At 45.2% G+C, this 69660-nt stretch overlaps 7 protein-coding genes across 10 annotated transcripts; 1 reads left to right on the forward strand and 6 right to left on the reverse strand.

Moving 5' to 3' along the window:
- Nucleotides 1-12267: 12267 nt before the first annotated feature.
- On the reverse strand, nt 12268-12922 carry LOC123124893 (putative ripening-related protein 2). Its single transcript, XM_044545439.1, has one exon. It carries the CDS (start codon nt 12871-12873, stop codon nt 12334-12336), a length of 540 nt encoding a protein of 179 aa, XP_044401374.1. The 5' UTR covers nt 12874-12922; the 3' UTR covers nt 12268-12333.
- Nucleotides 12923-17619: 4697 nt separating this feature from the next.
- LOC123121709 (beta-1,3-galactosyltransferase 7) lies at nt 17620-21237 on the reverse strand. The gene is made up of 11 exons (XM_044541726.1): nt 20917-21237; nt 20673-20772; nt 20254-20312; nt 19969-20156; nt 19511-19574; nt 19102-19174; nt 18799-18919; nt 18628-18715; nt 18408-18533; nt 18206-18315; nt 17620-18113 (listed from the first exon to the last, which is right to left on the reverse strand). Exons 1-11 carry the CDS (start codon nt 21024-21026, stop codon nt 17965-17967), a joined length of 1188 nt encoding a protein of 395 aa, XP_044397661.1. The 5' UTR covers nt 21027-21237; the 3' UTR covers nt 17620-17964.
- A 3355-nt stretch (nt 21238-24592) lies between these two features.
- Nucleotides 24593-27784, reverse strand: LOC123121712 (transmembrane protein 50 homolog). The gene is made up of 4 exons (XM_044541731.1): nt 27498-27784; nt 27300-27399; nt 25020-25172; nt 24593-24925 (listed from the first exon to the last, which is right to left on the reverse strand). Exons 1-4 carry the CDS (start codon nt 27631-27633, stop codon nt 24889-24891), a joined length of 426 nt encoding a protein of 141 aa, XP_044397666.1. The 5' UTR covers nt 27634-27784; the 3' UTR covers nt 24593-24888.
- A 102-nt stretch (nt 27785-27886) lies between these two features.
- Nucleotides 27887-30327, forward strand: LOC123121711 (transmembrane emp24 domain-containing protein p24delta3-like). The gene is made up of 4 exons (XM_044541730.1): nt 27887-28140; nt 29655-29864; nt 29953-30029; nt 30123-30327. Exons 1-4 carry the CDS (start codon nt 27940-27942, stop codon nt 30265-30267), a joined length of 633 nt encoding a protein of 210 aa, XP_044397665.1. The 5' UTR covers nt 27887-27939; the 3' UTR covers nt 30268-30327.
- Nucleotides 30328-30345: 18 nt separating this feature from the next.
- LOC123121710 (annexin A13) lies at nt 30346-32027 on the reverse strand. Of its 3 annotated transcripts, none has more exons than XM_044541729.1 (5): nt 31634-32027; nt 31317-31568; nt 30978-31199; nt 30792-30876; nt 30346-30695 (listed from the first exon to the last, which is right to left on the reverse strand). In XM_044541729.1, exons 1-5 carry the CDS (start codon nt 31841-31843, stop codon nt 30661-30663), a joined length of 804 nt encoding a protein of 267 aa, XP_044397664.1. In that variant the 5' UTR covers nt 31844-32027; the 3' UTR covers nt 30346-30660. The 3 variants fall into 3 exon arrangements, with proteins under 3 accessions (XP_044397664.1, XP_044397662.1, XP_044397663.1); XM_044541727.1 differs by having other exon boundaries at nt 30787-30876; nt 31634-32019; XM_044541728.1 differs by having other exon boundaries at nt 30787-30876; nt 31317-31544; nt 31634-32015.
- A 4159-nt stretch (nt 32028-36186) lies between these two features.
- On the reverse strand, nt 36187-39048 carry LOC123121713 (thylakoidal processing peptidase 1, chloroplastic). Of its 2 annotated transcripts, none has more exons than XR_006459825.1 (6): nt 37921-39048; nt 37757-37825; nt 37578-37665; nt 37378-37464; nt 36779-36846; nt 36187-36686 (listed from the first exon to the last, which is right to left on the reverse strand). XR_006459825.1 is itself a non-coding variant. In XM_044541732.1 (6 exons), exons 1-6 carry the CDS (start codon nt 38749-38751, stop codon nt 36563-36565), a joined length of 1248 nt encoding a protein of 415 aa, XP_044397667.1. In that variant the 5' UTR covers nt 38752-39042; the 3' UTR covers nt 36187-36562. The 2 variants fall into 2 exon arrangements, 1 of the variants encoding a protein (XP_044397667.1); XM_044541732.1 differs by having other exon boundaries at nt 37597-37665; nt 37921-39042.
- Nucleotides 39049-41864: 2816 nt separating this feature from the next.
- Nucleotides 41865-46734, reverse strand: LOC123121714 (nuclear pore complex protein NUP58). Its single transcript, XM_044541733.1, has 6 exons — nt 46271-46734; nt 45534-45648; nt 43924-44343; nt 43148-43652; nt 42382-42422; nt 41865-42213 (listed from the first exon to the last, which is right to left on the reverse strand). The coding sequence occupies exons 1-6, from the start codon at nt 46591-46593 to the stop codon at nt 42181-42183; spliced, it is 1437 nt and encodes a 478-aa protein (XP_044397668.1). The 5' UTR covers nt 46594-46734; the 3' UTR covers nt 41865-42180.
- Nucleotides 46735-69660: the final 22926 nt, after the last annotated feature.

Below are 69660 nucleotides of genomic sequence, written 5' to 3' on the forward strand. Positions count from 1 at the left end.
AGATGATCTCTCACTAAATTTCAAGATAAAAGTGTTCTCCCTGAGTACGCACCGTTGCCAAAGTTCGTCGTGCCGAGACACCACGTGATGATCGGGTGTGATAAGCTCTACGTTCATCTACAACGGGTGCAAGCCAGTTTTGCACACGCAGAATACTCGGGTTAAACTTGACGATCCTAGCATATGCAGATATGGCCTCGGAACACTGAGACCGAAAGGTCGAGCGTGAATCATATAGTAGATATGATCAACATAGTGATGTTCACCATTGAAAACTACTCCATCTCACGTGATGATCGGACATGGTTTAGTTGATTTGGATCACGTGATCACTTAGATGATTAGAGGGATGTCTATCTAAGTAGGAGTTCTTAAGTAATATGATTAACTGAACTTAAATTTATCATGAACTTAGTACCTGATAGTATTTTGCTTGTCTATGTTGATTGTAGATAGATGGCCCGTGTTGTTGTTCCGTTGAATTTTAATGCGTTCCTTGAGAAAGCAAAGTTGAAAGATGATGGTAGCAATTACACGGACTGGGTCCGTAACTTGAGGATTATCCTCATTGCTGCACAGAAGAATTACGTCCTGGAAGCACCGCTGGGTGCCAGGCCTGCTGCAGATGCAACTGACGACGTTAAGAACGTCTGGCAGAGCAAAGTTGATGACTACTCGATAGTTCAGTGTGCCATGCTTTACGGCTTAGAACCGGGACTTCAACGACGTTTTGAACGTCATGGAGCATATGAGATGTTCCAGGAGTTGAAGTTAATATTTCAAGCAAATGCCCGGATTGAGAGATATGAAGTCTCCAATAAGTTCTAAAGCTGCAAGATGGAGGAGAATAGTTCTATCAGTGAACATATACTCAAAATGTCTGGGTATAACAATCACTTGATTCAACTGGGAGTTAATCTTTCGGATGATAGTGTCATTGACAGAATTCTTCAATCACTACCACCAAGCTACAAGAGCTTCGTGATGAACTACAATATGCAAGGGATGGATAAGACAATTCCCGAGCTCTTCGCAATGCTAAAGGCTGCGGAGGTAGAAATCAAGAAGGAGCATCAAGTGTTGATGGTCAACAAGACCACCAGTTTCAAGAAAAAGGGCAAAGGGAAAAGGAAGGGGAACTTCAAGAAGAACAGCAAACAAGTTGCTGCTCAAGAGAAGGAACCCAAGTCTGGACCTAAGCCTGAGACTGAGTGCTTCTACTGCAAGCAGACTGGTCACTGGAAGCGGAACTGCCCCAAGTATTTGGCGGATAAGAAGAATGACAAGGTGAACAAAGGTATATGTGATATACATGTTATTGATGTGTACCTTACTAGAGCTCGCAGTAGCACCTGGGTATTTGATACTGGTTCTGTTGCTAATATTTGCAACTCGAAACAGGGACTATGGATTAAGCGAAGACTGGCTAAGGACGAGGTGACGATGCGCGTGGGAAATGGTTCCAAAGTCGATGTGATCGCCGTCGGCACGCTACGTCTACATCTACCTTCGGGATTAGTTTTAGACCTAAATAATTGTTATTTGGTACCAGCGTTAAGCATGAACATTATATCTGGATCTTGTTTGATGCGAGACGTTATTCATTTAAATCTGAGAATAATGGTTGTTATGTTTATATGAGTAATATCTTTTATGGTCATGCACCCTTGAAGAGTGGTCTATTTTTGTTGAATCTCGATAGTAGTGATACACATATTCATAATGTTGAAGCCAAAAGATGCAGAGTTGACAATGGTAGTGCAACTTATTTGTGGCACTGCCATTTGGGTCATATTGGTGTAAAGCGCATGAAGAAACTCCATACTGATGGATTTTTGGAATCACTTGATTATGAATCACTTGGTACTTGCGAACCATGCCTTATGGGCAAGATGACAAAGATGCCGTTCTCCGGAACAATGGAGCGAGCAACAGATTTGTTGGAGAACATACATACTGATGTATGTGGTCCGATGAATGTTGAGGCTCACGGCGGGTATCGTTATTTTCTCACCTTCAAAGATGATTTCAGCAGATATGGGTACATCTACTTAATGAAACATAAGTCTGAAACATTTGAAAAGTTCAAAGAATTTCAGAGTGAACTGGAAAATCATCGTAACAAGAAAATAAAGTTTTTACGATCTCATCGTGAAGGAGAATATTTGTGTTACGAGTTTGGTCTACATTTGAAACAATGCGGAATAGTTTCACAACTCACGCCACCCGAAACACCACATCGTAATGGTGTGTCCGAACGTCGTAATCGTACTTTACTAGATATGGTGCGATCTATGATGTCTCTTACTAATTTACCGCTATCGTTTTGGGGTTTTACTTTAGAGACGACTGCATTCACGTTAAATAGGGCACCATCGAAATCCATTGAGACGACGCCTTATGAACTGTCGTTTGGCAAGAAACCAAAGTTGTCGTTTCTTAAAGTTTGGGGCTACGATGCTTATGTGAAAAAGCTTCAACCTGATAAGCTCGAACCCAAATCGGAGAAATGTGTCTTCATAGGATACCCAAAGGAAACTGTTGGGTACACCTTCTATCACAGATCCGAAGGCAAGACATTCGTTGCTAAGAATGGATCCTTTCTAGAGAAGGGGTTTCTCTCAAAAGAAGTGAGTGGGAGGAAAGTAGAACTTGATGAGGTAACTGTACATGCTCCCTTATTGGAAAATAGTTCATCACAGAAACCGGTTCCTGTGACACCTACACCAATTAGTGAGGAAGCTAATGATATTGATCATGAAACTTCAGAGCAAGTTACTACTGAACCTCGTAGGTCAACCAGAGTAAGATCCACACCAGAGTGGTACGGTAATTCTATTCTGGAGGTCATGTTACTTGACCAAGGCGAACCTACGAACTATGAAGAAGCGATGGTGAGCCCAGATTCCGCAAAATGGCTTGAGGCCATGAAATCTGAGATGGGATCCATGTATTAGAACAAAGTGTGGACTTTGGTTGACTTGCCCGATGATCGGCAAGCCATTGAGAATAAATGGATCTTCAAGAAGAAGACTGACGCTGACGGTAATGTTACTGTCTATAAAGCTCGACTTGTTGCGGAAGGTTTTCGACAAGTTCAAGGGATTGACTACGATGAGACTTTCTCACCCGTAGCGATGCTTAAGTCTGTCCGAATCATGTTAGCAATTGCCGCATTTTATGATTATGAAATTTGGCAAATGGATGTCAAAACTGCATTCCTGAATGGATTTCTGGAAGAAGAGTTGTATATGATGCAACCAGAAGGTTTTGTCGATCCAAAGGGAGCTAACAAAGTGTGCAAGCTCCAGCGATCCATTTATGGACTGGTGCAAGCCTCTCGGAGTTGGAATAAACGTTTTGATAGTGTGATCAAAGCATATGGTTTTATACAGACTTTTGGAGAAGCCTGTATTTACAAGAAAGTGAGTGGGAGCTCTGTAGCATTTCTGATATTATATGTGGATGACATATTGCTGATTGGAAATGATATAGAATTTCTGGATAGCATAAAAGGATACTTGAATAAGAGTTTTTCAATGAAAGACCTCGGTGAAGCTGCTTACATATTAGGCATCAAGATCTATAGAGATAGATCAAGACGCTTGATAGGACTTTCACAAAGCACATACCTTGACAAAGTTTTGAAGAAGTTCAAAATGGATCAAGCAAAGAAAGGGTTCTTGCCTGTGTTACAAGGTGTGAAGTTGAGTCAGACTCAATGCCCGACCACTGCAGAAGATAGAGAGAAAATGAAAGATGTTCCCTATGCTTCAGCCATAGGCTCTATCATGTATGCAATGCTGTGTACCAGACCTGATGTGTGTCTTGCTATTAGCCTAGCAGGGAGGTACCAAAGTAATCCAGGAGTGGATCACTGGACAGCGGTCAAGAACATCCTGAAATACCTGAAAAGGACTAAGGATATGTTTCTCGTTTATGGAGGTGACAAAGAGCTAGTCGTAAATGGTTACGTCGATGCAAGCTTTGACACTGATCCGGACGATTCTAAATCGCAAACCGGATACGTGTTTACATTGAACGGTGGAGCTGTCAGTTGGTGCAGTTCTAAACAAAGCGTCGTGGCGGGATCTACGTGTGAAGCGGAGTACATAGCTGCTTCGGAAGCAGCAAATGAAGGAGTCTGGATGAAGGAGTTCATATCCGATCTAGGTGTCATACCTAGTGCATCGGGTCCAATGAAAATCTTTTGTGACAATACTGGTGCAATTGCCTTGGCAAAGGAATCCAGATTTCACAAGAGGACCAAGCACATCAAGAGACGCTTCAATTCCATCCGGGACCAAGTCCAGGTGGGAGACATAGAGATTTGCAAGATACATACGGATCTGAATGTTGCAGACCCGTTGACTAAGCCTCTTCCACGAGCAAAACATGATCAGCACCAAACTCCATGGGTGTTAGAATCATTACTGTGTAATCTAGATTATTGACTCTAGTGCAAGTGGGAGACTGAAGGAAATATGCCCTAGAGGCAATAATAAAGTTATTATTTATTTCCTCATATCATGATAAATGTTTATTATTCATGCTAGAATTGTATTAACCGGAAACATAATACATGTGTGAATACATAGACAAACATAGTGTCACTAGTATGCCTCTACTTGACTAGCTCGTTAATCGAAGATGGTTGAGTTTCCTAGCCATGGACATGAGTTGTCATTTGATTAACGGGATCACATCATTAGGAGAATGATGTGATTGACTTGACCCATTCCGTTAGCTTAGCACTTGATCGTTTAGTATGTTGCTATTGCTTTCTTCATGACTTATACATGTTCCTATGACTATGAGATTATGCAACTCCCGTTTACCGGAGGAACACTTTGTGTGCTACCAAACGTCACAACGTAACTGGGTGATTATAAAGGTGCTCTACAGGTGTCTCCGAAGGTACTTGTTGAGTTGGCGTATTTCGAGATTAGGATTTGTCACTCCGATTGTCGGAGAGGTATCTCTGGGCCCTCTCGGTAATGCACATCACTATAAGCCTTGCAAGCAATGTGACTAATGAGTTAGTTGCGAGATGATGCATTACAGAACGAGCAAAGAGACTTGCCGGTAACGAGATTGAACTAGGTATTGAGATGTCGACGATCGAATCTCGGGCAAGTAACATACCGATGACAAAGGGAACAACGTATGTTGTTATGCGGTTTGACCGATAAAGATCTTCGTAGAATATGTAGGAGCCAATATGAGCATCCAGGTTCCGCTATTGGTTATTGACCGAAGACGTGTCTCGGTCATGTCTACATAGTTCTCAAACCCGTAGGGTCCGCACGCTTAAAGTTTGGTGACGATCGGTATTATGAGTTTTTTGTGTTTTGATGTACCGAAGGTAGTTCGGAGTCCCGGATATGATCACGGACATGACGAGGAGTTTCAAAATGGTCGAGACATAAAGATCGATATATTGGACAACTATGTTTGGACACCGGAAAGGTTCCGGGAAGTTTCAGACATTTACCAGAGTACCGGGGGGTTACCGGAACCCCCCGGGGAGTTAATTGGGCCTCATGGGCCTTAGTGGGAGAAGAGGAGGGCGGCCAGGGCAGCTGCGCGCCCCCTCCCCCTCTAGTCCGAATTGGACAAGGAGGGGGGCGGCGCCCCCCTTTTTCCTTCTCCTCCTCTCTCCCTTCCTTCCCTCTCCTACTCCAACAAGGAAAAGGAGGAGTCTTACTCCCGGTGGGAGTAGGACTTCCCCCTTGGCGCGCCCTCCTCCTGGCCGGCCGCCTCCCCCCCCTTGCTCCTTTATATACGGGGGAAGGGGGGCACCTCTTGACACACAAGTTGATCTGTTGATCTATTCCAGCCGTGTGCGGTGCCCCCCTCCACCATATTCCACCTCGGTCATATCGTAGCGGTGCTTAGGCGAAGCCCTGCGTCGGTAGCAACAGCATCACTGTCATCACGCCGTCGTGCTGACGGAACTCTCCCGTGAAGCTCTGCTGGATCGGAGTTCGCGGGACGTCATCGAGTTGAACGTGTGCTGAACTCGGAGGTGCCGTACGTTCGGTACTTGGATCGGTCGGATCGTGAAGACGTACGACTACATCAACCACGTTGTGCTAACGCTTCCGCTTTCGGTCTACGAGGGTACGTGGAAAACACTCTCCCCTCTCGTTGCTATGCATCACCATGATCCTGCGTGTGCGTAGGAAATTTTTTGAATTTACTACGTTCCCCAACAATTTCTCCGTGCCTCGTCCAAACATTATAGTGTGGCATGAAACCCTTATAAAGCAGGTGGGTGTGAAGGATTTTCCGGTCAGAGCAAGACTTCATATTCCCACAACTAGGGCATGGACAACACATAAAACCATTCTGCTTGTTTGCCTCAGCCACTTCGAGAAAATTATGCACGCCCTTAACGTACTCGGAGGTGTGTCTGTCACCATACATCCATTGCTGGTTCATCTGCGTGCATTATATATAATTAGACAAGTATCTATCTAAAGTAAGAATTATTTTCTTTCAGAAAGAAGATAAGAACAAGAGGCTCACCACGGTGGTGCCGGCGACGAGATCGGCGCGGGCGATCAACGGCGGTGAAGACGGGGACAGGACGTGACGAACCGCTAACCCTATGCAAATCTCGAGGAAAATGGAGCTTGGAGGTCGAGCTTCGAGAGGAGAAAGCTTAACTAGTGTGGCTCGGGCATTTCATCGAACACCTCATGTGCATAGGAGGTGAGCTAGAGCACCCAAATGCCTTCCCCTCGCCGGCCAGAAAAGCAGAGCACTGTGGAGTGCTCTGCCGCGGCGATGGGGTATATATAGGCAACTCATTTGTCTCGGTTCGTTGCTGGAGCCAGGACTAAAGCCCCACCTTTTGTCCCGGTTCAAGCCACGAGCCTATTGGTTCTGGTTCGTGCCAGGAACCGGGACAAATGGGTCCATACGAACCGGGACCAATGCCCACGAGGCCCCGGCCGGCCCCTTGGGCTCACGAACCGGGACGTATGCCCCCATGGGTCCCGGTTCGTGACTGAACCGGGACTAATGGGCTTGCCAGGACCCAACCAAAGCCCTGTTTTCTACTAGTGTCTCTCCTCAATTAATTAAGGAACCCACATAGAAAGAAGTTGGCGAAGTGTTTTTCTCTACGACAGGCGATCACCCAGGCGACTAGGGTTTTGCCGGGCCGCCGTCGGCCGCCTTCCGGGCGGCGGCGCGGAAGCCGGCGCTACTTGTCCCAGACGGCGCCCTTGTGGTGTCGTGGCTTGTTTTCTCTCTCTGTTGTTTGTTCTGGCCTTGTTCTTGAACAACAGTAGATTAGTTCTTCTCTGTTCCACCGGCTAGCTCGGAGGAACATGTCAAGTAAGATCAGACACTAAGTTTGGCAATATCTATCCAATCTATCACGGAGTTATCTGCTGTTGGTGGATTGTCCTAGATTCTGGATGTTTTGTTAGTTTGAGGTAAGAAGCAATGAAGCTACTGGCCTGGAACTGTCGGGGCCTTGCAAACGCCCCAGCAGTGCGTGCTTTGTTGGATGTTCAGCGTAATTGGGCTCCTGATTTGATGTTCTTGTCAGAGACTCATTTAGACAGCTATCCAGCAGAGTGTTTAAGGAAGATATTGAAGATGGATCAAAAGCTTGTGTGCCCTAGTGATGGAAGAAAAGGAGGACTGTTGATGTTATGGAAAAGGGAGATCGATATTCAGAGGCTAGACCTTGATCCTATGTACATAGATGTGGAAGTTAATGATGGGACTAATCAAACTTGGAGACTAACAGGGATCTATGGTGAATCCCGGTGGGAACATAAATATAAAACGTGGGATCGCATGCGCCAGCTTCACGGGGCGTATGATCTTCCTTGGTTATTGATCGGTGACCTCAATGAAATCCAATCGCTTGAAGAAAAGGATGGCGGTAACCCTCGGCCTCAACAATATATGATGGCATTCCAATCAGCAATTGAAACCTGCGAGTTACGTGACCTCGGTTTTGTTGGGGATTGGTTCACATGGCACAGGGGAAGAATTAGGGAAAGGTTGGACAGGGGTCTGATTAATGAGGCGTGGTCAGTGCTATTCCCTGAAGCAGCTTTGGAGAATCTGTAGTATAATCACAGCGATCACCGACCTTTGCTAGTGAATACGGAGTATTACTCGTTACCGAGACAAGCTGGTCTAGGCCTGCCAAGGAGGTTCGAGGCAAGATGGCTTCATGACGAACAATTTAATGAAACTGTGCTTGATGCATGGAATAAAGTTGGGACTGACCCGACAGCAAATAACATTTATACAGAGCTGAATCGTATGCATGCCCAATTCCATGACTGGGATCAGCGGGTCCTCAAGAAACCGAAGAAGAGACTAAAGAAGGCGCAAAAGGAACTGGAGAGAGTTATGGCGGGCCCAATAGATGATTCGTATGAGGAAAGAAAGAAAGAATTATCAGAACTTATTGAATACCTCCTAGAATTGGAGGAGATCCACATGATGCAGAATTCAAGAGTGGCATGGCTGAAGTATGGTGATCGCAATACAGGTTTTTTCCAGGCATACACGTCGGCTAGAAGGAAAAGGAACTATATTAAGAAGTTAAAAGATAATGATGGTATTTGGATGGAAGGTACGGATTCTCTCCATCCACATATTCAGAGTTATTTTGCTAACTTATTCACGTATGAGGTGCAGCAAACCGATCCCTCTCTCCTGCAAAAAGTAGAATCAAAAGTCACCATGCAAATGAATGATATGTTACTGGCCCCTTTTACACCTGATGATGTTTGCAAAGCTGTGTTCAGCATTGGAGATTTAGAAGCACCTGGCCCAGATGGTCTTCATGCTATATTTTTCAAGAAGTATTGGCATATCTTAGGTGATGATATTACCCATGAGGTACTGATTGCCATTAACTCCAGAAAAAATCCGGCTGAATGGAATGATACCACAATTGTGATGATCCCTAAGATTGATACCCCAGAGCTGGTAACTCAATTTAGACCTATCAGTTTGTGTAATGTTTTGTATAAAACTATCTCCAAAATGTTGGCTGCACGTTTGAAGAATATTCTCCCTGGGGTAGTCTCCCCCCACTCAGAGTGCTTTTGTTCCTGGGAGACTAATAACTGATAACATACTCATTGCTTATGAGTGCGTGCATAAGATCAAGAATAAGCGAGCAGGAAGGACTGGGTCGTGTGCAACTAAATTTGATATGCATAAGGCCTATGATCGAGTTGAATGGGTGTTTTTAAGGAATATGATGCTTATGTTGGGATTCCATGAGCACTTTCTTGATATGCTGATGGCTTGTGTGAGTTCAGTGAGATACAAAGTCAGATATAATTCTCAGGAGACAGATTTTTTCACCCCCACTAGAGGTATTAGGCAAGGAGACCCCCTCTCTCCTTACCTGTTCCTACTTTGTGCAGAAGGGCTATCTAGTTTATTGCAGTTTGAAGAAGAAGCTGGTGGCATTGAGGGAATTAAAGTGTGCAGGAATGCACCATCAGTATCACACCTTTTATTTGCTGATGACTCTTTGATTCTCATGAACGCAGATGTGTTAAATGCAGCTTCCTTACAACAAGTTCTAGACACCTACTGTCAAAATTCAGGACAACTGGTGAGTTTGGCAAAATCAAGTATTTTCTTTAGTCCCAATACTAATGTTGTATCCAGATCTGAGATTTGCCAGCAGTTGCACATTGATACTGAAGCACTTTCTGATAAGTACCTTGGGCTACCTGCAATGGTGGGTGCTGATCGGAGTGATTGCTTTAGGCATTTTATTGAAAGAATCAAGCAGAGAATTCATGGCTGGATGGAAAAACAGTTATCTACTGGAGGTAAAGAAATCCTATTAAAAGTTGTTGCTCAAGCGATCCCTGTGTTTGCCATGTCAGTATTTTGCTTGCCAAAAGGAACTTGCAAAGAAATCACGGATGTCATTGCACAATTTTGGTGGAGTGACGATGAAGAGCATAAAAAGATGCATTGGTATTCTTGGTGGAAACTCTGTTACCCAAAGAGTGAAGGACGGGGTTCAGAGATCTTTACTCGTTTAATCTTGCTATGCTGGCCAAACAATGTTGGAGGCTTATCACAAAACCTGACTCCCTGTGTGCAAAGGTATTGAAAGCAAAATATTATCCAAATGGTAGTTTGCTCCAGGCAAGCTTAAAAAATGGAGCTTCCTTCACGTGGCAGAGTATCATGAAAGGGCTGGAGATGTTCAAAAAGGGATACATTTGGAGGATTGGAACGGGAGAGGATGTTAACATATGGAATGACCCAGGGATTCCATCAAGTCTGGTCCATCAAGTCCGGACCGGAAAATAATTACATCCAGAGGGCATACGGTGTTAACCAGTGTAAATGATCTTATTGACCCACATACTGGTTCTTGGGATGAAGAGCTCATAAGGACTATTTTTAATCCAGTTGATGTCCGCAGGATTCTACAAATCCCGTTGGGCAACCAAGGATTCGATGATTTTATAGCCTGGCATGTAGATAGAAGAGGTATTTTTACCGTTTGCTCGGCATATCATTTACAGTGGTTGTATACTTATCGAGCCCATGCAAATACCTTAGCTCGTCCGAGCGGCTCTAACATACCGGCGGTGTGGAGTACATTGTGGAAGATTAAGGTCCCACGTAAAGTATCAATTTTTGGATGGCGTATGCTTCACGGGATTATTCCCCTAAAAGTTATATTGGTGAATCGGCACATAGGTACAATTGGGTCCTGTCCTATATACCATCAACATGCAGAAGATCAACCATCTCTTTTTTCAATGTATGCATGCGAAGGGTTTGTGGCAAAGTTTAGGCCTAAGTGATATGATTGCCACATCAATTATTGTGGATCGTTCAGGGTCAGATGTCCTGGAACATATTCTATTACTGCCTAATACACCACTACAGATCATGCCTTCTTTGGACATTAAGCAGGTGATTCTGGTTGGCTGTTGGTACCTTTGGTGGACTCGTCGACGGATCACTCACAATGAAGCGTACCCGCCACCAGAAAGATGGCATCTATCTGTACTAGCTATTGCATCTAATTTTCAGAGATCCAATACGAAGAATATGTCTACACTGGAGCATAAGTGGACTCGGCCAGAACCAAAATTTGTCAAAGTAAATGTTGATGCTGCTTTCTTTGCAGATGATGGAGCTCGTGCAACCGCGGCAATAATACGAGATGAGAGGGGAACTTTTCTAGCAGGTTACTGCCGATATATCCCCTTTAATTTGCAGCGGATGCGGTTACCACTGAAATGACGATGAGAGATGGTCTAGGGTTTGCCAACTCCTTGGGATTCCACCGTGTCGAGGCTAAATCAGACTCACAGGAGGTTATTAATTTCTGTACGGGACATAATACATGGTGGGATCCCGCGGCTGCAATTTTTACGGAATGTGTTGACATTGGAGTATCAATTGGGAAGGTCAATTATATGCATTGTTTTCGATCTGCTAATCAAGTGACGCATGTGCTAGCTAATTTTAGTTTTTGTAATAAGACTTCTACAAGTTGGTTGGACGAGCCACCAGTTTGTGTGGTGAATTCGCTCGTAGATGATGTTTTCGTTTTTTTGTCTTAATAAAGCCAGCCATGATGGCCTTTCTTTAAAAAAACTGCACTCTCTCCTCCGTAAGAGCGACTACTAGTATGAGAAATGCGGCTAATATTGTTTTCGGTTACTTCACTCTCCTCGGTATGATCCTGATCCAACGGCTCTGTAGATTTCTTTCCCCGCTACCACTTCTCCAAACCCTGCCTCTCATCAAGAGATCTCACTGGCGGTCAAAAATGAAACGCCCCACCTCCACCCTTTAACATTTTGCCACGCCTAGGCCGCAACTAGCCACATCTGCCCACCCGCCAAAAAGAAGAAGAGAAAACTAGCCACATCTCCGAAAATGTTGCAGCCACTACGGAAAAACACAGTCACCTAGTATCATACGGTAAACCGAGTGCTGAAACACGGGTTAATTTACGACTTATCTGCACCTAACCCGAGTATGCCCATGATGGCACACCACAAACAGGTGGTACTCGGCTTACCTACGTGTACGCCGTGAACACCGCGTTCAGGCATTTTCAGCTTAAACAGCGCACACGGCGTACACTCCGATAAGCCGAAGTTGGCTCGGCAAAGCACTCCAGGGCAAAGCGTACCTGCCACGTAGCCCGCTAACGGCTCGTTGGATGGCTGGGAAAATCGACTTAAGCCAAAAGAAAATTCAGATGCCCTGTTAAATAGGCGGCCCTTATAAATTCCGTTTATTCATTTTGGGTCCGCGTGTACACTCTATTCGTCCATGCACATATATAGGTCATGCATCTGACCAAGTGACGTTGTACTCGCCGACCTCCTCCCCGGTGATGCCCAGCGCGTCCCAGACCGCCTGGGAGGCGTCGACGACGTTGTTGCGGCACGGCGGCTGGAAGGCGTGCTCGCGGTCGCACCCGTTCACGGTGTCGCACTCGTCGACGACCTTGGCGAGCACGGACCTGCCGTTGGCCCGGATCCGTATGCTCTTGCCGCAGCGGGAGCCCCCGCTGTACCACCCCGTGGACAGCGCCGCCACGCGCTCCGAGCTGCGGTGGAACGCGCCGTCGCACTCGGACGGGTCCCCGCCGTCGCCGCCCGCGTCGAAGTCGTTCAGAGTCATGACCGCCCGGGTGGACGAGGAGACCGGCGGCGAGCACCTGTACGTCGGGTACGCCTGCCCGGCCTTGCAGCAGTCCTGGCACGCGTGGCTCTGGGTCGGCCGGAGCGTGCCGCTCGGCTCGCAGCCAGCGCCGGCGGCGGTGAGCAGCAGGTGGCTCGCCGCTAGCGCGAGCAGCAGAAGGCGGCCGGTGGACCTCAGCATCTTTGTGAAGTTACGGCTGAGCGGCGGGTGTGAGACTGTGAGAGTGTGCAGTGGCCAGCTCTCTATATATAGGCAGGCGGCGTGTTCGTCCAGTGCGCGTGCTCCGGTGTTTGTTTGCGACTCGTATTTCGTCCCGTGTGATCCTGCATTGCATGTGCTGCGGTTGAGGGTGAGGATTCGTGGACGAACCTCAGGCTTTTGTCCTTGCGATCGCAAAGAAAATGCCTCAAAAGTCAAACTGAGGCGGCGAAGGAGTGAGGGGAGGACAGTACGTAGATGGCGACGCGACATGGAAATGTCAAGAAGATGCGTAGCAATAGTAGCCGAAATAGGGAAGCCTGTCGTAAATGCTAGACGTGCCGTCCTGCTACGGGCACCTCGTGGCATGACATCCATACCGTGTCGCCTCTCTCTAACACCGTTGCGGACGGCACCATCATCTTCATCGAACACCGTCCAAACATCTTTTCAACAATTATTAGGCCTTAAGATTCGAATATCCAATTCTGAGCCCGGGATCATCTACACCCGGTCAAGAAAATTGGGTCAAAACAGAGCATGATAGATAATTTGGTGTGTGAGGTGCGCTCCAAATTTCAGAGCATTTGGACATTTGAGTAGCTCTCAGCAAATGATTAAATTTGGACCGAACATCACGCACCAAATTATCTACCATGCCCAAAAAATTAGATTTTTTTTGAATTTTTCTAGTATTTGTTTTAATTTTTTTATTCAACGCAGCTGCAGATGCTCCTGGGAGCCAGAACGCCTCACTCCTCAAGATTAACTTTCATAGAGGTAAATGCAGCATTGGCGCTTGAACTTTTCATGGAGGATCACTATGGTGCTTGTAGTTTTACACTACAGAAAAGTGGTTCAAAATCTTGGCACGCGGGTCTAATACAGACGTTAAATGTGATGGTGTGGCATCATATTTATGTTGCCATGCCCACATGGTGAGGGGCCCGCTTGCATCGATGGAATAGACTAGTTGGTCGTTGGGTCCCACCTGTCAGTGAACAACACCAAGAAATAATTCATATGAAAAATGAAACCGAAGACCACGCGCCATCCCTCCCGTGGAGCTCGACACTCAACCTAATGCGCCCATGATTATAACTAGATTTTATGTCTTGTAACCCAATGCAAGCGATGTTTTTTTTTTGGACAAAAATGCAAGCGATGCTATTACAACACATGGACTGAGCACAGGCTCATGGGGCTAAATGGGCTGCAATCAGGGTGGCCCATTTTACATATTAGTGTTTTCATTTTATAGAAATGTATTTGGACATTTATCAATAAAGCAAGTGTGTTTAGCACAAAAAATTTATTTCATTTTTTAGAAATCTGTAAAAACAACATGTAAATTAAAACCAGAGCAGTGAATTTGTATTTATGAAATAATGTTCATACAAATAAAATAACTTATTTTTTAAAATGTTTGTGTAATTATAAAAAATATATAATTTCAAAAGGTGTTCATGTATTTAATAACATATATTGGTGTAAGTATGAAAATCTCTTATGTATTTAAATAATTCTGTATATAATTTTAAAAATTCATGCGTTTAATAAAATATAAATGTGGTATGTAAAAGTGACATGCTCTAAGAAAATGTTTGTTTCGTTTTTAAAATCACATTTTTTAATAAAGTTTGTATGTTTGCAAAAATTATTTTTAAATAAAATGAACAAGAAATTATGTACGGAAAGATAGATACGGTTCTAGTGTGATGCAGATCATCAAAAGAATATTATTTAAATTATAAAAATATTTTGGTAATTCATAAATATGATTTTTAATTATATGAATATTTCAAAATTATACATTAATACTTTTAAACTACATAAACATTTTTTAAAGAACATTATTTTATTTGTATGTATATCATTTATTTTTATTTTTATTAATGTGGTTATGATTTACATAATTTTTTAAAAAGGAAAAAGAAACTAACCTGTGGAAAATAGGCCATATTGATTGCAACCCATCTAAGCCCCACGAGTGTGTTTGGTTACAAGACATAAAGCCTAGTTATCATATCTATACATTAAAGACATTGGGTGGAGTGGCTAGCACGGGTGACGGGATAACGACGATGTCATCGGTTTGTCCCCCGGAGGCTACCATTTTTCATATCAATTATTCCTTTGTAGTGTTCACTGATAGGTGGGATCCAATGGTCATAGAGACGGATACTATGCGAGCCAGCCTGTCCGCCGCTGCAAGAGGGCCCGCGCCACACTGACACGCCAACGGAAAACCCGGTGCCATGTTAACGCAGCTAACATCTACGGATGACGAGTGCACTGTATTGCATATGAAAGCAAAGATTTTACACCACTTTTCGGTATTCTACAACTGTAAGCACCAAAGTGATCACTCGTGGCATGTTCAACGTCAATGGTGTATTAAAGGTTTCATGAAAGTATGTTATTTTGTTTTGGAATGCCAAAGAAGTTGAACACTAGTACAAGGAACTTTTCAGTTGTGAGTCGTGCTCACCTCCATTTTGATGCCTTGGTATCCCAGTTTTCTATCGTAGGCTCTTGAATAAAGAGTGGAAGTGTATTGATAATCGATTATAAAAAGAAACTCGATAGGTGGAAGAGCAAGCTCTCCTATGGGGGTGTTGTCCTTATCAATCTTGTTCATACCAGTTTTATTGATGTCTATGTTTTCCTTCTTTAAACTACCCAAGAGGGTATGGATTATTCACTTGGTGTGTGAGCTTCTAGCACTGGATATGTCCTTTACATATTCATTCTTTTGGCAATGTGATGAGTATAAATGAAAGAGAAAAGTATGTTTTTGGTCCCTCAAGATCCCAAAAAGTACATACTTGGTCCCTCAAGATTTTTTGGTATACATTTGGTCCCTCAAGTCTCAAAACCGGACAAGTTTGGTCCTAAACCAGATTTTGACCCCGTTGACCGGGTTTGACCGCCACAAAACCGCCCGATGAACAGTAAATTTGAGCTTTTAGAAAACAAATCTTCAAAAAAATCTGGAATTTTTGGGGTCAAATATGCTTACATGCACAAAGGTGCGACCAAATTTTCGTGGTCTTTCGGCAGTTGAGGAGCTCGTGGCAAAAAAAGAAAAATATCTACGTCCGATGAACAGTAAATTCGAAAATAAAATCAGAACAATTCAAAAATTCTGAAATTTATTGGGGTCTAATATGATTACATGCTCAAGGTTCGGCCAAAATTTGGTGGTGTTACGAGACTCAAGGAGCTCATGGCAAAAAAAAAACAAATTTTCACTCACAAAAAATAGCCAAAATTTGTTTTTTTGCTAGAGCCCGTCCTATGTCATTTCATGACGAAGTGTTGGTCGCACCTTGCGCATGTAACCATATTGGACCCCAAAAAATTTCAGAATTTTTTGAATTTTTTTTACTTTTTTTGAATTTACTATTCATCAGACAGATATTTTTGTTCTTTTTGTCACGAGCTCCTCGAGTGTTGACAGACCACGAAAATTTGGTCGAACCTTACACATGTAAGCATATTGGACCCCAAAAATTTCCAGATTTTTTTGAAGATTTTTTTTAAAAAAACTCGAATTTATTGTTCATCAGGCGGTTTTGTGGCGGTCAAACCCGGTCAACAGGGTCAAAATCTGGTTTAGGACCAAACTTGTCCGGTTTTGAGACTTGAGGGACCAAATGTATACCAAAAAATCTTGAGGGACCAAGTCTGTACTTTTTGGAAACCTGAGGGACCAAAAACATACTTTTCTCTAAATAAAAATATCATCTAGCTATTTCTTTTATAAAGGGCACTTTTATTAACTCAAAATGTAGCATCAAGAAGATACTATGCCGACCTGCAAAAAAAAAAGATACTATGCCTACCAAGCGTTGGTAAGGTAGCAACAAAAAACCAAAGAAGATACTATGCCTATATCGAGGGAGGTGGTGATTCAATATGAAGATTATGCTTACATCCATATTGGGTAAAAACCTCCCTAGCCCACCCGCTCTAACCGCATAAAAATCACAGTGAATGGTGGTTGCTACTCCATTCGATGTAGCGTAAACCAAATATGAAGCCAATGCATATGGCGGTAGAATGTTCTTTGTAGGCTGAAAGATCAAGGGTAACCTGGGATTGAGTACCTTGAAATCAAGGACAAATGCTTGCTAGAAAATGGTCGTTCAAGTTGCTTGCCGGGTAAGGTGGTTGGCAAGAGTTGCCGCAAAACAAATACATTCGGCCCAAGACCATGTCCCAAGTTTCAGCAAAGATGCTGAATTCTTCGTTCTAGAAAGGTTTGATGAGAGTTAAGGTTGAAATCTTTCGAGATGTTCTTTCTCGGTGGGCAATAACCTCAACACGAGATTTTGGAAAGACACCTAGTTTGGAGATGCACCGTTTGCCCTCCAATACCTGAGCCTTCTATATTATCGTGTAACGGAGAGACGTTTTAGGTTGTTTCGGTGTTAGGGTCAAGCCCACTGGATATCGAATTTCAACGTATGCTTACCGCGAGTGAATGGCATTTTTGCATCTGATCCATAGGTTGATTTTGAGCAAAACAGAAAGCCGGCAGAAAACAAAAAAAGCAGTCGTGATCTCACCTCCCGTGGAAGGAGGTTACGAAGATGCCAGCGTCCTTAACTCTGGCACACGTAGTACAAAAGACAAAAGACGGCGGGGACAACGATGATATTTTGGTTATACACAAAGCCTAGCTTTGTTCAACTTCCAACTGCTTCAAGGATGATCATGTAGTAGACGAAATGAAATAATTAATTGAATGCAGTTATGTTTATGTACGCCCAAACAAGCCCCTGCATCTGTATATGACTATCACCTCTATCTCTACAAGGTACAAAAGAGAAAGAGAAAGAAAAGAAAGAGAGGTGCGTCCGTCCGGTATTCTCCTCCTGTTTGTTCCTTCATTCATTCATCATCAGATAATATGCCAAGCCATCTCTTCTCTTGTCGTCTCCCACCCAATCGTGTTGTGGTCTGATCTCACACTCGGGGAGCCTTCAGGCAGCTATATATGATCTGCGCTGTCTACATCTATACCCGGACAGAACCTCCTGACTCTGAATACTTGTTAGGATCTCGTCAGAATGAGGCGCTCCAGATGGCATCGTCTCCTTCGCCGCACCTCATGTGCACGTCCTTGAGCCGCTCGACTGGGTTGCAGACCCCGCTGCACCTCCAGTCGAACGAAGCGACGCATGCGTTCCCTGCCTGCGCCTTCCACTCGCAGTCTGAGACCGAAGACGTTCCAGAAATGAAATGTTAGTGCCAAATCTTCAGAGACCATGCATGGTGTAGATAATAACAACTGAAAGGAACTGACCTGGTGGAGTTCCGCAGCACATGTCCCGGTCGTCGATGTGCTCCACATCTAGCCCGATGAACCATGCTCCGAGCGACACATCTTCGTTCGCGAATTTGTGCAGAAGGGGGCTGGGTGATACAACGAAAACACGGTGGCGTCAGTTGCTAGTCATCAAATGGAAATGTTGTCTGAATGAGCATTATCTGTTATCTAATCTTACTTGTTGACTGAGATGTAGGTGGCGAGGTCTTTTGAGATGGCGTATATCTGCCCGGTCGCATGCCGGAAGTACTTGTTCCCGTCTTCTCCGAACTTCCAGAACTCCGGCTCATGGTATTTCGAACTTCTGAACAAGTGCAGTGATATTCAGTACTTATAAAATAGTAGGATGCACTGATACTTGGACTGTAATAGCTAGATAGTGTTTTCAGAAGGTTTACTTGTCAGAAAGAACCGGTCCAGACTTCATACAGCCAATGTAGACACGGGGTTTCAATTTGTGCCGCCCGAGGGTTGTGAGGAGCATTCCTGTACAAAATACATCACTTGGTTAGTTCTCTTCAATATTATTGGGATTTCATAGGGTATATTTATATGTAACAACAGCATACCTAGGTTGACATGGACATCATCATCCACCTTGACATAAAAATCAGCATCCCATGAGGCCACAGCAGTGGAGAAGAATGTCTTGGTCTTTGCAGATAGCTTGTGGTAACCTTCAACATGGTCCTACACGCGCGGATGGATGTCAGAATAAAAAAAATTATCTTTGAGAGTTATATCAGAATTAACTTCAGTGTTGAACTGTTGACACCTCAAAATCAATGATGTCAAGAAGATTTGGCTGATTGTCGTTTAACAGAAAGGGGAAAGAAATGATGCAATTCAGTGTTTGGAGAGTAACGCCATACCAGCCTAAGAAAGTCATGATGAATAGCATCTTCCACGTCAATCACCTGATCAAGGGCGCTGTTCGATGCCGGACTGTAAAGCATAAACACAGGTTACTACATTTAGACTTATGGAAATATATATAGGCTGCACAGTATGTGTTCTGAAAAAATAGTAATACAATCTATTGAATCTTGAGTGAAATCTGTCTTTTGGAATTTGAGCAAGTGAATAACTACAGAAATCTCTGAAAATCAAAACAGAACAAGAAACTGAGGCTTTGCGGAATCCTTTTCTTGGCTAAAATATGTAAGCTTTCCATGGAGATATTTACAATATATCTGTTCTATGTTACGATTTTTCTTTTACGGAACCTCATCTTACGATATTTTGGCAACAAGCTATAAAATATTGTGTCCGTAACCTTACCTATGACCGATCATGAAGCGAATGACAACACCCTTTTCCTCTTCCAATTTCTTGAGTTTCTCACCTGATAAATAACGACGAGATATGTGTGGTGAAATAACTGTCAGCCAACTAAATGATCCACCCCAATCTAAATAGCTCAACTCTTAGCAGAAAGTACTCTGGCAACAAACTGTATGAGCTATGATGATAAATAAACCTATTTGATTAATCTAGTTGTCACGATGATAAATAATCACATTTAATTGATTCTATTTGCTATGATGATAGATGATCCTATTTGATCCCTTGATTCTGTACTTGCACATTTCTCTGTAATTTCCTCGCTAGCTGCACACCATCATCCCAGTTGATTAAATACACCTCTGCATCGGTTCTAACTAGGAACAAGAAAGCCAGCAAGCAACACCCAGACCAAAACAAGGGAGACAATCAGGTAGCATTTGCAATGTATGAACCTTGAGGCATCCAGGTCTCCCTGACAGAATCCCGGCGCTTCTTGCTACTGAAGGCGGTGTTGATCCCGATCACCACAAAAGCCTTCTTCCTTTCCTGCCTCACGCCATCCGCACTCTCAAGCAGCTCATGCCTGCTGCGCCGCGCTGCCAGCTCCATCTGTAGCGTGGCGATCGACTTGTCTAAATATCTACACACAAAAATGATATGTTCCCATTAGTCCCCCAATAGATAATGCAAGAATGCTAACAGATTCAGATCATTTTCCAGGATTCATGTCAACGTACTGTATGGCCTCATGAGTCTTGGCCACTTCTCCCATCACGTCCCTGTCGTCAGATGGTTTCTGAAATAAATAAATAAAGGTGTTCAGAGAATTACATACCAAAGGGGGAACAAGAATATCAGGATTTTCTCATTTAAATGACCATTTTCACTTGCAACTATTTCTTGTAAAAAAATAACTTGATTTATCTTATGTTGATAAACCATGTTTGTTCTTTTTTCTGAAATAAACCAGGTGCCAAAAACGGATGCTGCCGATCGAAGTACCAATGGGTGTTTACAGCGTTTGTACATTGATAAAATTAATGATGCCAAAGTTTACAAACATTTAATAGTACTTTTTAAAATGCAACCAAGCATAAGTACCATCAACATAAATAAGTAGAAGAGGTTCATTGATTAGTCAGCCGCCCTAACGTACCGTCTTGGCGACAAAATCTTCCGAAACGACCTGCAGCTCCTCTTCCTGGCGCCGCCGCTGCGCCACCACCGGGCTCTTCAAATCCGGCATCGCTCCGAACCTACGCCATAGAACACGCATCAGCCACAGGCCTACGGCGAGCATGGGCACCGCATCGCGCAACCGACGAGCAGATGCATCCAAGAACCCCGCCAGGAAGCGGGTCAGGCGAAAACCAATCTAGGGGGAGAGGAGAGGGGCTGACCGGTCGGTGAAGAGCATGCCGAGGCCGAAGCTGCAGGCGCAGAGGAGCAGTATCGTCCTCGACAGCACCGGCCTCCTCTCCCCGCCGGCGGCGCCGCTCTTGGCCTTCATCTTCCTCCCAGCCACCTCCGTTCTTCGAACTCTCTCCGTAACTGTGTGTCGCCTGGGGCTCTGGTCTGGTCTGGGGAACGCGTCGTGCCCTGCTGTGCTGTGCCGGGAGCGAGGAGCTGAGGCCGGCCTTTATGAAGGTTGGAAGTAACCGAAGCCGGGGGAGGGAAACACAAAGACGGAGAAGAAGACTAGTTTAATCTTCAATGGCCGGGTTCAGAAAAGAAATGCTACGTTCACAATGCAGGGCTGTGAACGGGGGTCAGAGGGCGGCTGTTTTTCTTTTCTCAGGGACAGTGACAACCGGAGGCGATTGTTACGTTCGTCTTGCAATTGTTGGGGGGGGGGGGGGGGGGGGGGTAATCGTCGTCACGAACACCTGCGGCCCTGCACCGATTCGAGTCAATTCATTCTCGCGGAAACAAAATACTTTTCCTTGTTCTCCAGAAAAAAAATCCGTTGAACATGGAGCCAATTTTGTCTTTTTTATGAATTTCATAGTAATTATAGAAATCCATGTCCTATCGATACATAATTTAGAACTTGTGGTATTTTTGCCTAGAAGGGACGTGGATTAATTGAGCTCGAGCTCCAAAACTTGTAAAAAAAACTGAACGTTTTTGTCGCAAACTTTGTCAGATGTTTTCAATGCTTGTAAAGTTCCATCATATAATAGCATTCATGGAAGTCGTGGCAAAGCAAGCAAAATCGATGCTCCAGAAAGTTATTTCAAGAGCATTTTGGAGTGCTAATTTTTTTTTTCATGACTTCCACGATGTCATTTAAGGATGAAACTTTGTAAGCATTGAAAACATTTGTCAAAGTTTGCCAAAAAAAAAATTTTGAGGGGATTTTACTGTTCGCCGGAGACTCGTATGAGCTCGAGCTGAGAAGGACAATTTCACTCTGGAAGATACTACTATAAATGCTGTCGAACAACTCTCGTCATAAATGACCGAGAATCGACGCCGCCATATTAGGGACATGTACCCCGCGGCAGGCATGGCGAACCATCTTGAAATCATTCAAATCGTTTGTATTAGAGACATGTGGTGCATTAATTGTTCAAGATACCACTGATGAGTCCTCTGCCGAGATAAATGTGATGACCTTTAAAATCAGGTAAAATGTTGAAATAAATACAGCACCATCGAGGCGCTTGCCATGTCTAATAAGTGTGTCCAAACATAGGAATCCGTTATTTACGGTGTTTGGTTGCACCTAGAAAAAAATAGGGGTTAGCCGTAGAGACCGGGTGTGTAATTATTGGCATAGACAGCAGATTTTCCTTTCAAGAGGTTGGATCCCTTTTTCAGTAGAACTCCAATTGAATTATGGTGTAGAAAGGCAATCCATAGATATTTAGAAGGATTCCTTCATACATATTTTTTTTACGGATTAGAAGGATTTATTTTTATTTTTTATTTTTTATTTTTGCGGAAAAACTTCCAATCGACTCTACCCGCAAAAGAAAAAGAGCTACATAGACTCTAGACTTCTAGAGTACTCCTAAATATTTGTATGGACTGGAATCCTTTAAAGCTTTTAAAATAAAATGACTATTTTGAAATCAAATAGGCCTTGAAAAACGAGTCAAAATCGCCAGCTTCGGTACTTATTTGCAATTGCCCCGTGCCAGCCAGCCAGCCAGCATAGCAACGATGGGCGGAAAACTAAACGCACAAATCGCCGGCGCGGCCGACCGGTCGTGCCGTGTGGGCATCTGTGATCTGCACATCCACGGTCCATCGCTCCGGCGGCAGGCCGCGTTGGCACCGAGGATCGGATCCCGGGCGCCACACGTCGCTGCCGTCCGGCGGACTTGCCGGGGGGTCCGTATCACGTTCGAGTATGTGGGGTGGGGTGGGGTGGGGTGGGGGGCACGCGACGACGCGGGGCCGTGTGGCGCCCGGTGCGCGCCTGGCTCGTGGTCTCCCGAGTCAACGCGGCACCCACCACGGCCAGCCGCTGGCGACGGCGACGGCGAGGCGCCGTGCGTTTCCTCGTCAGATTACTCCTTTCTTCTCACCGCCTCTGGCTGACGTGCTGCCGGTGGACTGCTCAGTGCTCATCATTAGCGGACGTTCTGCCGGAGAAAAGTGAGGATAATTCGGGAGCACCGATGAGAAAGCGTTCCAGGTCGTTTTCGGTACTCTTCCTTGGGCCATGGAAGTCGTTAAGCACGAACGGATGGTCGGCACTTCCAAGAGCGCGACGTCGACGCGTACCGGTCCCGATCCGGTTAATCGGTTATTATGCTCTGCGCTTTGGGGAAAGCGATGAGGCTGGGCTGGTCTGGTCTGGTCCGATCAGGGGCTCAGCCAGCGGAGTCCTTGCCGTCTCCTCTGTTCTCGGCATATTTTAGGGCCTCGCGTCGGAGAGGAGTGCGCCGAGGATCGGGTCGGAGTGGCCCGGGCGTCACGTCGCGGGCGCAGGGGCGGGGGTTCTGCGGCGCGTTACGAGTTCACCCGCGCGATTACGTGTACGTGAGGGCGCACCAGGCGCGCACGTCGGCCGTGGGGCGCCCGTCACGCTGTCTATCCCCATCTGCTGGATCGCCGTTGTTTTATCGTCGCCCTTGGTAGACAGACTGCTCATCATTACTGACGGGAAAAAAGGGGGGGACGATTTTGGATCGTCTGGCCGGAAAATCCACTCTGCATACGACGGATTTCCCGTGACGGTACTTACTACTCGTAGTGGCTCTCCGAGTAGGTTCGCTTCCTCTTTCCTTGCTCTAGATGGGAAGTTGGTTAGGAAGAAACAAATGCGGTTGGCACTACCAAAGCAACGCGATATCCCGGTCCTGGAATCATGAGCTTTGGGGAAAGCGACCAAGCTGGATCCGATCAGGGCTGCAGACCAAACAAAGCACACGAGACGCCACGGACGGATCGGCACTGGTGACATCACCGGGACGAGCGGGGAAACGCGACGGTGATCCAGCCGTGTCGATGGAGGCGACACGTGGGGGTCCTCGTCTTCTCCTCCGCCATCCTCGGCATATTTTAGGGCCAAGGGTCAGCCTGCCTGCCGCAAGATCCCGAAGAGCTAGCTGCACGAGCAACACTGGGCCGTGGTCTCGTCCGGCAGGGTGGGGGTGGGCGGCAGCCAGGCCCCACGCAATCTAACCTAATCTAAACAAGACGCCAGGCTAACTGCAAGATCTACTGCTGTTCAACGAGTCCGAAATGCGAATTTATGAGGGGCGCGCTGCCGGAGTACTACTACAGTCCAGTCCATTGGAAAGGCAAAACTGCACAGCACTGTTGAATAAGCCATCGTCCTAGACTCGTGAGAGCAATTGTCGTGTGTGAAGCATATTCGATTTATGAGAGTACATTCAGCACACCACCTCACACTGACGTCACACGATCTAGTCCTCTACTCTGCACGAGAGCCCAAGAAGCCGATGGAAAGAATATTACTGATGCTCTCACCCCAATCGACTGACCAACTTTGTTTACGGGCACCAAAAGAATCAGCCTGCAACGGCATCTGGTCTACTTACTGTCTTGCGATCACCAAGAAATAAGAATCTGCGAGCAGCCGCCCAGCAGCAGCTTTAATGGAGTCAACTGAATTTTCTTATGGAGGTTTGACAGTAATAACGACTTGCTGCAGGCAGCTCGTGATCCAATCTCAATGCTAACCTCTCAAGCCACCAAGCACCACAATCTCACAACAAATTAGGATAATAAACACGTACGTACGTAGTACTGATGCTACGGATCCATTTCAGGAAGCGGTCAGCTATGCACACACGGACACCAAGTAATCCCGCCCTGGAATGAACATATTTTTTTTACACAGGACCACACACGGGTATAGACTAAACGTCTTCGCGAGATTTGATATTTGACCCTTAATCCTCGGTGTGGCACGTCCAGTATGTCAACCCGCTGCAAAGACGACGCGACGTCAGGACACGTACTGGCCAAGTGAACGAATTAGGGAGCGAGCGAGAGACGAAGTTGATGAAGCATGCGGATATACCTTATCAACACAAAAACGCATTGCAGAACCCCGGCAACACCAGTCCACACAGAAGGGCCCTTGTCTGTCAGGGCGTCTTGCACCAACAAACCCACTGATCCCGCAAGGCAGACGAATGAAACGACGTAGGCGACAAAAAGCCAAAGCTTCACCCTGCGTATTAACAAGCCCATGTCAGAATAATACAGTGTAGAATCCTTCTTGCAGAGTAAATCCCATTTACTAGCAAATTCCTGTACCCAGCAGCACTCAATGGGACACGGTGGCACCCATTTCGCTTTACCAACCCCAGGGGAACCCCGCTACAGGCCTTCATCATCAGTAATACTGATTGGGTGCTAAGATCCATAGTCGAGAGGGAAACAGCCCAGATCGTACACTAAGCAATCACTCGGTGGAAAAGGAAGTGGTCAAGCACCATTGGTCTACTATACTCTTATGGAAGTCACAAAGAGGGAGAACGAATGTGACGATGCAATCACATAGTACAATGCTAGCAACTACAACGTTCTTTCGATCAAAAGCATTTCATCAGTTTGAGATTTTGCACAACATAAATGAATAGATGATCCATAAAATGAAAACCCTTAACCCTGCACTTGAACCTGAACAAGTAAATCTTCAACATTCCGGGTTTGCCTAGACTGTGCCTACATTTTAAGATTCATCTTGTTGCAAGATATCCGTGTGGCTTCATCTGCTAAGGCCTAGGATCCCACTTAGCGATTATATTTCCACTTATGTTGACAGTGTAATGTTCCTACTTGCTTTGTTCCTCTAGGGGCTCAACCCCATGTCGTAAATATCTTTACTTATATATATATCATACTCTCCTACTGTTTTTCTTCTTACAAAAAGCATGTGGCTTCTTTCAAATTTCTTGAAGCAGTTTTAGCTAATCCTTGCATTGGCTTTGTTATGGCTTAATGAAGCTTAAAATATTTGCAGAATGCGCAGCACATCAGTTGAGAAAAATTAAACACATTCCTTTGTCTCCAACATATAAAATGTTATACAAAGAGACTAGTTTTAACATATCGAAAACCTAGAGCCATAAAAATAACTTAATCAAGCATTCTAACTCTGATTTTGGTCAGGTTGCAACCATAGGTTTGGAATAAATTATTCTGATCGTTCCCTATGAATATATACAAACATAACTACATAGAAACTAACCACAATAAAATCAAAATGTGATACACGGGTCTAAAATTTTAGAAAAATGGGCTTCACAACAATTAGCATGCAGATTTAATAAGCCGAATCTGGCAGAACTATAGAACGGCCAAAGAGTGAAGTAGACACTTGAAGTCCTAACTTTCCACATCTACCAACAACAATTTTTTACACACGCATGATATTTAGAAGAAAATAGGTGAAACTGCACTTCTTTTTTTATCTTGCTCAGGAAGTCGCGCAGCAGAAAGTTGAACAGAGGAAATTAATGTATACAACTATAATTCAGAAATAAATCCAAATAAGCATAAGTTATAACTAGTTATTTTCAACCAATAAGAGTTTCACTTTGAACCCAACTGCAATGGTATCACATTGCCACATGGATTGTCATGGAAAAAGCTTGTCTTGAAAGGCAAGCCACAGTAACAGAAAGGTAAGAAAATATGTAGTAGGTGTTTGGCACATGTTAAATTAAATGTCAAGGAAAACAGGAATATGATAGAAACAGAGTAACATGCAATGAAGATCGAGGAGCAGTGCTAATAGGGAAATAATGAGGACCATTAGCAATAGAGAAACCAATGCTACCCTCATGAGATATACTAACTGTTTTGGCTGTCAGAACCATCAAAAAGAGAGGTCGCACTGTTGACTTACATACTTATTTGTCCAAGCACATCCATGACCACCCAAAGAAGCCTTAATATGACTTCTCTAAACCATTTAGACTCATATAATCAGATTAGTCAGCCCTTAACATATGGTCAGGCCTGAGATGACTTAAGAACCTAACCTAGGTCCAAGATATCATGGCTTTTCTCTTTTGACACAAGAATAGTCAAGGTACCTAATCAGTTTTGTTTCATCCAAAATCAATGGGTTATTAACTAAAATAACCCATCACAAGTTCAGTGTGTGAGATTATAATCATAAAATATAACTAACTTTTCAGTCGTGCAGTTAACGTGTATACAATATACATTCAGGGTTCAATTCAATCATCTAGATTACAGTAACCTATTCTTTGGTTGGTTAATATGCAGTAACTAGAATTCACTGATCAATTCGATAAACCGGTGCCAAATCGAGCAGTAATCTGACCTCCACTCGGAATCATCCCCGTAGGACGAGTAGTAGTCGTTCCCGATGGCATCCTTGTCGACGCAATTGAACATGAGCGCGGCCAGCGACGCGAAGATCCCTGCGAATCCCCCACAGAGACCCGTCAATTCCCGACCTCGGAGCCGCGACACGAATCGCCAAAAGCCTGGGGAAGCGGGAGGGAGGGGATCTGGTTACCGGGCAGGTAGTGGATGAAGGAGACCTGGACGGCGCTGCAGACGACGGCGTCGACCCAGAACCACCAGCCGGCGCCGAAGAGCGCGCCGGCGACGCCCGGCCCGATGATCCCCCACAGCATCGCCAGGTTCTCCATGGCCGCACCAAACCCTCGCCTCCACCAACTCCGCGGAATCCCCTCGCTTCGTTGCTTCCTTCCTTCTCGCCTTTTCTTTTCTGCCGATTTCCTCTCCTCTTCCCTTCTCTTTTCTTTTTGCGCCGAGAGGGGGTTGGATAGGTTGTTGGGCTTTGACTCGGACTCGGTTGATTAATCGGGCCCAATGGGGCCTCACATGTTAATGGGCCTGATGGGCCAACAAGTGATGGACCAATCGGTGGTGTTCCCTAAAAAAATCTGGGAGAGGAAGGAGGTTGTAAGTGTGAGCAGCAGGAAGAGGTGACAATGGCGCGAGGTGGCGCGTGGGCGGTGGCGGCGGCGGCGGTGCTGTGGTGGATGGCGGCGGGCGCCGGGGCGGTGTGGCTGGAGATCGCGCCGTCGGGGACCAAGTGCGTGGCGGAGGAGATCCGGTCCAACGTCGTCGTCATCGGCGACTACTCCGTCCTCTACGAGCACCAGCAGGCCCATCCCACCGTCTCCGTCAAGGTAATTCATTTACGTACATTTATTTACATACTCCGCCCGAACGATCGGTGCATAAATGCAATGTGGGAGGTTATAAAATGGAAGGATTTAACGTTCAACACTGCGAAATAAATGATGAGGGTTTGCCGCGGGTGAACCATCTCCCCCGTTTTTTTGGAAAAACATGGCAGGACTGCTGCCACTTTCATTGATAGCTTAAATTTACAGTGGCTGGATTGGGTTCGCATTCTAGTATATTCGATCGGAAAGGGGAGAAGGCAATGAATTTACAGAGACTGGGTTGATCTGTTAATGGTGAGGACCCTTTGCAAAGTTGCAGAGTGCAGATGTCATGGAGAATATTGAACGAGTCACCGGGGGTAGAATCGGTTGGTAAAATCGTCAGGAAATTGTAACGAGTCATTGGTGGCTATTACCAATTGGAAAGTCATTGATTCATTGGGATATCTCTACATTGATCTGGGGCTCAGGTGCTGGTTGTACTGAAAAACATTTGGTACCTTTATTCATTTTCAAAGATACTGGTACATGTGATTATTTCACATTGTGCGTGTACACATAAAAGGAACAAGCTAGAAAACGTTTTGCTAGTGCAAATATATAAGGAATTTTTTAAACATTCTATATGATCCATAGTTTACCAGAGGTGTGTTTTTGCTTTCAACCAGGGCTCATTATCATCCTTCAACATTGAATTCACTGAAATAAAATACATGATGGGGCAGAACGATGATTCAATTTGTCCTGGCGCCTTATCCATTTTTCTGTTATATCTGGAGTTTTTACATCGACATTGAATTGTATGTGTTGTTTTGAAATTATCTTTGTTTGATTTTGGTTTTCACCTTGTATCCATGAAAATTGGAGTTGATAGTTCAAAATTTTCCTTTTCTTGCATGTTCCATATCAAAAATACGTTGGCTAAAGGGGGAAGGACACCTCCTTTAACTGTCCACTGTTAGATAAAAGTGAGATCTCTCTGCAAATTAACGCGGATAGCAGCCCACGGGTGGGTGGGTTCAGCACCTTGAATTCCAGCCACTAAGCTAGGGCTGAATTCTCAAGCATGTGCCATATCATGCCTTACAATCACATGGTTTTGATGTTTTAGTGCTTTACTGAAGGAAACAGAAGATCATAAATAGAGAGAATCTGCAGTATTTTAGTTCAGTCTGAGTCATAACTAGGAATAGGAAGAACTAATAAGGACTTGGGAATCGGGAGGCATTGGAATTATGATCCACCTTCTACTATTCTATTAGCTGTAACTTTAGTTCCATAGTTGCATCACATGATATTATTGCATACCTTATATTCCTGTACTTATGCAACGTGTGTGTGTGTGCAAGGGCAGTAGAATTCCAAAAAAAGTATCCCGTCACTAGGCTTCCTTCCACGTTTTATCATTCAGTTTTAACAGTATATTTATTTCCCCTTGTAATTTCTTGGAACTGACTCCAATTTGTGTTTTCTTGACTCATTTGTATCCGTTTTGATGTACATTATTCTTGCAGATCACATCCCCTTTTGGGGATACCATACACAAGAAAGATAAGGCTACAGTGGACCAATTTGCATTTACCACATCAGAAGCAGGAAATTACTTAGCTTGCTTTACAGTTGACAGTGATAACAAGGGTTTGGTGGTGAAACTAAATCTTGACTGGAAAATTGGTATCGCGGCAAAAGATTGGGATGCTATTGCTAAAAAGGAAAAGATTGAGGTGAAGTACATGAAATTATGATGGTATACCCATCATTTTTCAATTTCGTTGTTTTCCTCGTTTGGATGACAGTAATTTTCCTGAATAGGGAGTTGCACTAGAGTTGTTTAAGCTTGATGAATCTGTCCAAACAATCTACGAAAATCTGCTCGTGCTGAGGACCAAGTAAGTCAATGCACTTCTCCGGTCATGTTTCATCAATTTTGTTGATACCAAAAGGTTTAACTACTCCGTTTGATAATATTGTTCTTAATGCAGAGAATCCGACATGAGAGATGTCAGTGAGGTGACGAATGCTAGGGTCTTATGGTTGAGCATGATGTCGCTCGGTGTTTGCATTTGTGTTTCAGTTATGCAGCTGGTGCATCTAAAACGGTACTTCCGAAAGAAGAAGCTCATCTGAGATTATATACTCCTCTGCAGCATACATACATTCTATGCTCTATTTAGTACTAGCTGAAATATAATAATTTTGCCAGAATGGATGTTAAGCAATTATGTAATAGAATGATAGCATGTTCTCACCTAATCCCAGGTTCAGATAAGATGGTACTGCTGCCACTCTTCATGATCAACTTACCACTATTACAAAACAAAATGCAAGTACCAATTTTATGATGCTACTAGGCACTGGCCCCCTTGCCATAACCAAAGAAACTCTCTGTAATCACTCTGTGGTAAGCTTTCATGGATGAAATCTGCGAGGTTCTTTCCAAAGTTACTCTTGAACGCCAACTTGATCTCGTTTATGCCGACGTCGTCGCTGCCCAAGATAGCCCTCGTAACCAACCTTTTATCAGCTTCTGGGCGTTGCATACTCCTCTGCAGTAACTGACAAGGCCAAGAATAGAAGAATGAGTCAGGGACCAGCGATGTAGTAGTACAAATTCAAGTGCAGAACTGCTTGCTTTCTGCTATTCACCTTACAGTAATACTTGGAAGGAGTGTAGATGCACTTGACAACAACTCTCAGAGACTCTTCAAAATCGCCAGCCAAATTCTTCTTCAGTGCCTGCAGACATACACATTCATGATTGGCCAAGAGGTTCACCAGTGTTCTTCTGTTAAGTGGAGATCATCAGGCCAACCAGCCAGGCCATTGAGTCTGCTTACTTTGGTGAAGTCATGCCCATATATGTGCTTGTAGCTGCAGAGCGCCAGCCTGAGCTGTGGGATGCTCCTCTTGCTGAACATCTCGAGGATGGCGGCCTCGTCGACCGATCCCGTGCCGCCGCCGTTCTTGGCGTCGTACAATCGCCTGGCGTCGCATTTCGCGATGTGCCGGCTGGGTTCATCGTGGTGCGACTTGTGGGAGGTTGCCAGAGCTACCAATAGCTGCTCAGACCACGATAGGAAAACCCGGCAAGGAGTGAGCTACCTTTGCTAAGTAGAGACGGAAGAAAAGTGGCTGAAACTAGAACGAGAAGCAGGGGGTGGATAGGACAGGCATACTCTCTGATAAGGGTGCGAGGGGTCGGTGACCATGTCCTGCTCCAGGTTCTTCTTGAACCTGGCCAGGTACGCCTGCTTGGTGAAGAAGAGCTGGTCCTGCTTCCGCCGCGTGAAGACCTCGACAAGGGCGCGGTAATCGGCCGCCGCGCCGCTCTCGATGGCGTCCCTTGCCATGATCGCGTCTCGCTCCGCCAGGTCAAGCATCCACAGGTAGAGCAGGTTGCAGAGCTGGAGAGGGAGGCCATGCTGAGACTGAAAGCAGAGTACGTTGAGACGCCCTGCCTACCTGTTATGCCCTTTGTTTATCTTATTATTACCTCGTTGTCCTGATTGGCCGTGAGGGTTTTATGGAGCCTGCCGGCGAGGTCCTCGCCGAACATTGCGCGGTACGTCGCCTTGATCTGCTGCCTCTCCGACGCGCTCCGGTGAGCCAGGAGGCGGCTCAGGCGGCGCGGCTCGTCGCATGCTCCGTGGATCTCTCTGCACTCGTTCTCGAACCCTGCGGCGGCAGGAGAACGGGCAGCCATGCTCGGCACTTCAGCGCCGTGCTGAGGCTTTCGATGTGTGAACCACGGCTAGTGCAGAGATGCATAAGGGAGAGAGGGAGAGAGAGCCATGTTGTTCTTGGCTTCCTTTTAATGGAGGAGGGGAGGAGAAAGGAAGAAAGTTATCTGGAATTGGCCAGAAAAGGGAGCAATGGAAAGGAAAGGGGAGGGAAATGTGTGTCCTACTCAGCATCGGTTTTCAGTGATCATGGGGATATTGACTTTAAGGCCTTTTTTGCTTGGACGGAATGTGAATTATTATTAAATCAGTCACCCTGAAGTCATGTCCTATGATGGCAGAGTACTAAGCATTCCTGAAGGAAGAAGAAAGGAAGAAAGTTATCTGAATTTAGTCAGAAAAGTAAGCGATGAAAAGGAAACCAGGAGGCAGATGTGTTGCCCTACTCAGCATTGTGGTTTTGAGTGCAGTGAGAGGGTTTTCGGCGCTCATGCGGATCTTGACTTTTAAGCCCTTGTTAGCTTCTAGGGAATGCAGGTAATTAAATCAATCTGAACCTAGGCCATATGATGATCCAGTTAATGAGTGTGTAATCCTCTTAGTCCAACTTAGTCTGGGACAAAGACCATGTTACCTTGTACAAATTCCAAAGAAGAAAAAATACAGAACTAGTACATTGTAGGATGAAGTATGGATGTAGTACAAATTTCCGTGGCAACATTTCCATGGTGAACAATTACGTATCTGGCTCGGTCTCTCGAAGATGCTCAAAGGGATAGGATTGCGTGCATGTGTTTACAAGTATATGAATGTGTGCGCGTGTTGTGAGCGTCTACGTATGTGCTTTGATTCTCAGAAAGAATAAGCCGGAAGTTACGCATACAGTTTTTCATTTTCACGGCACAAAAACCGACCTTTTGTTTTCTCCTTGGACAGTTGCAGTTCATAAAGAAAAGGAAACAGGGAGAAGCAAGTCCAGGATGTGGAGGGAGCAAAGGGCAGGCCGGTTAAGTGGTTGACAGCAGAAAAGATCCTACGTGCCAAACTGAGCAAGACGTAGTAGATGGAGATGTCGTAAAGTTGGCTTGGCGCACAAAGGTTTTTCAGAGAAAGGAAGACGCTCCTCCTTTTCTATTTTGGTTTGGTTTCTGAAGAGAGAAAGGATCGGATGGCGCTGCCTTTGGTTGCCGCTCGACATAAAATTCGTCGCCGAGGCTGCTTTTGCGGCCGAGCCGACGGTGACTGGCCGTGTGGTGTGGTGGTATATCTGGTGGCACCCATGCCCATGGGATAGTCGTGCGTGGACTCCCACCCGGTGGGCGCTGACTCGGAACCCCTCGCTGCCTTCCGCTCATTTCTTTTGCTCTTGGCCGAATTTTCGTGTCCTCATCACGGAACTGGGACGCGCCACCTCTTTCTTTCCAGCTCCAAGTCGGTGCGCCACGTTTGGTTTGTTTTCTTTTCCTTGGGAAAGCACGACCCGCCTATAGTAACACTGGATGACTGGAGGGTGTCACGGTTTGTATCCATCTTGCCGCCGTGGCCACGAGTGCAGCAGAGTGTGGTGCTTTCTGTCTCATGGTCACGGCCACCACCGGACGAGACGAGAGGACGTCAACTATCGTCTGGGGCAGCAAGGCTCCACCAACAACCTGCATCTTTGCATGGCGGGCTGCAAGCAGTCCTATGGAGCTTGACAACCTTTGCCCTGTTTGCCGTGCGGAACCAGAGGATGCATTTCATGTATTGTGTCGCTGCCCCGATGCCAGGGAACTATGGCTTGCTATGCCAGATGTGTGGCCCTTGCCGAAGCTCGGTAGTATGCATGTCAAACTATACACGGGGTCGGAATAATGGTTACTACGTACGCCATGGAGCTTGCCAGTGGACCACCGGATTTATTTTTATCATGCTATTATGGAGGATTTGGTATATACAAAATGAAAGCACGATAAGCTAGCTTCCCCGATTCAAGTATCGGTCAGATTTCTTCGAAGCTATGTCCAGTCTATCTTAATGATTGCACATGAGCCAGAGAGAGGCCCTTTGAAAGGAAAGTCAGTGGCTGTGGATTACCAACAGGAAAGAAAGCTTTTCTGTTGCTAATATGACACCGGGGAAGGCCCAATCTCCATGGACTAGACCTAAAGAAGGATGGCCGAAACTAAATAGTAAATACAGATGGATCCTTCGCGGCAGCGGACGAAACAGGAGGAAGCGGTATGGTCTTGCGTGATCATATGGGAGCAATTATTATATTCAGCGCTTGTCGCTGTCTTTTCCATTGCACCAGTGCTCTAGAAGCAGAGTTGGCTGCCATACGTGAGGGGGTATCATCAGACTTGCATTGCAAAGGAGCAGCTTGCCAATAATGATTGAAACAGACTGTCTGGAGGCTCTAACACTTGGGAAGAAAGGAGGAAATGACAGATCTTCAAATAGCTTTCTGCTCATGGATCAATGGAAATCTTGTCTTGCTCACATACGTCGTAGTCAAAATAATGTCAGCCATTTGTTGGCAGCTTCTGGTAGGACTTCGGGTTGCACTATGGTGTGGCTAGGTTCTGGACCTGATGAGGTTGTTAATCTCTGTATCTTCGATAGTAGTTTTGCTACGTGAGTAACACAAATATTTCCCGCAAAAAAAAGAGAGGATGTCCTTATTGTCGTGGCGGCGTGGGGGAGGGGTGGTTCCTTGATTGCGGATAAACGGGACGTGCATGTGCTCGTCTGCCTCTCCGCGGCACGGCACACGGCTGTCGGCCTGACCATTTCCTTTTTTTTGAGGTTTGCCTGACCATTTCCTATACGCCGCATAAAGCATTTGTTACTTCGCATCTCATAGCAAAAGCCCCCCCCCCCGCCCGCCATTCTATGAGTCGCTTTCTTTTTGCGTTTATGGCACCCCCCTCCCCCCCCCCCCCCCCCCCCCCCCCCCCCCCCCCCCCCCCCCCCCCCCCCCCCCGCGCGCGCCGATGCTGGGCCGGCCCATTTTTTTAGTTTTTCCTTTTTCTACTTCCATGCAGAAAAGTCAGGCGTGAGGTGATGCAGAAAAGTCAGGCGTGAGGTGATGCAAACTCGCGACCTCCTCTTTCTGTCTAAATTGCGCTAACCACTCATGACAACTCACTTGTCGTGTCGTGACTACCTACATCCTTTTTTCTCTTCTCTTCTTTCTTTTCTTTAATCTTCTTTCTATTTTTCTTTATTATTATTTTTGTTTTTTAAATACACGAACTTTTTTAAATCCGATGCTATTTTAGCAAATTAGCGAACTTCTTTAAAAAGATTTTTTAATTCATGATTTATTTTTTACTTTTTATTTTTTTGTATTTTTTCAAAAGTTAATGTTGACCGGTCAAACGCGATCGAGTGACCAGGAACCCAGTCGAGCGCTTGCCTTCTTCTCCACGAACGGGGGCGCGTGAGCGCCAGGACCTGTTCGGGCGTAAGGTGCCGAACGGGAGTTCCCATCGGTCTCGGCGTCGCAAGTGCCGCATGCGTGTGCTGACTATGAAGAAGGATGAAGTGCGGCAATGCGGCCAAAAGTCAGGCCGGGGGTCGGGTCCAGGGATGGGAATGGGCCGGCCCTCTGTTTTGCTCGAGGGCATGGAGTTGGCCCAATGGTCCATTGGTAACTGATCTCATGTCCCATTGTGTAACATTTGATTCGACTGGCAGAAAATAGGGAGTACTCCCTCTGTAAACTAATATAAGAGTGGTTAGATCACTATTTTAGTGTCCTAAACGCTCTTATATTTGTTTACGGAGGGAGTAGTAAACAACAACATTTTTTCAAATAACATCATTCAACGGTAGATTTTTTTTGTTAGCATTTTAGGATGTCAAGAGTTTATTTGTTCAGATAAAAACAAGGCATATATGAAGCCATTTCTATTTCTGCCATGAACACGTTAGCATCACAAGTTATCATATTTGCAACTAATCGTTGGTTGCGGCACAACTCACGCGATACTAAAAGAGAATGTAATTCTCATTAAATAAAATAGAGAATGTAATGACTCACGCTAAAAGAGTGCAGTAATTCGCTCGTGATTCAGATGAAATTCAGACTTCACTACACTTGGAGTAAGATTTATGAACTGTTCCATGAATGTGATAAGCTTTTGCAAGTTTATGATCGACCATTTTTGTATTCTAGTCATTGTGGACATTACACAACGCTTGTGGTTTTTCTATAGCAGGGTAAACAAACAGTCAGCTTCGGATTCTCAAAATCCATAGCCACAACTGATTCTCAGAATCTCAGCCATAGCTGATTCTCAGGAATCTGTAGCCCAAACAAAGGGGGCCTAAATCACAATGCCAACTCAGTTTTGACAGTAAGCAAAAAAAGCTGTTTCAGTACACACACAGAGCAGCTGGCCATTGCATTTGCATTCGTCTTTTTTTTTAATACACTGTACCTTACTTTTTTTTTCTTTTTTTAATATACTGTGCCTTACATCTCCCAGCCAGCTTGCTGGAAGCAGAAGCAGAACAAAAATTGTCCAGCTCTGAAGCAAAATGAATGAATGAATGCTCCCTCAGCAGCTGCTCTCTACACATAACCAAGCTTTTCGTGGTTTTTAACAAGCGCCTGCCAGTAGGCAGCGAAAATCGAACGGAACAGGAATTCATCCACGGTTCTAAATACAAACTCTCAATGAAACAAGAGGACTGAAACTCGGCACATCGGCGGAGCGCATTGGTTGCCACGGCATCGCCGGAGGCACGAGTCGTCACGACATCCCCACCGCGTAGAGTGCCGCGTCGGGTTGGTAGTATCTTGTATCCGTTATCTTCGACGGTGGCCAGTACCGGAACACAGATCTCCCAAGTATGTTCCTCACCGGGAGCGGCCCCCTGAAACATCACAGATCACAAAAGAAATCAGACCTGGATTCTATGCAGCTGAAGCTTATAGGATGAAAACGGAGCTTGGTTCGGAAGCATACCAGTTATGGGAGTCCAAGCTGTTGTTACGGTTGTCTCCCAGCACAAACACATACCCTTCCGGTACAAGCTGCAAGAATAACAGCAGCAATTAGCTCGCAGAAATCGGAAAGGCTGACATCTCTATAGGCATTGTCATGTATGAATATGCAAGGAGATATGCAGCGCTGGGTGAGATATTCTCTGCTACTAGTGGGCCGGTATGCGGCGCAATTGATACTTTTAATGCCAAATTCATTCCAAAATTTCAGATTCTGTTTGCTTTGAGCAAATATCAAACATTTCAATGGGATCATGTCAGCTAAGGCTCGTTTTGTCATCGCGGTGGCTTTTCATAAGCGCTTATTTATTTATATTCGCTCGTAGGTACAACAGTTGGTTAGAAAGATTTCTTCTTTAGACACTAACAGAAAAATCTTACTTGCATTAGTAAATATCCCCTAAACTAACTACAGGTCCCAGAATTCAGCTCAATTCAGCACAGCAACCGCAAAAAAAGCCTAAATGTTCAAAGATCATACAGTATAATGTACACAGCTCACAGCATACAAAATACGTAGTGGTAGAGACACTAGAGACTAGACACAGAGGATAAACATACCAATGGTTCCATCTCATAGTTGTGTGCCTCCAGCACAAATTCTTCATCTTGAAGTACCCCGTTGACCAGTAACTTGCCATCGCGCACCTATCAAAGAACCAAGCGAACAACTGTTATAGCTCGGCTCGAGCAAAGGATCAAACTTTTTGCAGCACAGCAATTACTGGTAGCAACGCAAAGAAACAAACACAAGGCACTACCATTGGGATAAAAGCTTACTTCGACGTAGTCCCCTCCCTTGGCCACAACCCTCTTGATGAACACATCACTGGAGCTGTAGCCCATATCCTGCCATAACATTGTACTCAAATTAGCATCAAATTCACTGGCAGTATGAATCATGGAAACACTGAATTGGAGAGACTGGAAATCATCATACCTGAAGAGCTGGGGGAGCACGGAAGATCACAATGTCCAAGATTTCCGGTTCCCGGAACACATATGACACCTGTGGATCACATTATTACAACAAATATCAAAAACCAAGTAGAGCGAGCAAAATGACAAACTAATCATCAGATAATCCTCCGTAAAATGTTTTACCTTCTCGGCGAGAATACGGTCCCCGACGTCGAAGGTCGGGTACATGGACTTGGACGGGATGGACCTCGGCTCGGCAAGGGAGGAGCTGTAGAGCAGCGGCACGGTCACGGCGGCGAAGGCCGTCTTGGCGTCGTCGGAGCACGAGCTCACCCACTTGGACAGCCAGTTGCTCCTGCTCATTGTGGCGCTAGCACCGATGTTCCGGGCAATTGCGCCAGAAGCAGAAGCAGAAGCTCCGGCGGTTGGAACACCGCTGAACGTCTTCCTGGAGGGACGGATCGAAGGCAGCGGTGGCGTGGGAGGAGGGGACGAGGGCGCCGAAGACGACGAGGGGGCAAGGTCGCTGCAGGGGAGCCACCTCGCGGTCTGCAAGAACGGGAGGAGGTGCGCCGGGTTGAACAGCCCGATCGAAATCGACGACGAGCCGGCCAGAGACGCGGCGCCGGAGATTCCAGCCGTCGACGACCCCGCCGTCGAACCCTGGGCGAGCACCGACAGCAACCCCACAGCGAGAGGCGGCGGCGGCTTGGAGGAAGAGTACGTCCTCGAAGGGAAAAGAGAGTGGCTTCCGGAGGCGGCAGCGGCGGTGGCGGCGAGGGCCTGGGGCTTGGGGTGGTTGTGGTCGTCGGCGGCGTCATGGCCGTCACCGCCGCTGGCCCGGAGGCGCTCGGGCTGGTGGCGAGAGGAGGTGAAGATGCAGAAGGGGCGCCAGGATCCCTCCTGGAGGAACCGGCACCCGGCGGAGGCGGAGGACCCGCAGCGGAGGCCGAGCGACGCGGCGAGGTTCTGCGCCACGTAGCCGGAGTAGGAGACGGTGATGCGGATCGCCATGGCGAGCAAGCAGAGGAGCCGTAGTGTTACCAAGAAGAGCTGGATTGGGCGGTCGGGGGAGAACGAGCAACGGGAGACGCGATCGGCTACTGATTGCAGACCATACCGGCGGGGTTCGACTGGCGGGGCGGCTGGGCGGGGGATGGCGAGGCCGCGGCGAGCCGGGGGAGAGGCCGGTGGATCGGGCGGCGCTGGGTCGGGGGAGGTGCGGCGGGGTCAGGCGGCGGCGGCGGGGGGGTTAGCTCCCGGCGAGTCGGCCTCGCCGGAGGGCGAGGTCAACGGGGGCGGTCAATGGGGTAGGCGGCGGTGTGGGTGTTGCGGGGGAGGGAAAGCGCGAAGCCGACGGGCGGGTGGTGTATATAGACGCGTGCGCGCTCACTGTTGACGGTGAGGTGGACATCCCCTGGCCCCAAGCATTTTTTAGAATTTTCCCGGTAATTACTATTGGAGATGGGTTCAACGACAGAGGAAAAGAGTGAGGAATGAGCAAACTTGGGGCATGTTCGGAGTCTCGCCACTCCGCACGACTCCGCTCCCGGAGTGGCCCGACCTTCAGTTGAAAACACGGGGTGGAGAAAAAGATGCTTCACAGATTCTCGTATTTCTCGAAGCGGTTGATTGCCGAACAGATCTTTATTACTAACTGAATCTTACTATATCGAAATTTTGGTTCTAATAACTCTAGGAAGGTACATTTCCACTATGCAAAACCGCGAGAAGAAATAATATGGATGTCTTTGCAATCGTGTATTGAGGTTTTTTACAAGATCGCATGGTCGAGAAACGTAAGAAAGCAAGAAAACACAATAATTTGATAGCAATGCAACTTAAAGCAGACAACTACAAAATATGAAAAGTGTAAATAGTTGATTCGAGTAACTCTTTAGAGTCATAATGCATATGAGCTTTTTTTTTACATCACTTTTTTGTAGGAAGTCTATGGAATGCATGGTCGAGAAACGTAAGAAAGCGAATGTATGTGAAGCAGACAACTGCAAAAATATGAAAAGTGTGAATAGTTGATTAGAGTAACTCTAGTAGAGCCGAACCATCATCATAATGTATATATGGAGTGGGCTCCACGTGCATACGAAGACCGTCAACGTGATGTGCAAGCTCAACGCCTTTGTATTCGTTGCATCCGTGTCATGGGACTCACTCGTCAATGAAACGTCAGTTTCCTTCGATCTCCCTTCGATTCCCACGTGAAATCCCCTTTGCGCCAAACAATCGGGTTGGATGACGTGCGCCTCAAAGGTTGGCTCCGAGGCGTAAATTTGAAGACTGAGAGGCCACATATAGAGGGCGCTTCATAAATTACGATGATTCTGACAGGCATGATGATTATGTTTTTGTGATTTTCTTTTTACCAAAAGCACATTAACAGTTATTATGACGATTTGTCAAGTATAAAGACTCTGTTTCCCATGTTTCCGGGTTTTTATAATTTTGCAAACCAAAAGGAAGCGCAGGGGAGAATGACGAAGATCGAGATCCTTTGGAAAAAAAAAACAAATCCTTTTTTTTTCTTTTAGAATCATCCGAACCCTCCCCCCGGTGGCCAGTTTGAAGCTGCCATGGCCCATGGAAAGGCGATGGCGACTCGAAAATTTAACGGAGCCAAATTAGACCAGACAGGGCAGGCCGCGACTGCTGCCTCCCACCGCCACCTCCCGCAGAACGCCACTGTACAAATGTATGTTTATCTGTAGCTCCGTTGACGGTAACGGTAACGTAACGCAATGTTTTATGCATAGCGGCTTCGTCGCTCTATTACACCACGTGATCGGTATAGCTGCGCTGCTTCTCGGCAACTTCCGCTGCCCCAGTGACAGTGAGTGAGGCCTGGCCAGTGATTGGTTGGGCACGGTGGCAACCAGAATTGCGTGCTCCGAATCGACCGGATAACTGGAACAGGGAAAACGGGGAGCTGCGCGTTCACATACATGATACTGGTGGCTGAGAACTATGGATATGATCGTCGCAGAATAGTAAGTAAAACAGAAGCCGAGAATTATGTTGTTGTTTTTTCAACCACCCCACTGTACTTACTTATGTGTTTGACATGCGGAGAGGGGAGAAAATTCTTTGTGCCCCAAAGGATGCGATGGTCAAACAGCACAACATGCGTCGGTTCGGCTAAACAAATTGGCGGACAGAAAGGAGTCACGGCGTGTCAGTAAAATATACCGTAACCGGTGAAATTCGAACTAGAATGCTCGAACATGTCAACAAACAAATCGAGCCGATCCATCCTAGAAGACCGGTACGGTCGCAGACACGCGGGCCCGTCGACGTGTACGCGACCCGCCCACCAGCGAAAAGATTCCGGGGAGGGAGCCACGGATGTCGGGGCGGGCAGGCAGCCGTAAGCGCTGACGATTCCCAGTTCTGGTATCTCGTCTCGGACGATGAAGGATCCGTCGCGATCAGGTGACGACCGTGCCGGTGCTGCTACAACGGCGTGTCAGTAAAAATCTAGACGTGTTCGGATTTAGTGAAACGTTCGACGCACCAACAAGAGGGATGGGATGAATCTTCCTTTCCCTGGATGGAAATGGCCTATCAGAACTTACACGGAAGGAACAGGAGCGGACCTTTTCCCGGTCGCCGAGGGTTTCTACATTTGTCCCGCTCTACGTGGCGGAACTAATTAACCGTGCGTGTTGAAAACTAACTTGTCAACCCTCCTCTCCCTGTGTGCACAGAGCGGGAGCTTCTTCACTCATCATGCCACAGTCAAAACGAGAAACAGAACAAAAATACGTATATGGGGGAAGTCAGCGTCCCATCCCTTTCTTCGACCAGAAGGAGCCTTCAGTTCAAGTGTTGGTGCCGTGCATTCATGCATCTATATCCATGCACGCCGAGTGGAGAGACCTCTCCGCAGTGCCATACATTAACATAGAACCATCTTTGACCTGGCGTGCCCGTTCCCCCGAACGAGACAAGTCGTAGCAGCTTCATCATCATCATAACAATATGCAATGAGAATCACTAGGAGGAGCATCAATTTTCTCCTAACCCAACACCCAACAGCCAAGAGCCCGACTCGAAAAGAAACCCCTGAAAATTATGCTCCAGTGATAAAATAAAAAATAAAATAGACAGGCTGCAAGACCAAGGTTCTGCAATGGCAATCACGAACTAGGTGTACTATTACAAGTTTACAACCTTTGCCTCTAAAAATAGGAACGATTAGCTCTGTTAGCACCGAGGAGGTCCACAGGCAGAACGATGCTAACAACAAGCGTTAGACAAATGAATCTGGTACCAGGCAATTGACAAGATGGATAGATAGTCACTCAAGCTCCACCGGTAGAATTGCCTGGAAAATTAATTACAAGTTTTTTCTTTCCTCAGTAGACAGGAGATACAAGAGGCGCCCGCCCGCATTTCACGGCCGATCCAATCATTGTCAACTTACATCTAGCGCCGGCCTCGCGCCTTTGACCTCCCTTTCTGCACCGCACAAAAATAACAAGGTGTGAGAAGATTGTCGATTTGATAGCTTACTACATCGTGTGTGAAACAAAAACAAAAACACTTGTGCTTGGCATTGTCATATCATTGTCGAACACTGCTAATGAACAAAGGATGCTGTCGTAAGATGATGGGAATTTTACTCACAGATGTGCCACCAAAGCTGGACCCTGAAGCTGTAGCCCCACCTGTGGGTAGGTAGGTAGACAAATGGAATGTCATACAAATCACAGAAAGAAATGAATTGACAAAGGAGAATATTGTTTAGTTCTAACTGAAAGTATGAATCACAACATGGGCAGTAACGATACTAACAAATCAAATCAAAAACCGTCGTAAAGTAAAGCAGTCACAGTGTATGTACAGACATGCTAGCTTTATTGTAACTAGCTGAAGTAATAATGCACAGATCACGTACACTAGTGCTGTCATCGACATATTGCACTAAAGTATTACAGTAACATTTAGATGACACAGTTAATTCCATTGCAGCTACAATATGCCATAAAGAAACAAAAATGCAGACACGCCAAAACTGCTGGGAATCATCATAGGGATCCAGCATTCAACTGAGAACATGTCACCTCAAATAAAAAGATTAGCGGTTTTGCAGCATGTACTGTACAAGACTTTTTAAGATCCCGATGGTGCTGACACTAACAATTTGTAGCAAGGATACATTCAGATGCAATTGCAGCTACAAAATGTGAGTCATCAAAGTAATGCAAATTTCTAAACACTTCAAACCATTCGGATCTGGGAGAGCCATCAAAGTAATGCAGTACAGCACATAAAACGATCATCGGTTTTTACTGTGTGTAACTGACATTTCTCATAGAACCTTTACCCTCCATGACCAGAGATCAATTAAAATGAACATCAAGTAACGTACATCACAAGGAAGTTTGAGTACCTCCAAATGGCGTAGAGAATAGTGAAGTTCCAGTTAAAGCAGGCGTTGAAGGAAAAGATGGGGTGATACCCCCAAATCCAGACGGAGTTGGTGTTGATCCAAGAGTAGGAGTGGAGGATGTCCCAAATGGTGTGGACAGCGAGGCTGATCCAGTTGTACCGAAAAGGTTAGTTGTGAGACTTGAAGTTGTTGGTGTTGAAAAGAGACTTGAAGTGGATGGAGCAGAGGCCGGCATGCTAAAAGCTGTGAAGGCACTCGAGGAAGTTCCTCCAGAAGGGAGCAAAGATTGCTGTGGTTGGCTTGTTGCTGGTGCAGCAATTTGTGTTGTGGGCTGTACAGGAGCAGGCAAATGCAATGTCGGATGGACCCTTTTGGCAGCTGCTTCTTCTTTGGCTGCTTCTCTTCTATTTGCCTCTAGAAATGGATCATTTGCATTGCCCAGACGGCGCTGACCGTGTAGATATTCAGTTTTCATCGACACAACATATTGATGAAGATTTTCCACCTGTACAGAAAGTAACATCAGATATTCAGTTTTCATCGTCATAATAACAAAAACTTTTCCCCCTCTTATATTGTCCATATACTATTTGATTTTACTAGAAAATTCATCAGTTAACTGCTTTATATATAGGCACTAATAATCAACAATAAATGACAGATATCATGGTCGCAACTTCAAAAATACTAATTTGAACAGTACATGTTAGATTTCTCATTTCCATATAGACAAGGTGTCACCATAGAAGTAACATAGATGAATAATAAGATGTTACCTTTGAAGCGACATAGATGAAATAGTCATGCACATTCGACATAACTTTTGGTAGAGATTCCACAGAAGATGATGATCTTTTATTGCTCTCGATTTGAACCAGCTGCTCTAGTTCAGTAATCCACTTGCAGCATTCGTCAAGATACTTCTCAAACTTGTTGACAGTTTGCAGCATAAAAAGGGAAGGCCTCTTTGGGACGCCACTATAGAAATCATTGGTTGGTCCAGGCTGATTGGGCAGAGCTCCAGCAGGTCCAGAAGGATTTGAAGAACCTGTGGCTGATTTGAGGAACCTTGGTCTCAACATCATATATGAGCGAATAGCAAATTCTGTGTTCCACATCATTTCATTGACAACAGTCATCAACTCCTGAACAGATGCCTTCTCTCTCTCAATTATGGTTGCAGTCCCTGCGAGTTCCTGTTAAAGCAAATGAATATTTATCCGCCCAAGGAAGGATGTTCTAGGAATAGGTAGCATGTGCTTTATGAATGTATGTATATTACCCAATTAGGAATAGATATCATGTGGTCATGAAATCTTCCTAGTACTCAATAACACTCCCTATTTCCCAAATATCCTTACAGTTATGGATTACTAAAAAAGATGTCATTCTGGAGGACCGAGGCCGAATCAGAACTCCCAATATCTTCTAAATTATTCAGATTAGATACTTGATGAAAATCGTATGTGTGAATTTGTCATGAAAAGGTACTTCCATAATATGAAATTCTGTGGGGTGTTACAACTATATTATGATAAAAAAAACAGTGGGAGAAGTTGCATTTGGAGACCATGCCAGTGTCCAAGAGGACTGCTTTCATAGAAATGAGGGAATACAAGGACCGTTACTTCGAAATAAAATAGTCAATGCTACATGGGATATTAACTTCATGTTTTCCTCTCTTTCATTTTAAATTTTTTTGCAGAACTCCAAAAATATAATGGCTGGCCCAATCTTAAGGTATACCCTTAGCCTGCACTGTTTCACAAACTTATTAACATTTCTGTGCTAATATATTAATTTAGCTGTATAAACGTCCTTTTTTCTTTCACAAGAAACAGTTTAGTCACTATTCCTGACAGAGGAATTTGTGATTGTGAACTAAGCTTTACCATCTAACGATTAAATTGCATATCTTACAGTCTTGCTAATATTGCTTACTGAGAAAATTCCATTACAGAATACTCTGTGCTAAGACGATACATGTCCATCCATCATTCAGGGAACTACAAAATAATACGCAACATTCAGGCTACTCTGTTCCAGTGGGGAAAAAAGGAATGCCTACGCGCTACTAGGTGACAACATACCGCCTAGCGCTTAATCATGCTATGCATGCGCTCAAGTGAGATAGGCACTAGGCAGTGACAAAACACACAATTATCTTCTTGGGTCAAGTTTATGATATCAAAGATGCAGACGCATATCTTTTCCAATTGAGTGTTGAAGGTGAATGAGCACAATCCTATTTGTCTCCATTGCACTTCACTAGCTCATTGATCTTCCAGTGGTCAATGTGTGAAAGTTCATTGCTTCAGAACAAGACAAAAACAAAGATACATACACTCCATGCAATGAGAAACTTGAGCAAGGGAAATAGTCGAACCTGAGCAATGTGACTTGCATCGAGCTCAAAATTGACATTCGAGATTGAGGAGTCATGAAGGCGACTGCACTGATCCAACCTTTCACTCTCGTCCTTGTACTCCCGTATTTTATCCCTACAAGATTGATTGTTAGCAAACCACGTTCTAGGTATTTTCAGCACAAAAATCTTCCAAGTAATTCAGAGTGTAAACTGCGGCTGTATGACAACAATTGCTAAACAGGTAATGGAAGGATACAAACTCTGTAACCCTAAGCTCATAAAATTGACCCCTCCATGCCAATAGAAGCAGCAGCTTGACAACCCAGCTTAACTGGCAACACCAAAAGCACCTGTCTTTCGCCCAATACCTCAAATCAACACTAAATGGACACTACTAAACCACCTCAAACAGAAACCCTCAACACCAGTAGTACAATAATTCAGCAAATTAAGAAAATCGATGCCTGGGAAACTTGAAAAACGTAATCTTATCGCACAATGTCTTAATTTGAATCCCACACGCGCATAAAAACTACTCCACTCATCCAACCCAACGACAGTGCATTTCACTAAGCTGACCTAGTATAGCAGTATGGCACAATAGGGTAAACAACAAGGGGTGAGATTCCAATCAATTGGAGCAAACCAAGAGATTAACCAAAACAACTGTAACCAATGACGCCCCAACTCATCACACAGAAAAGAAGCATGCTTTTTTGACCGGAAAATAGAAAGAAAAATTAGGGAAGCCATACTCGATCTGAAGCAGCGCCTTCTGCGAGTCGGCGTGGAGCTCATCCCACTTCGTGTTGTACCCTGCGGGCTTCCCCTCCTTTGTGTACAGCATCAGCTGCTGCTGCTGCTGCTGAGGCTGCGCCGTCGGTGCGGCCAGTTGCTGCTGCTGCTGGGGTTGCTGGAAGTTAAACTGGAACGGCGAAGGCGACTGCGCCGGCGCCTGAGTCTGCGCCGGCGACGGAGTCTGAAACGGGTTCTGCGGCGCTGGGGTTTGGAACGGATTCTGCTGCGTTGGCGTCTGGAAAGGGTTCTGCTGCGCCGGCGAGGAGAAGGAGAACGCCATTGCCGCGGATGGCGGAGGGGCTCCTCTCCGGCGAGGGCGGCGCGGGGAGCCGGGGATACAGGGACGAGGAGATCGAGACGGAGTTAGTGGGCTCTGGGCCGCGTGGGCTCGGCGAGTTCTTTAAACCCTAGGAGACCGGAAAGAGAATCGGGAGCGGAGTGGACAACTTTACGGTTTTGCCCCCGGGTAGAAGATTCAAAAGCGATTTTTTTCACGAATACGCTAAAGATACGTATCTTTTCATCGATAGAAGGAGAGTGTTTACAGCATGAGATTAAGACGACACACTATGCCATGTACACAAGGCATGGAAGTGGTCGTCGAGCAAACAGATGGGGTTGCTCATCCCCTCAACATCCTATCCTAGGTCTCTCGGATGATGTTACCAATCACGGCGGCGCCGGCCCGAGCCCACAGGCGCGCTTCGTCTTTGAGCGTGGAGCATAGGTGAGAGACGAAGGGTCGGTCATCGTCGAAGGTGCAGCCATTCCGGTGCTTCCAAATCCACCAAGCGGTGAGGATGATGAGGGAGGACAATCCTTTATGCGCGGCAGCGGGCGCGAGGGCGCAAGAAGATGCCCACCACACAAGGAAGTCGGTGTCTACGGTCGGCGGGTCCGTAGGAGATCTAGCCCAAGCAAGAATATCATGCCACACCTGGCGGGAGAAGGAGCAGCCAGCAAGCAAGTGCTGCATCGTTTTGTATTCTTGATCACAGAGGGCACAAGCGGGTTCATGAGGCAGGCCGTGTCTAGCAAGACGCTCCGCCGTCCAGCACCGGTTTTGCAGAGCTAGCCAGATGAAGAACTTGACGCGAAGTGGTGCCCAAGATTTCCATGTGAGCTTCCAATGTGGTTCCTCGCAAGCTCCAAGGAAGAGGGCCTGGTAGCATGAACTGGCAGAGTAGATGCCCGAGGTAGTCCATCGCCATCGGATGGTGTCTGGGGAGTCGGTGAGCTGAATGTGGCGCACCGCCCGCCAGAGCTGCACGTATTGCACCATGGCGGCAGGGCCAAGAGTGCCATGGATGTCCTGCACCCAGGAACGCTGTGATAGGTAGTCTCTGACCGTGCAAATCTTCCGCCGCCTCTTCGGGATCATTTGAAATAGTTGAGGAGCGATCTCGGCCACCGATCGTCCGTCGATCCAGTGGTCGGTCCAGAACTTGCACTTGTCGCCATTGCCAACGCTCCATGTGGTTGAGGCGCGGAAGATAGCGCTGACATTTGCATCATGCTGGATGTGCAAGTGGCTCCAGGGGCGCGAGTGATCGGTGAGCTGGAGCCAGAGCCAAAGCATTCGGAGGGCGATGCTCGCGCGATGCAGATCACGGATGCCCAGCCCGCCAAGATGAAGTGGGCGGCAGACTGAAGGAAATATGCCCTAGAGGCAATAATAAAGTTGTTATTTATATTTCCTTATATCATGATAAATGTTTATTATTCATGCTAGAATTGTATTAGCCGGAAACTTAGTACATGTGTGAACATATAGACAAACAGAGTGTCCCTAGTATGCCTCTACTTGACTAGCTCGTTAATCAAAGATGGTTAAGTTTCCTGACCACAGACATGTGTTGTCATTTGATGAATGGATCACATCATTAGAGAATGATGTGATGGACAAGACCTATCCGTTAGCTTAGCATAATGATCATTTAGTTTTATTGCTATTGCTTTCTTCATGACTTATACATGTTCCTCTGACTTATACATGTTCCTCTGGCTATGAGATTATGCAACTCCCGAATACCGGAGGAACACTTTGTGTGCTATCAAACGTCACAACGTAACTGGGTGATTATAAAGATGCTCTACAGGTGTCCCGATGGTGTTTGTTGAGTTGACATAGATCAAGATTAGGATTTGTCACTTTGAGTATCGGAGAGGTATCTCTGGGCCCTCTCGGTAATGCACATCACTATAAGCCTTGCAAGCAATGTGACTAATGAGTTAGTTACGGATGATGCATTACGGAACGAGTAAAGAGACTTGCCGGTAACGAGATTGAACTAGGTATGATGATACCGACGATCGAATCTCGGGCAAGTAACATATCGATGACAAAGGGAATGACGTATGTTGTTATGCGGTTTGACCGATAAAGATCTTCGTATAATATGTAGGAGCCAATATGAGCATCCAGGTTCCGCTATTGGTTATTGACCGGAGATGTGTCTCGGTCATGTCTACATAGTTCTCGAACCCGTAGGGTCCGCACGCTTAACGTTTGATGACGATTTGTATTATGAGTTATGTGTTTTGGTGACCGAAGTTTGTTCGAAGTCCCGGATGATATCACGGACATGACGAGGAGTCTCGAAATGGTCGAGAGGTAAAGATTGATATATTGGAAGGTTATATACGGACACCGGAATGGTTCCGATAAGGTTCGGGGATTTTTTGGAGTACCGGGAGGCTACCGGAACCCCCCGGGAAAGTTATTGGGCCTAATGGGCCATAGTGGAGGAGAGGAGGCAGGCCACGGGAGGAGGCGCGCGCCCCCCTTGCCCCAATCCGAATTGGACAAGGGGAGGGGGCGCGGCTGATACGTCTCCAACGTATCTATAATTTTTGATTGTTCCATGCTATTATATATTCTGTTTTGGATGTTTAATGGGCTTATTTATAAACTTTTATATTATTTTTGGGACTAACCTATTAACCGGAGGCCCAACCCAAATTGCTGTTTTTTTGCCTATTTCAGTGTTTCGCAGAAAAAGAATATCAAACAGAGTCCAAACGGAATGAAACCTTCGTGGACGTGATTTTGGAACAAACATGATCCAGAGGACTTGGAGTGGACGTTAAGCAACCAACGAGGCGGCCACGAGGCACGGGGGCGCGCCTACCCGCCCCCCTCCCCAGGCGCGCCCTCCACCCTCGTGGGCCCCTCGTGGCTCCACCGACCTACTTCTTCCTCCTATATATACCTACGTACCCCCAAACCATCAGAAGCGCCCACGAAAACCTAATTCCACCGCCGCAACCTTCTGTACCCGTGAGATCCCATCTTGGGGCCTTTTCCGGCGTCCTGCCGGAGGGGGCATTGATCACGGAGGGCTTCTACATCAACACCATAGCCTCTCCGATGATGTGTGAGTAGTTTACCTCAGACCTTCGGGTCCATAGTTATTAGCTAGATGGCTTCTTCTCTCTCTTTGGATCTCAATACAAAGTTCTCCTCGATTCTCTTGGAGATCTATTGATGTAATCTTCTTTTGCGGTGTGTTTGTCGAGATCCGATGAATTGTGGGTTTATGATCAAGATTATCTATGAACAATATTTGAATCTTCTCTGAATTCTTTTATGTATGATTGGTTATCTTTGCAAGTCTCTTCGAATTATCAGTTTGGTTTGGCCTACTAGATTGATCTTTCTTGCAATGGGAGAAGTGCTTAGCTTTGGGTTCAATCTTGCGGTGCTCGATCCCAGTGACAGTAGGGGAAACGACACGTATTGTATTGTTGCCATCGAGGATAAAAAGATGGGGTTTATATCATATTGCATGAGTTTATCCCTCTACATCATGTCATCTTGCTTAAAGCGTTACTCCGTTCTTATGAACTTAATACTCTAGATGCATGCTGGATAGCGGTCGATGTGTGGAGTAATAGTAGTAGATGCAGGCAGGAGTCGGTCTACTTGTCACGGACGTGATGCCTATATACATGATCATACCTAGATATTCTCATAACTATGCTCAATTCTATCAATTGCTCGACAGTAATTCGTTCACCCACCCTAATACTTATGCTCTTGAGAGAAGCCACTAGTGAAACCTATGGCCCCCGGGTCTATTTTCCATCATATTAATCTCCCGTTATTTCCATTACTGTTTACTTGCTTTCTTTACTTTTACTCTTTATCATAAAAATACCAAAAATATTATCTTATCATCTCTATCAGATCTCACTCTCGTAAGTGACCGTGAAGGGATTGACAACCCCTTTTTGCGTTGGTTGTGAGGTTCTTATTTGTTTGTGTAGGTGCAAGAGACTTGAGCGTGACCTCCTACTGGATTGATACCTTGGTTCTCAAAAACTGAGGGAAATACTTACGCTACTTTACTGCATCACCCTTTCCTCTTCAAGGGAAAACCAACGCAGTGCTCAAGAGGTAGCAAGAAGGATTTCTGGCGCCGTTGCCGGGGAGGTGTGCGCCAAGTCAAGTCAAGACATACCAAGTACCCATCACAAACTCTTATCCCTCGCATTACATTATTTACCATTTGCCTGTCGTTTTCCTCTCCCCCACTTCACCCTTGCCATTTTATTCGCCCTCTCTTTTCCGTTCGCCCTCTTTTTCGCTTGCTTCTTGTTTGCTCGTGTGTTGGATTGCTTGCTTGTCACGATGGCTCAAGATAATACTAAATTGTGTGACTTTGCCAATACCAACAACAATGATTTTCTTAGCACTCCGATTGCTCCTCTTACCGAAGCTGAATCTTGTGAAATTAATGCTGCTTTGCTGAATCTTGTCATGAAAGATCAATTCGCCGGCCTTCCTAGTGAAGATGCCGCTACCCATCTAAATAGCTTTGTTGATTTGTGTGATATGCAAAACAAGAAAGATGTGGATAATGATATTGTTAAATTGAAGCTATTTCCGTTTTCTCTTAGAGATCGTGCTAAAACTTGGTTTTCGTCTTTGCCTAAAAATAGTATTGATTCTTGGAATAAGTGCAAAGATGCTTTTATCTCTAAGTATTTTCCTCCCGCTAAAATCATCTCTCTTAGAAACGATATTATGAATTTTAAGCAACTTAATCATGAACATGTTGCACAAGCTTGGGAGAGAATGAAATTAATGATACGTAATTGCCGTACTCATGGTTTGAACTTATGGATGATTATACAAAAAATTTATGCCGGATTGAATTTTGCTTCTAGAAATCTTTTAGATTCGGCCGCGGGAGGCACTTTTATGGAAATCACTTTAGGAGAAGCTACTAAACTCCTAGATAATATTATGGTTAATTATTCTCAATGGCACCCTGAAAGATCTACTAGTAAAAAGGTGCATGCGATAGAAGAAATTAATGTTTTGAGTGGAAAGATGGATGAACTTATGAAATTGTTTGCTAATAAGAGTGTTTATTCTGATCCCAATGATATGCCTTTGTCTACTTTGATTGAGAATAATAATGAATCTATGGATGTGAATTTTGTTGGTAGGAATAATTTTGGTAACAACGCTTATAGAGGAAATTTTAATTCTAGGCTGTATCCTAGTAATTCCTCTAATAATTATGGTAATTCCTACAACAACTCTTATGGAAATTTTAATAAGTTGCCCTCTGATTTTGAGACTAGTGTTAAAGAGTTTATGAATTCGCAAAAGAATTTCAATGCCTTGCTTGAAGAAAAATTGCCTAAGATTGATGAATTGGCTAGGAACGTGGATAGAATTTCTCTTGATGTTGATTCTTTGAAACTTAGATCTATTCCACCTAAGCATGATATCAATGAGTCTCTCAAAGCCATGAGAATTTCCATTGATGAGTGCAAAGAAAGAACCGCTAGGATGCGTGCTAAGAAAGATTGCTTTGTGAAAGCGTGTTCTTCTAGTTTTTATGAGAATAAAGATGAAAATCTAAAAGTTATTAATGTGTTCCCTATTAAATCTTTGTTTTGCAATATGAATCTTGATAATGATGGGACTGGAGATGAGTCAACTTTAGTTAGAAGGCGTCCCAAAAATTCGGAGTTTTTAGATCTTGATGCAAAATTTGGTAAAAGTGGGATTGAAGAGGTTAAAACTTTAGATAGCAATGAACCCACTATTTTGGATTTCAAGGAATTTAATTATGACAATTGCTCTTTGATAGATTGTATTTCCTTGTTGCAATCTGTTCTAAATTCTCCTCATGCTTATAGTCAAAATAAAGCTTTTACTAAACATATCGTTGATGCTTTGATGCAATCTTATGAAGAAAAACTTGAGTTGGAAGTTTCTATCCCTAGAAAACTTTATGATGAATGGGATCCTACAATTAAATTTAAAATTAACAATCATGAATGCTATGCTTTGTGTGATTTGGGTGCTAGTGTTTCCACGATTCCAAAAACTTTGTGTGATTTGTTAGGTTTCCATGAATTTGATGATTGCTCTTTAAACTTGCATCTTGCGGATTCCACTATCAAAAAACCTATGGGAAGAATTAATGATGTTCTTATTGTTGCAAATAGGAATTATGTGCCCGTAGATTTCATTGTTCTTGATATAGATTGCAATCCTTCATGTCCTATTATTCGTGGTAGACCTTTCCTTAGAACGATTGGTGCAATCATTGATATGAAGGAATGGAGTATTAGATTCCAATTTCCGTCAAGGAAAGGCATGGAACACTTCCCTAGAAAGAAAATTAAATTACCATATGAATATATTATGAGAGCCACTGATGGATTGCCTACCAAAGATGGCAATACCTAGATCCATCCTTGTTTTTATGCCTAGCTAGGGGCGTTAAACGATAGCGCTTGTTGGGAGGCAACCCAATTTTATTTTTAGTTTTTTGCTTTTTGGTTCTGTTTAGGAATAAATCTTTGATCTAGCCTCTGGTTAGATTTGTTTTTGTGTTTTAATTAGTGTTTGTGCCAAGTTAAACCTATAGGATCTTCTTGGATGATAGTTATTGATCTTGCTAAAAATTTCAGAAACTTTCTGTTCACAAAAATAATTGTTAAAAATTACCAGAACGTGATATAATATTGATTCAAATTGCAGCAGATCAATAGACAAATTATTTAGGTCGTCCTATTTTGGCAGAATTTTTAGAGTTCCAGAAGTTTGTGTTGGTTACAGATTACTACAGACTGTTCTGTTTTTGACAGATTCTGTTTTTCGTGTGTTGTTTGCTTATTTTGATGAATCTGTGGCTAGTAAAAGAGCTTATAAACCATAGAGAAGTTGGAATACAGTAGGTTTAACACCAATATAAATAAAGAATGAGTTCAATACAGTACCTTGAAGTGGTGTTTTGTTTTCTTTCGCTAACGGAGCTCGCGAGATTTTCTATTTGTGTTGTGAAGTTTTCAAGTTTTGGGTAAAGATTTGATGGAGTATGGAACAAGGAGTGGCAAAAGCCTAAGCTTGGGGATGCCCAAGGCACCCTAAGGTAAATCCATGGACACCAAAAAGCCAAAGCTTGGGATGCCCCGGAAGGCATCCCCTCTTTCTTCCTCATCCATCGGTAAATTTACCTGGAGCTATATTTTTATTCACCACATGATATGTGTTTTGCTTGGAGCGTCTTGTATGATTTGAGTCTTTGTTTGTTAGTTTGCCACAATCATCCTTGCTGTACACACCTTTTGAGAGAGACACACATGATTCGGAATTTGTTAGAATACTCTATGTCCTTCACTTATATCTTTTGAGCTATATAGTTTTTGCTCTAGTGCTTCACTTATATCTTTTAGAGCACGGCGGTGGTCGTATTTTATAGAAATTATTGATCTCTCATGCTTCACTTATATTATTTTGAGAGTCTTAAACAACATGGTAATTTGCTTTAATTGTGAAATTAATCTTCCATATTGAGTTCATTGAATATCATGAGAAGTTACATACTTGATAAGTGTTTTGAGATATAAAGGTGGTAATATTAGAGTGTGCTAGTTGAGTAATTGTGAAATTGAGAAATACTTGTGTTAAAGTTGGCAAGTCCCGTAGCATGCACGTATGGTAAAAGTTGTGTAACAATTTTGACACATAGGTGTTCTTTTATTGCTTTCCTTATGAGTGGCGGTCGGGGACGAGCGATGGTCTTTTCCTACCAATCTATCCCTCTAGGGGCATGCGTAGTAGTACTTTGCTTCGAGGGCTAATAAACTTTTGCAATAAGTATATGAGTTCTTTATGACTAATGTGAGTCCATGGATTATACGCACTCTCAACCTTCCACAATTTTCTAGCCTCTACGGTACCACGCATTGCCCTTTCTCACCTTGAGAGTTGGTGCAAACTTCGTCGGTGCATCCAAACCCCGTGATATGATACGCTCTATCACACATAAGCCTCTTTATATCTTCCTCAAAATAGCCACCATACCTACCTATCATGGCATTTCCATAGCCATTCCGAGATATATTGCCATGCAACTTTCCACCGTTCCGTTTATTATGACACGCTTCATCATTGTCATATTGCTTTGCATGATCATGTAGTTGACATCGTATTTTGTGGCAAAGCCACCATTCATAATTTTTTCATACATGCCACTCTTGATTCATCGCATATCCCGGTACACCGCCGGAGGCATTCACATAGAGTCATATTTTGTCCTAAGTATTGAGTTGTAATTGTTGAGTTGTAAATAATAAAAGTGTGATGATCATCATTATTAGAGCATTGTCCCATGTGAGGAAAGGATGATGGAGACTATGATTCCCCCACAAGTCGGGATGAGATTCCGGACTAAATAAAAAGAAGAGGCCAAAAAAAAAAAGGCCCAAAGAAAAAAAAAGAAAAAAGAGAGAAAAAGAGAGAAGAGACAATGTTACTATCCTTTTCCACACTTGTGCTTCAAAGTAGCACCGTGATCTTCATGATAGAGAGTCTCCTATGTTGTCACTTTCATATACTAGTGGGAATTTTTCATTATAGAACTTGGCTTGTATATTCCAATGATGGGCTTCCTCAAAATGCCCTAGGTCTTCGTGAGCAAGCAAGTTGGATGCACACCCACTTAGTTTCTTTTGTTGAGCTTTCATATATTTATAGCTCTAGTGCATCCGTTGCATGGCAATCCCTACTCCTCTCATTGACATCAATCGATGGGCATCTCCATAGCCTATTGATTAGCCGCGTCAATGTGAGACTTTCTACCTTTTTGTCTTCTCTCATAACCCCCATCATTATACCTTACTCCACCCATAGTGCTATATCCATGGCTTGCGCTCATGTATTGCGTAAGAGTTGAAAAGGCTGAAGCGCGTTAAAAGTATGAACGAATTGCTCGGCTTGTCATCGGGGTTATGCATGATGAGAACGTTTGTGTGACAATATTGAAACATGGCCTAACTATATGATTTTGTAGGGATAAGCTTTCTTTGGCTATGTTATTTTGATAAGACATAATTGCTTGGTTAGCATGTTTGAAGTATTATTGTTTTTATGTCAACATTAAACTTTTATCTTGAATCTTTCGGATCTAAATATTCATGCCACAATAAAAAGATTTACATTGAGAATTATGCTAAGAAGCATTCCACATCAAAAATTCTGTTTTTATCATTTACCTACTCGAGGACGAGCAGGAATTAAGCTTGGGGATGCTTGATACGTCTCCAACGTATCTATAATTTTTTATTGTTCCATGCTATTATATATTCTGTTTTGGATGTTTAATGGGCTTATTTATACACTTTTATATTATTTCTGGGACTAACCTATTAACAGGAGGCCCGGCCCAAATTGCTGTTTTTTTGCCTATTTCAGTGTTTCGCAGAAAAAGAATATCAAACGGAGTCCAAACGGAATGAAACCTTCGGGAACGTGATTTTTGGAACAAACGTGATCCAGAGGACTTGGAGTGGACGTCAAGCAACCAACGAGGCGGCCACGAGGCAGGGGCGCGCCTACCCCCCCAGGCGCGCCCTACACCCTCGTGGGCCCCTCGTGGCTCCACTGACCTACTTGTTCCTCCTATATATACCTACGTACCCCCAAACCATCAGAAGCGCCCACGAAAACCTAATTCCACCGCCGCAACCTTCTGTACCCGTGAGATCCCATCTTGGGGCCTTTTCCGGCGTCCTGCCGGAGGGGGCATTGATCACGGAGGGCTTCTACATCAACACCATAGCCTCTCCGATGATGTGTGAGTAGTTTACCTCAGACCTTCGGGTCCATAGTTATTAGCTAGATGGCTTCTTCTCTCTCTTTGGATCTCAATACAAAGTTCTCCTCGATTCTCTTAGAGATCTATTCGATGTAATCTTCTTTTGCGGTGTGTTTGTCGAGATCCGATGAATTGTGGGTTTATGAACAAGATTATCTATGAACAATATTTGAATCTTCTCTGAATTCTTTTATGTATGATTGGTTATCTTTGCAAGTCTCTTCGAATTATCAGTTTGGTTTGGCCTACTAGATTGATCTTTCTTGCAATGGGAGAAGTGCTTAGCTTTGGGTTCAATCTTGCGGTGCTCGATCCCAGTGACAGTAGGGGAAACGACACGTATTGTATTGTTGCCATCGAGGATAAAAAGATGGGGTTTATATCATATTGCATGAGTTTATCCCTCTACATCATGTCATCTTGCTTAAAGCGTTACTCAGTTCTTATGAACTTAATACTCTAGATGCATGTTGGATAGCGGTCGATGTGTGGAGTAATAGTAGTAGATGCAGGCAGGAGTCGGTCTACTTGTCACGGACGTGATGCCTATATACATGATCATACCTAGATATTCTCATAACTATGCTCAATTCTATCAATTGCTCGACAGTAATTCGTTCACCCACCGTAATACTTATTCTCTTAAGAGAAGCCACTAGTGAAACCTATGGCCCCCGGGTCTATTTTCCATCATATTAATCTCCCGTTATTTCCATTACTGTTTACTTGCTTTCTTTACTTTTACTCTTTATCATAAAATACCAAAAAAAATATCTTATCATCTCTATCAGATCTCATTCTCGTAAGTGACCGTGAAGGGATTGACAACCCCTTTATTGCGTTGGTTGCGAAGTTCTTATTTGTTTGTGTAGGTGCAAGGGACTTGAGCGTGACCTCCTACTGGATTGATACCTTGGTTCTAAAAAACTGAGGGAAATACTTACGCTACTTTACTGCATCACCCGTTCCTCTTCAAGGGAAAACCAACGCAGTGCTCAAGAGGTAGCAGCGGCCCCCCTCTTTCCTTCTCCCTCTCTCTCCCTTCCCCTTTCCCCTCTCCGTTGGAAGGAAAGGGGGGGCGAATCCTACTAGGAACAGAGTCCTAGTAGGACTCCCCCCCATGGCGCGCCCCCTTGGGCCGGCCTCCTCCTCCCTTCCTCCTTTATATACGTGGGTAGGGGGGCACTCCAAAGCACAATAGTTGTTCTTAGCCGTGTGCGGTGCCCCCCTCCACAGTTTACCATCTCGGTCATATTGTCGTAGTGCTTAGGCGAAGCCCTGCGCGAATCACATCACCAACACCGTCGCCACACCGTCGTGCTGACGGAACTCTCCCTCGACCCTCTACTGGATCAAGAGCTCAAGGGACGTCATCGTGCTGAATGTGTGCTGAACACGGAGGTGCCGTACGTTCGATACTTGGATCAGTTGGATCGTGAAGACGTTCGACTACATCAACCGTGGTACATAACGCTTCCGCTTTTGGTCTACGAGGGTACGTGGACACACTCTCCTCTCTCGTTGCTATGCATCTCCTATATAGATCTTGCATGTTTGTAGGATTTTTTTTGAATTACTACGTTCCCCTACAGTGGCATCCGAGCCAGGTCTATGCGTAGATGATATATGCACAAGTAGAACACAAAGAGTTGTGGGCGATAATAGTCATACTGCTTACCACCAATGTCTTACTTTGATTCGGCGGTATTGTTGGATGAAGCGGCCCGGACCGACATTACATGACCGCGTTCATGAGATTGGTTCTACTGACGTGCTTCACACATAGGTGGCTGGCGGGTGTCTGTTTCTCCAACTTTAGTTGATTCGAGTTTGACTACGGACGATCCTTGTTGAAGGTTAAAACAACACACTTGACGAAAAATCGTTGTGGTTTTGATGCGTAGGTAAGAACGGTTCTTGCTAGAAGCCCGTAGCAGCCACGTAAAACTTGCAACAACAAAGTAGAGGACATCTAACTTGTTTTTGCAGGGCATGTTGTGATGTGATATGGTCAAGAAATGATGAGATATAAATTGTTGTATGATATGATCATGTTTTGTAAAAGTTATCGGAAACTGGCAGGAGCCTTATGGTTTTTGCTTTATTGTATGAAATGCAATCGCCATGTGATTGCTTTACTTTATCACTAAGCGGTAGCGATAGTCGTAGAAGCAATAGTTGGCAAGCGACAACGATGCTACGATGGAGATCAAGGTGTCAAGCCGGTGACGATGGAGATCATGACGGTGCTTTGGAGATGGAGATCAAAGGCACAAGATGATGATGGCCATATCATGTCACATATTTTGATTGCATGTGATGTTTATCCTTTATGCATCTTATTTTGCTTAGTACGACGGTAGCATTATAAGATGATCCCTCACTAAATTTCAAGGTATAAGTGTTCTCCCTGAGTATGCACCATTGCTACAGTTCGTCGTGCCGAGACACCACGTGATGATCGGGTGTGATAAGCTCTACGTTCACATACAATGGGTGCAAGCCAGTTTTGCACGTGCAGAATACTCGGGTTAAACTTGATGAGCCTAGCATATGCAAATATGGCCTCGGAACATTGAGACCGAAAGGTCGAACGTGAATCATATAGTAGATATGATCAACATAGTGATGTTCACCATTGAAAACTACCCCATCTCACGTGATGATCGGACATGGTTTAGTTGATATGGATCACATGATCATTTAGATGACTAGAGGGATGTCTATCTAAGTGGGAGTTCTTAAGTAATATGATTAATTGAACTTTAATTTATCATGAACTTAGTACCTGATAGTTTTTGCATGTCTATGTTATTGTAGATCAATGGCCCGTGCTACCGTTCCTTTGAATTTTAATGCGTTCCTAGAGAAAGCTAAGTTGAAAGATGATGGTAGCAACTACATGGACTGGGTCTATAACTTGAGGATTATCCTCATTGCTGCACAGAATAATTATGTCCTGGAAGCACCGCTAGGTGCAAGACCCGCTGCAAGAGCAACTCCAGACGTTATGAACGTCTGGCAGAGCAAAGCTGATGACTACTCGATAGTTCAGTGTGCCATGCTTTACGGCTTAGAATCGGGACTTCAAAGACGTTTTGAACGTCATGGAGCATATGAGATGTTCCAGGAGTTGAAGTTAATATTTCAAGCAAATGCCCGAGTTGAGAGATATGAAGTCTCCAACAAGTTCTACAGCTGCAAAATGGAGGAGAATAGTTTTGTCAGTGAACACATACTCAGAATGTCTCGGTACCATAACCACTTGACTCAGATGGGAGTTAATCTTCCTGATGATAGTGTCATTGACAGAGTTCTTCAATCACTACCACCAAGCTATAAAGGCTTCGTGATGAACTATAACATGCAAGGGATGGAAAAGACAATTCCCGAGCTCTTCGCGATGCTAAAGGCTGCAGAGGTAGAAATCAAGAAGGAGCATCAAGTGTTGATGGTGAACAAGTGAAAGTGCAATCATGCCCTTAATCTTATTTTGATGTTGATGACAACTTGCATATAGGGGACTAATCATTTTTATCAAGTATATCTCAGGATTAAGTCTCAAGGGCCGGATGTGGATCATGACTACGGACAAATTTATATCACTTAAGAGCGGAGATACAAGACAATAGCTTTGGCTCTTTTTTGGTTTGTTCTTGAGTATAGGGATCCCACACTATTAAGAGGGGACCGTCGGATTTCGTGAAAGACTTGCTCAAAACCCACAAAGTATCCTCTCACTACATCTCTGCTTCACCCCTAGCTCTTTCATTATCTTGTGCACAAAGTTCTTTGTGCTCATGAGCTAGTGTGCTCTGTTTTCACTGGACGACCGGTAATCTATGGACGTCCGGCCCTTCACAGCCGACCGGGCGTCTGGCTCTCTCCGGATGTCCGGTGCATCCTCACAGAAAGAATATAGCGGAAATCCGGTCCACTCCGGACGACCGGTCACCGGACATCCTTTTCTCTCCGGAAATCCAGTATTGCTTCAATAGAAAACTTACTAACGGATTTTCGGTCCTCACCGGACAACCGGTCACCGGACGACCGGCGCCTTACGGATGTCCGGTGGCTGTGTGCCTTGTGCTTCTTTTGTGGCCTGGTAGGACTCCCAGCGACCGGACGACCGGCGGCCCGACCGGACGTTCGGTCCAATCTGAGCCACCGGACTTCCGGTACTCACTGGACGTCCGACAACTTCAGTACACTAAGTGGCTCAACGGTCAGTTTTACACTACTATTAGCCTCCTCCCTCCACGAGATAAGGCGGACCATTCACTTTGAGCTCTCCAAGAACACATTTCACTCCCTCTCTTGATCCCCCACACCAAATCCTAGATCCCCAGGATAGTTATGAGGATGATGATATAGATGATCCTATGCTGGCTAAACTAAATAAGTTCATGTGCTCTCTCAAAGGAAAGAATCTCACTATGTTTTGTATGCTTATGGAGATGGTCAGTAAGCACACCATCACCGTTAAGGAACTCAAAACCCTCATCACCGAGGAAAAGGAAAAATATGAAATCCTTGAGAGGAAAGTCCAATATGAGGAAGCACGAAATGATGAACTACGCTTGAAAATTGGTGCAAACATTGATGTTCATGCTAGAGATCTTGCCTCCTTGAAAAAGGCTAAGGACTCTTGCGAAGAGTTGATGAATGATAAAAGTAAACTTGCTAAGTCTCATGCTTCTCTCTCTACGGATTATGAGCTCCTTTCCGTGTCTCTCAAGACTAAGGAAGAAGAGCTCACCCTTCTTACAAAGAGGTTTGAGACGCTCAAGCTTAATTATCTTGAAACTCTAGCCAAGGCTTACTCTTCTCCCATTATTAATGTTGATGCTTGTACTAATAACTCTAGTAATGACCTAGCATCTATTCTTGAGGAGAATCGCTTTCTCAAGGCTCAAATCGAGAAAGATCTCATGACATGTGCTCAAGGACAAAAGAATCTTAATGAGGTACTGAGCCAACACAATGAGGTGTTTGCCAAAGAGGGGCTCGGGTTTGACCCAAGCACAAGCAAGAAGAAGAAGTCTTCTCAAAAGTGCACCACCTCTCTAAAAGAAACATTTGTACGAGAAGGGCACAAGGAAAAAGGTAAGGTTGTTAGTGGGAAGGCCACAAGGGGCATGCCCACTCTCAACAAGCCAAAAGAGTTCATGCCTCCATCCTATGTACTTCGTAAGACTAAGGATGGAGGAGTTTATGCAAAATTTGTTGGTCCTCGAAATGCATTCCGATTCTATGCTATTTGGGTCCCTAAGACCCTTGTGACTAACTTGAGAGGTCCCATTGCAAAATGGGTGCCTCTAACCTAGTCATAATTGTGTGTAGGTGGCTTTCTCTGGTGGAGTAAAATGGGTGATTGATAGTGGATGTACCAATCATATGACCGGATATAGCAAATTGCTCTACGATTTCATGGAAGATATTCAACCAATTATGAGCATTATGTTTGGTGGAGGATCAAAAGGACAGATACTCGGGTTAGGCAAGGTGGCTATCACAAATGACATGTCTCTTGCAAATGTCATGTTTGTTCAATCCCTTAACTATCATATGATTTCTGTTTGCCAATTGGCTTCTGTTGGTTATGACACACTCTTTGGACTAACGGATGTGAAAGTCTTTAAGAGAGATACTCTCGAAGTGGCCTTTGTTGGAGAGTTGGATGGGAACCTTTACACGGTTGATTTCTCTAAAGAGAGCACATTCCATGCAACTTGTCTAATGGCCAAGGCCGACAAGGGGTGGCTATGGCATCGCCGGCTAGCCCATGTCGGCATGAGAAATCTTCAAGATCTCTTAAAGGGTAATCACATCCTTGGACTAACCAATGTCTCTTTTGAGAAAGATCGTGTGTGTAGTGCTTGCATAGTCGGGAAGCAACATCAATCAAAGCACCCACCCAAGAATATCGTGTCTACTTCAAGGCCTTTGGAACTCCTTCATGTGGACCTTTTTGGGTCTCCTTCATGGGATAGGCTTGGTGGGAAAAAGTATGGACTTGTCATTGTTGATGATTACTCAAGATATACATGGGTGTTTTTCCTCAAATCCAAGGACGAGACAAAGATCACCTTCATTGATTTTGCCAAGCAAGCACAACGCAAGTTTGACAAAGAAATCTTGGCAATAAGAAGTGATAATGGCTCCGAGTTCAAGAACTACACCTTGGAAGAATTTCTTAGTGATGAAGGGATTGAGCATCAATATTCAGCTCCATACACTCCTTAGCAAAATGGTGTAGCCGAAAGGAAGAACCGTACACTTGTGGAGATGGCAAGGTCCATGTTGGATGAATACAAGTCGCCACATAGTTTTTGGGTCGAGGCTGTCAACACTGCATGCCATGCATCAAACCGGCTCTTTCTCTGCACAATATTGGAAAAGACTCCATATGAGCTCCTAACTGGGAACACGCCAAATGTCAAGTACTTTTGAGTATTTTGGTGCAAATGTTTCATCCTCAACAAAAGGGAACGGTTAGGAAAATTTCAATCCAAAATAATTGAGGGCATATTTGTTGGCTATGGATCAAACTCTCACGCCTATAGAGTCTACAACAAATCCAATGGATGTGTTGTAGAAACTTGTGACATGGTGTTTGATGAATCTAATGGTTCCCATGGGGAGCAAGTTGATCTAAGTGATGTATGTGAAGAAGATTCTTCTCAAGATACTCTGACCATGGGTGTTGGGGCACTTCTTCCAATGGAACAAGAACCTCATGATGATGAAGAAGAAGATGGAAGCCTCACACATCACCAAACTACTTCAACACCCATACCACCTCAAGCTCCTATTGCTCAACCAATGCCCTTAGTCCAAGTACAAGAAGATGATCACGTTCCTCTTCATGATAATCTTCAAGAACAAGATCATCATCAAGGACAAGAACAAGAAAGTGCAATTATTGATGATGAACCTCAACAAATGCAATATGAAGAAGAAGATCTTCCACCACACATCAATGATCCATATGTTGAGGACGTGGATGATGGACATGAAGTTGAACCTCGCGAAACCTTAACCTCCATCATGCCTTGAGTGGTCGGTCGTGTTGATGTTGAGAAAATTTTCACCGACATATCAAAAGGTAGAGTCACTCGTAAACATTTGACAAACTTTTGTGCTCACTTCTCGTTTGTGTCTAGTGTTGAGCCTCTTAAGGTACAAGATGCATTGATGGACAACGATTGGCTTGTTGCTATGCAAGAAGAGCTGAACAGTTTTGAATGCAACCAAGTGTGGTCATTAGCCGAGAGGCCAACTACGGAGCACAATGTCTTTGGAACAAAATGGATTTTCAAGAACAAGCAAGATGAGAATGGTGTAATCATCCGTAACAAGGCAAGGTTAGTGGCACAAGGGTACTCACAAGTTGAAGGTTTGGACTTTGGTGAGACTTTTGCCCCCGTTGCTCGTCTTGAATCTATTCGCATCTTACTTGCTTATGCCGCTTTCAGTGGTTTTACATTACATCAAATGGATGTGAAGAGTGCATTCCTTAACGGTCCTCTACAAGAAGTATATGTATCATAACCACCTGGGTTCGTTGATCCCGATCACAAAGACTATGTGTATAAACTTCATAAGGCTTTGTATGGCTGAGGGAGTCCTGGATTAAGGGGTCCTCGGGCGTCCGGGCTATGTGATGTGGGCCGGACTAATGGGTCGTGAAGATACAAGACAGAAGACTTGCTCCCGTGTCCGGATGGGACTCTCCTTTGCGTGGAAGGCAAGCTTGGCGTTCGGATATGAAGATTCCTTTCTCTGTAAACCGACTGTGTACAACCCTAGGTCCCTTTGGTGTCTATATAAACCGGAGGGTTTAGTCCGAAGGGGAGAATCATAATCATACAGGCTAGACAGCTAGGGTTTAGCCATTACGATCTCGAGGTAGAGCAACTCTTGTAAACCCCATATTCATCCAAGATAATCAAGCAGGAAGTAGGGTATTACCTCCATCAAGAGGGCCCGAACCTGGGTAAACATCGTGTCCCTGTCTCCTGTTACCTTTGATCCTCAGACGCACAGTTCGGGACCCCCTACCCGAGATCCGCCAGTTTTGACACCGACATTGGTGCTTTCATCGAGAGTTCCGCTGTGTCGTCGCCAGAAGGTTCGATGGCTCCATCAGTCATCTACAACAATGCTGCCCTAAGGGAGATCTTTCTCCCCAGCCAGATCTTTGTGTTCGGCGGCTTTGCACTACGGGCCAACTTGCTTAGCCATCTAGAGCAGACCGACAGCTATGCCCCAGGTCACCAGATCAGTTTTGGAAATCTAGATTATGTCGCGGATATCCAAGGAGACTTGATCTTCCAAGGGTTCACGACCCCAACCTCCGCTCTGGCCTTAGATCCGGAGCGCATCACCAGGTCCGAAGACGGGACTCCCGAGCCCACCGAACTCTTTGCGGCTATCGAGCCTGGTTCGGGAGAGCCAGAGGAAGCAGCGCCGCCGGCAATCATCGTGAAGCCGGACTCTTCTCCGAACACTGGCTCCGAACCCTCGGAGTCAGTATCGTGTGAGCTCAGCCAAGGAGTTTTCTTCCCGCCGTACTCCACGGACTCTTTTCTCCCTGGCCAAACCTCGCCTTTAAGCGAGGCTCTGGACTTAATGCGATCCCTCATCATTACAGAGGGGCAACGTCCGAACTACGCCCAGCCCGGACTAGGGGCTGAGAGCAGGGAATTTTACGTCCCACCCACCACCCACTTCATAGCCACTGTCGAGGACTTAACCGACATGCTCGATTATGGCTCTGAAGACATCGACGGTATGGACGACGATGCCGGAGAAGAACAGGCCCAAAACCCGCCGTTTACCGGACGCTGGACGGCCACCTCTTCGTATGACGTGTACATGGTGGATACACCCAAAGAGGGTAACAACGATAACGAGAAAAACCCAGTTGAGGATAAACTTCCTGAGACACAACCAAAGCACCGACGTCAGCGGCGCCGCTCTAAATCATGCCGTGGAAAAGACAGCAATACCGGCACCGGGGACAACAACAGTCCGGACGACGCCGAAGACCAAGAAGACCCCGTCGAGCCAACCTCCGAACAGGACGATCGGGAAGATGGGCAAATTGGCCCTGATGAACAGGCTGTAAAGACTCGGATGACAGTAATTATCTTCCACTCTCCGAGGATGAGGTGAGCCTCGGCGACGAAGACTTTATCGTGCCCGAGGAACCCCTTCAGCAGGAGCGCTTTAAGCGCCGGCTAATAGCCACTGCAAGGAGCCTGAAAAAGAAGCAGCAACAGCTTCAAGCTGACCAAGATCTGCTCAATGACAGGTGGGCTAATGTCCTGGCAGCCGAGGAATACAGCCTCAGGCGCCCAACCAAGAGTTACCCGAAGCGTAAGCTGCTACCTCAATTCGACGACGAGGCGCTGGAGCCTATACCGTCAGCGCGTAACGCGGCCGACCGACCACCACGTGGCCGTGACAAAACAGCAACTCAAGCCAAACACCAGCCCGTACTACCTAACCGAAAAGGTAGAGACACAATAGCTTGGGGATATACGTACGACCTACGACAGGACTTGGAAAATAGAGTAGGTCAGACCAGATCGATCTACGGATCGCAGGGGCGTGCCCCGATGCGCGAGGACGGCTATCTAGCCGGGCGCGACAAGCATAACCACCCCGGGACGAAAACCGCAGACATACTCCATCCGAGCTGCGTTGTGACTTGGCCCGATATAGAGGCGCCGCACACCCCCTCTGCTTCCCTGACGAAGTAATGGAGCACGAATTCCCAGAAGGGTTTAAACCCGTGAATATCGAATCATATGATGGAATAACAGATCCGGCAGTATGGATTGAAGATTTTCTTCTCCATATTCATATGGCTCCCGGTGATGATCTTCATGCCATCAAATACCTCCCGCTAAAGCTCAAAGGACCAGCCCGGCACTGGTTAAACAACTTGCCAGAAAACTCCATTGGCAGCTAGGAGGACTTGGTAGACGCCTTCCGCGACAACTTCCAGGGTACATACGTCCGACCTCCGGATGCCGATGACCTAAGTCACATAGTTCAACAGCCCGGAGAGTCGGCCAGGAAATTCTGGACTAGGTTCCTAACTAAAAAGAACCAGATCGTCGACTGTCCAGATGCCGAAGCCCTAGCGGCCTTTAAGCATAGCATTCGCGACGAATGGCTCGCCCGACACCTCGGCCAAGAAAAGCCGAAGTCCATGGCAGCCCTCACGACACTTATGACCCGCTTTTGCGCGGGCGAAGATAGTTGGCTGGCCCGAGCAGCAACAATGTAAGCGAACCTGGCACCTCTGAAGCCAGAAATAGCAGCGGCAAACCCCAACACAACAGGCACAAGCGTCGGAATAACGGTGACAATACCGACGACACGGTGGTCAACGCCGGATTTAGTGGCTCCAAGTCCGGTCAACGGAAGAAGCCATTTAAAAGAAGCAATCCGGGCTCATCCAGCTTGGACCGAATCCTCGATCGACCATGTCAGATCCACGACACCCCCGATGAACCCGCCAATCATACCAACAGAAGCTGTTGGGTCTTTAAACAAGCCAGTGAGTTAAATACCAAGAATAAGGAGAAGGGGTCGCCAAGTGAGGACGATGACAAGGAGCCCCGTCCACCGAACACAGGGGGACAGAAGAAATTCCACCCCCAAGTCAAAACGGTGAACATGATATACATTACTCATATCCCCAAGAGGGAGCGCAAACGCGCGCTCAGGGACGTCTATGCTATAGAGCCAGTCGCCCCAAAATTCAATCCATGGTCATCCTGCCCGATCACTTTCAATCGCAAGGACCATCCGACCAGTATCCGTCACGGCGGCTCGGCTGCACTGGTCCTCGACCCAATCATTGATGGATTCCACCTCACTTGAGTTCTCATGGACGGTGGCAGTAGCCTTAACCTGCTCTATCAGGACATAGTCCGCAAGATGGGCATCGATCCGTCAAGGATCAAGCCCACAAAAACTACCTTCAAAGGAGTAATACTAGGTATAGAGGCCCGTTGCACGGGCTCAATCACATTGGAAGTCGTCTTCGGATCGCCGGACAACTTCCAAAGTGAAGACTTGATCTTCGACATCGTCCCCTTCCGCAGTGGCTATCACGCACTGCTCGGACGAACCGCATTTGCTCGCTTTAATGCGGTGCCACACTATGCCTATCTCAAAATTAAGATGCCCAGACCACGCGGTGTCATAACAGTCAACGGAAACACGAAACGCTCCCTTCATACTGAGGAGCACACCACGACCCTGGCAGTGGAAGTATAGGGCGACCTTATCAAGCAGAACATCAATTCGGCGGCCAAGCCCCCAGACACTATTAAACGAGTCCGGACTACTCCGCAGCATGACAGTCCAGCTCGTCAGGAGTTCGACTAGCAATTCGGCCTCCGTCTCAGTCCCGACCGGCCTACGGCATACGTACCACGCGTACATAATTACGCACTAAAAATACCATGGGCAAAGACGGAGGCAGAACTCGATCATGGCCCACTATACAGCTCGACCTCCTCTGGGCGCTCATACTTTCCCTTTTCTTTCTATCCTTTTCAGGTTTATTTTCCACGGGCCCCTCACGACGGCTTGATCGTCGATCCTTTCGAAGGATGAACATACCAAGGAGGCAAGTAGCATAGACGTGTGGCAGAATACCTAGATGATCTTCTTGGCGATCACTTCACCTGTTTTCAGGACCCACACACAGCTTCCCCTTGGTCTCGGCATGTTAAATAGCCCTATTGCTTATCGCATTACCTGTACAAAATATGCTTTGACATATTAATCAGGTTATAATGGAAATAGTTTCCGGCCAAACATACGTGGCACTGGCCTACTCCTTCATTATATTTCACTACTTTTATCGATTGCACTCGTACACATTGGTCCGCCTTAAATCGCCAGGGGCTCCATTGCGCTCCATACGTTTGCAACAAGTCCGAACACTTTTTACAGTATAATTCGGCGCCCCGAATATAGCATTATATGCAACGGCTCTGAATCATGTCTTTGGTCAATAGTTGGGTTGCCCGGCTCCTGTGCTTGCTACCTTACGTTCCGTTTTATCGGCTAGGGTAGTAAAGGAAGAACTACTGCGATTGTGTTTCTGGTTCATCCGGATAAACACCTCAGTAGAGAAAGCCGAAAACTGACTGTCATGATGCGGCGAGAGCTGGTCTGCTATTCGGTGGCTAAAATCTCTTGCGATTTTTTCCGCATTATGCGACGGATCGGCCTCCACCCAATCAGGTGTCTACAGCGCCCTAGTCCGGATAAACAAATACTAACTAGGGGCTGCGCCTACACTCCCATTGTCAAACTCCTATGGCTTATAGTGTCAAAATAGAACAACATGAGTGTTGTGTTTAATTTCGAAAATTTTCGGGGTTCATTTGGACATCTTTATACATTAACTGAGATTTCGAGGCATTTTATGCGCATAATTCAAATTTGAACTACACGCACAAGATCCAGTGCATATAAACTGGTTGAAAAATCAAATATGTGTCCTTGGTTGCATGCTTAGATCCCATGCAAGAAATGGGAATGAATTTCAAACACCCTGCCACCGTCACTCCGCCGCAAACATTGAGATACCTGGTTTTTAAATTCTAGTAAATCCAAAACTCGTCTGAAATTCATGAAACTTGGCATGCTATCATGGAGCGGCATCAACATGCCGTGGTAAAAAATTTGTACCATTTGGGGCAGGTTTGGGTATAAGCTTCTCATAAACCAAAGCTTCTCACAACAAGCGTGATGGTTTCGGTAGGGAACGTGCCACCTTTGGGGACGAAACGATATCCATTGCCTCTTATTGCTTTCAAAAATTTTCTAGTGTCAACATAGAACAACAGGAGTGTTGTGTTTAATTTTGGAATTTTTGGGGGTTCATTTGGACATTTTTATACATTAACTGGGTTTTCTAGGCATTTCATGTGCATAATTCAAATTTGAACTACATGCACAAGCTCCAGTGCATATAAATTGCTTGAAAAATCAAATATGTGTCCTTCGGGGCATGCTTAGGTCCCATGCAAGAAATGGGAATGAATTTCAAACACCAGGGCACTGTTGATTGTCGGCAAAACGTTGAGATACTTTGTTTTTAAATTCTAGTAAATCCAAAACTCGTCTGAAATTCATGAAACTTGGCATGCTATAATGGAATGGCACCCGACATGCTGAGG

Source organism: Triticum aestivum, chromosome 5D (assembly GCF_018294505.1).
Source record: "Triticum aestivum cultivar Chinese Spring chromosome 5D, IWGSC CS RefSeq v2.1, whole genome shotgun sequence".
NCBI lineage: Eukaryota > Viridiplantae > Streptophyta > Magnoliopsida > Poales > Poaceae > Triticum > Triticum aestivum.

Coding starts and splice junctions, on each gene's coding strand:
- LOC123124893 (XM_044545439.1), bottom strand. CDS start 12,873: ATGCTGAGGTCCACCGGCCGCCTTCTGCTGCTCGCGCTAGCGGCGAGC.
- LOC123121709 (XM_044541726.1), bottom strand. CDS start 21,026: ATGAAGGCCAAGAGCGGCGCCGCCGGCGGGGAGAGGAGGCCGGTGCTG. Junction 19,575..19,968: donor GGAGACCTGGATGCCTCAAG/GTTCATACATTG, acceptor GTTATTTATCAG/GTGAGAAACTCAAGAAATTG. Junction 18,534..18,627: donor GGACCGGTTCTTTCTGACAA/GTAAACCTTCTG, acceptor GCACTTGTTCAG/AAGTTCGAAATACCATGAGC.
- LOC123121712 (XM_044541731.1), bottom strand. CDS start 27,633: ATGGAGAACCTGGCGATGCTGTGGGGGATCATCGGGCCGGGCGTCGCC. Junction 27,400..27,497: donor CTTCATCCACTACCTGCCCG/GTAACCAGATCC, acceptor GGGGATTCGCAG/GGATCTTCGCGTCGCTGGCC. Junction 25,173..27,299: donor GGGGATGATTCCGAGTGGAG/GTCAGATTACTG, acceptor GTTAATACGCAG/GGTGAAGCTTTGGCTTTTTG.
- LOC123121711 (XM_044541730.1), top strand. CDS start 27,940: ATGGCGCGAGGTGGCGCGTGGGCGGTGGCGGCGGCGGCGGTGCTGTGG. Junction 29,865..29,952: donor CTAAAAAGGAAAAGATTGAG/GTGAAGTACATG, acceptor TTTCCTGAATAG/GGAGTTGCACTAGAGTTGTT. Junction 30,030..30,122: donor CTGCTCGTGCTGAGGACCAA/GTAAGTCAATGC, acceptor TTCTTAATGCAG/AGAATCCGACATGAGAGATG.
- LOC123121710 (XM_044541727.1), bottom strand. CDS start 31,843: ATGGCTGCCCGTTCTCCTGCCGCCGCAGGGTTCGAGAACGAGTGCAGA. Junction 31,569..31,633: donor CGGCCAATCAGGACAACGAG/GTAATAATAAGA, acceptor CTCTGCTTTCAG/TCTCAGCATGGCCTCCCTCT. Junction 30,877..30,977: donor ATGGGCATGACTTCACCAAA/GTAAGCAGACTC, acceptor GTATGTCTGCAG/GCACTGAAGAAGAATTTGGC.
- LOC123121713 (XM_044541732.1), bottom strand. CDS start 38,751: ATGGCGATCCGCATCACCGTCTCCTACTCCGGCTACGTGGCGCAGAAC. Junction 37,826..37,920: donor ACCGTATTCTCGCCGAGAAG/GTAAAACATTTT, acceptor TGTGATCCACAG/GTGTCATATGTGTTCCGGGA. Junction 37,465..37,596: donor AGGGAGGGGACTACGTCGAA/GTAAGCTTTTAT, acceptor GTTCTTTGATAG/GTGCGCGATGGCAAGTTACT.
- LOC123121714 (XM_044541733.1), bottom strand. CDS start 46,593: ATGGCGTTCTCCTTCTCCTCGCCGGCGCAGCAGAACCCTTTCCAGACG. Junction 45,649..46,270: donor AAGGCGCTGCTTCAGATCGA/GTATGGCTTCCC, acceptor TCAATCTTGTAG/GGATAAAATACGGGAGTACA. Junction 42,214..42,381: donor CCAGCTTTGGTGGCACATCT/GTGAGTAAAATT, acceptor TGTGCGGTGCAG/AAAGGGAGGTCAAAGGCGCG.